This window comes from Saccostrea cucullata, unplaced genomic scaffold (assembly GCF_032062105.1).
Source record: "Saccostrea cucullata isolate Sc308-1 unplaced genomic scaffold, CSIRO_AGI_Scuc_v1 ctg646, whole genome shotgun sequence".
In the NCBI taxonomy this organism is placed as follows: Eukaryota; Metazoa; Mollusca; class Bivalvia; order Ostreida; family Ostreidae; genus Saccostrea; species Saccostrea cuccullata.
The window spans coordinates 1-72,089 of NW_026919473.1; the positions used below are offsets into that span (position 1 = coordinate 1).

The following is a 72,089-nucleotide window of genomic DNA, read 5'->3' on the forward strand; positions in this document are numbered from 1 at the left end:
TAACAAATTATACTATAAATTGAAAAAGACAGCTAGACATGTGACATTTATCAAGTAATAAAAGCTTTAATTTAGATCAATCTACTTATCAGCCAACACAAATCTTTACATCTTCACAAAGTCAAGGTTTTCTGATCTTTCCATGTTTGTATGCAATCATTGTGAAGAGGAAATCTTTTATTTAAAGGTTCCAAAAACCAATAAACACCCACTGACACCTGTGATAAAACAATTTTTAAAAACAACACAGAAATTAATATTTTTGAATATAATTTAATTAAATGTCATTTGTACAATCAACTGATAAAGTGTACGTTATAATGCGTCAGTTTTGGATCACATTTTCTCCACTGGATTAATTGCCAGAATGTGGAATCCCGCCGCGATTACGTTAGCTGTTGCCTCGCATAGAAGTAGACGACTCATGTTCACTTTCACGATGGCCCCTAAAAAAATTGAACATACAATGTAATTAATCCAAAAATTTTTAAGCTTGACAAAAACAGATTCTCTTTTTGGAAAAACCTCTTAGATAATTTAATTTTTATTACATTTATATGATTGTATACAAATGAGTAAAATTCTTGATCAATAGATGTGAAAATCTAACATCACAAATTACAGAATTAATAAACACAGTGTAACATAAATTTAAACCATTTTTTTAAAGTGTGTGTCCAAACAAAAATTAACAAACAAACAAGCAGATAGACCACCCAATAACGACTAAAATATTCTTTATTGATTTTGCATGATCTCGTTTCACAAAACACGTTTTACAAATTGTGGATGCTCAATATAAGGTTATTATTTTTTTGTAATATATGTTTTATGTATATGTGTACATGCTTAAACATAACAAGCCACTCCATTACATCATTGCTAAACAACTGTTGTTATGCATTAAGCTTCAAGAAAATGAGACAGTCAATATTTACAACAAATAACTTTACAAAACCATGACAGATTTCAGTAATACAGCAAGGCTTGACTTATCAGATTAATTGTTTTACTGCAGCACATATTACCAAATGTAAATATTTACACAAATTTACCAGTATAAAGCTATTTTAAGGCCGATCAATGTATGCTTAGCAATTATTTTTCTACGTTTATCTCGAGACGGAATTTATTACCCCAATGGACAGAGTTTTAAAAGCAAGAGACGCAGTAGCGAATAGTAATTTGATTTTTGACGGCATTATCAGTGATACCAAAGAGGAAAATTGTATTTATAAGTCATTAAATCAAAGTCTGACTGATTGTGTAGGAGAGCTTAGCTAACAAAGACTACTGTCATGGTAATGAATTGCAAGCAATTGACTCTAAGCTTTTGTCTTGCTTTGTGTCACTCACTTCGCATTCTAAAGTCGCAACCTCAATTTCCATGAAAATGTTTCGCAAACACTACTAATCTGTGATCAAACACGTATCTTTGTCAGATGCAAAGCCCACTATCAATCTCAGCTCCCCTGCTAATGCTTATCGGCCTCGGGCAAATGCCGCGTCCAAGTCACTGCCTGCATTCTGAATAGCTAGCTGCTAAACTCCGTACAAAATGCAAGTGACATGACAGTAATTCTATCAAGTCAGCAAAACTCTCTCTCGGCATTGCTAAATGTCCTGACATCCTCATCAATTTCAATGAATGAAAAACCAGAGAGAAATTCTGCACTTGTCTGCTGGAATTCCTCTTTCTTCATTACTCATTCTAAAGAAATAGAAATCTCTCTGAAGAAACAACACTTCCATTTTGACTTCAACACCAATTACGAAGCTCTGAAATCACTCTCTACTTGTATTATTGAGCCTTTTGGAGGGTTTAATTCACGAATTCAATACCAGAAGTGTGTGATTAAATTACTGTACTCAGTACCAGCCCTGGCCAGCAGTGATCATAGTGAAGTTACAAATGATTCTGGTGTCAAAGAGGACTTCAATAAGGTACTCCTTCTGGGCATTGACATTCATCAGATTTTCTAATTAACAACCATAGGCCGCTAAGGTCTTGTGCATCAGATGTTACCCTGGTATATTTATTAAATATGGACCATTTACTTACAGTGTCACTTTAAGTATAACCAGATTTATTATAATATTATCTCAGAACATATATCACCATTATGATAATAATAGCCTCTTTATGCTTTACCGGTATGTATTTAGCCATAAAAATTCAACATATGTTACTTACATATAATCATATACCCAGTTAAAGACCTTATTTAGAACAGGTTGTTTTTTATTTAGTTTTAACCTACATATAATGTAAATGTATTGCTTTTTTTAACATGATTAACATATGTATGGCAGAAGGTTTTATTAATACATGTACATTACATAAATCTACAACAAAACCTATATACAGCTGTGACAGACCCATTAAAGTAGACTGTATTTTTGTGACTCATGAATAGAAATATTGTTTGAAATTTTATGATTAAATTTTTTAGTCAATATAATATACAAATGCTATAATAGGAATGAATTATGAAGAACAAGCTATTAATTTGTAGAATCCTAGTTTTTTTAATTCAAAGAATAGGAATTTTTTTTGCTTCAGAAAAAAGAAGACTAGAGCATGCGTGGAGGGGTGGGGGGTGGGAGGGGGACACTTTAAGAGGAGAAGTTGGGGCCACAGGGAATGATAGTATAAAATTTCATTGCAAAAGCTTAATAGCTTCTTGAGATTTTACTTGGAAATGAAATATTACACACATTTCAAACAGAATGTATGAATTTATGACCTTGACCATTGACCTTTTGACCTCAAAATAAAATAAAGACAGGTACTAAAGCCTAGGAACGTATGGTATGACATTTCACTGCAAAAGCTCAACAACTTCTCGAGATATTGGGCAGAAACAAAAGTGCTATAGATGGACAGAATAACGTACGGATGGACTGACAGACCAAAATTAATTTCCCCCATTTTATGAAAGCAGGGCACAATTCAATACATTATACAATGTATGTACCTAAATTTTAAATACATGTTTCTTGAAATTTTAAAATCAAAACTTGTCTATCAAATCAAAATCGGCAATCTAGACCAACTCTTATTATTTTTTTTAAATCAAGGGTTTCAAAAACCAAAACTGAAAACTACAGGCAATGAGAACACACACACAAAATTTACAGTAAAACTCGTCTTATTTGGTCACCACTGGTTCCAAAGAAATTGGCCTGATTTGGCAATATTCCAGATCATAAAACCTTTATAACGTTTGAATTTACAGCAATGGACTTGAAGTTTACGCTGTATTAGACAAGATATATCAAATTACCAATACACAACATCAGGATTAGTCAAATTTCACTGTAACCCCACTCATATGATTTGAATGACTACTGTAAAATCATATATTTTCGATGATTCAAATTTTTGTGGTTTGAGGAAAAAATATGGGTTTGTGAGGATTTAATTTTGTTGATTAAGAATTGTTGAGCATGCAGTGAAATCTGTGAAAAATTACATTACATGGAGGACATAAATTTGTGGGTCTCTTCATACTTCGAAAACCACAAAATTTAATAATAAAAATTATATGATAGTGATTTCACCATGAGTGCACTTCTTGGCAGAATGTAAATGAACTTCTGTGAAAGTCCTACTTTATTTCATTCAAGGGTTTAAGAGGAGTTGTGTTAACAAGGTGGGTCTATGCCCTGTTTTGAACATCATATCCATAATTTGCTTTTATGGGAAACCTCCATGTATCTCCACAAAACATGAGAATTTATTAAAGGCACTGAACAGCATTTTGTAATTAAGATTCTGTGAATTAAGTCTCATAAATTTTAATCAGTGGTGTAGGAGGAGTTGTGAATAATGGATGGGTATTCCCAATGTTAAATAATGGGAAAGTCCAATGTTCTGCAATGACAAACACCAAATGTCTTTCTGATGGGAAAAATAATACACAATAAAGGAGGTTCAAAATGGCTAGACTGCTTCATGAAGTATATATGCTTACGTGACAAGTCTCTGTGCTTTACATACCAATAACTCACACAAAACTTAATAAAACATTTCTTAAATACTTACCAGTTGCTTTGTCTTTTTCAATGCAGTAACAATTGTCATAAAATTCAGTGAAAGTGTTTGCCAATTCATATAAATATTCACACAGTGTGTGTAGGAGTAGGTCGTCAAGGCAACGGGAAATGACCTCTGGTAACCTCAAGATACATTTCGCCAGTTCAAACTCCTTTGGATGATCAAGAACTATTTTTGTACTTGTGGCTGCTTTTTGTAAGTCTGCCTGAGAAATGTTAGAATTCCTTGCTATTGACCTATAAAAAATAATTCAATAGAAGAATATTTATCATAATTTTCAATAAAAGTTATACAAGCTAAAAAATTTCTTATGATTTCACACTTGAAAGATAAGGAAACATTATATAAAAAATTCATCTCAATTCTTATATTCTTATATTACATTAAAAATGGTTCGATTCAGGTGGATGGGGATAAAAAGACAGATATGGCCAAGTTAAAGAAATAACCTAATTCTCAAGGTCAGGGTTAAGGTCAAGGTTATAATACATCTTAAGCATACAACATGTACAAGCAAATCTTTGTGTACAGAATAATGATAAGAAAGTTATAACATACATGTTAACCTATTGTCAGTGATGAAAAAGAGGGAGATTCAGACCTCAAAAGTGGTAGCATTGCGCGCGTGTTGTTTAACGCTTTGATTATCGATATCTTTCATGTAATATACATGTATATTATAAGCCTTAAATGAAATCAGGTACCTACACTAATTAATCTTAAATATCAACAGCAAAGAAGAAGACAGAAACACCTTAAGTTTGACATAAATTGTACAAATTCAAATATTTTTCATGCTCATCATTTTGCTTGGATTGGCTACTTTACTTAGCCTTGTGAAGAGTGATCTTTGCTGATATAGCCTAGAAGCAATAATTCAAAATATTCATTCAGTTTGAAACAAAACAAATGATAAAATGGTTTAATCTAGATCTAAAACAAGTTCCTATCTTTCGTTATATAAATCAGATTTCCCGCGATGATCGAAAACGAAAGTAGAGATGTGCCACATGGCTTGGTCAATCGAGTGATTTTTATTGACTTTATTGATAAAGTTGTGAGTTTCTGTGCTTTTAAACACGATGTCAAATGTTTTCATCTAATTCTTAAAAGCTGTATCTCCATTTTCAAGGCAGGGATGTTGATTAATTTATCGTAACCAATGTAATCACTGGTAGTCTTGTGTTGTTGTCGTTGTCAAATCCGTGCTTGAAATCTAAGTACAAGAAAAGCGTTTGTATGATTCCGAGTCAAATCACGCGATATCTAGCAAGATTTTATGAGAGTGGCTTCAAAAATGGATACCCAAGCGAACCAAAAATACTTTAGACGAAGCTTTTGTAGAAAAGCGGTAGATTTCTACTTTAAATCGGTAGGCGGGAGATGGAATGAAAAAGCGGTAGACTCCCGCCTAAATCGGGAGAGTTAACATGTATGGTTATAAATAAAAACAAATTATATATTTACATATACTTTTTTTCTGCAAGTGACCTTGAAACTGCTAAAATGACCATTGTTCAAAATCAGGACACCTAATTCCTCTAATCATACAAGTGACCAATCCTTGAATCAGGTGAATAAGTTCCCAATGATACTTTATATTTCTTATCATATGATGTGGTCAGGACAACAATTTTTTTCTTTCACATAATGTTGTACAAATGATAATTGGCCCTTCCCCCTTCCCCTCACTATACATTACAGTGACCATGTATCATACTGAACTTTCAGATCATTACAAAGAGATGAATGTGAAAATACCTGATTCTGGTGTAAGCATACAATAGATATGCAGCTGTGTTCCCCCGGTCATCCAGCATCTGAAAAATTAATTATCATTGTTTATTTGTACATATGGACCATCCCTTACATAGTATCATATAATCGTGCAGGAAAATTAGGTAGAACAAACTTTTATTACTTACTCACGTATCAAACAAATGCTGTTAATTACAGCTAGAATCAGCATGAAAAAATTTAATACATTTGATGTTTGTTTTCATGATCAAGATTATACCCGCCAATAAAATCTATAAACTGCTCAAAGATACCCATGCTTTAATTACCATTATTTTGATTATCAACTTATAATTATGAATCAAATACCTGCAGTGAGAATAATATACTTTTAATTATTAATAGTAAGCCTAAGGCTATACAGACCACAGCTAAGTAGGACAATCACAATGACATAAATTGTTGCTTTTTTCCACTGACTTTACTGATAAAAAGATGACTTTATTGTGTAAATTTGAGGCTACAAAGACAGCACTTGTCATGAGCAGTTTGAACTCCATGCAGTCTCAAATACAACAGAGGGCTTACAGTGCACACACATGATTGTACAGTTATAATTTTTTTTTTACACCATTCATCCATATTCTTTATAAATCTTCTCATTTCTTTTTCAAAATCATTTTCCTTCATCTGGCTGTATGCATGAGCAACACAGCAGGTAGTGGATAGTCACCAACAGTTGATGGTCCAAGATTGTTAGGCTATTACCATGATTACAGTGACTGTAAAATACTTAAAATATAACAAAGTGCCAGGGAAGGAAGATTTTGCTTGAATGCAAGTCATTTTATTTATTAAGTCTACAATATATTTGTAAAAGCCACGAGGAATAAAAAATCACTTCACTATAGGCATCAATTCATTATAAGTCTGGCTGGTATAAGAGTGTTTTACTGTATTCTCACACTGAATTGTCGACAATTTTTTTCCAATTGCTCTATTAAGATGAGTGGTGCATGGGCCGTCTGACTGGTCAACAAGGAATGCTTACTACTCCATGGCACCTGATCTCATCGCTGATGTTTTTAGCAGCCAATGTTTGTTCTGCTTCGGTGCTTCCAATACATATTGTTTTAATAGACTTTTGATTTTTATTGCTGATAGCTCCATATTTTATCACAAATGTGGAAAAAGAACCTTGCTGCAAATTCTACAGGATCCTGAACCTTGTCTATAAGCAATGATGCAATTCTCTTTAATGGTTCTAAAGAAGGATTTTAAAGCAGCTTTTCAATAAATTTTCAGAAGATTCTAAGCTCTCAGACTGCCTAATGGGAAAAATGTGGCCTTTCGAAACTCTTACCAAAATTGCTTCCAAATCTGTGCTAGAGCTGTCACAGTAAAATATGACCACTACAGAAAATTACAAGTTCTACCAAAACCACTAAGTGCAGTTAAATGCTATTGTAATTGAAAATTTAATGCATTTAAGTAAATCATAGTGATATACTGCCATCAGTAAGAATGTACTTTTGTTGATAAGCATAAACTAAGATTCACCTTTGAATTTATTCCAGTGAATTTTATTAGTACCTTATCAAATGAGAAAACATAGTCGTGGTTCCTGTTGTGAGATAAATCTGCATACTTTATACAACCATAGGCCACAGCTTTCTTAACTGCCTCAAGCTCTTCCTTTGTCAATTCCTGATAAAGAAAAATTAGAAATGTATGCACTCTAGTGGAAAACAAGTATCTTGATTGTAGTGTTGTAAATTGTTACATTTTAGGCATGTTTAAGTCTAACAGTGTAAAAAGACATGAGTCGATCTACATCTACTTAAAATTTACCATTTAATAATTCTAAATTTAAAGAAGTCCCATTAAAATCAAACAAGTATACTGTCAAACCACTGATTTCAGTGCCACTCATAATTTGCTAGTACCAAGAATTATAGGCTTGCTGGTGGATTAGATTCAATTCCAAAAGCATAATCATATCTTTTCTCCATTTATTATGTGTAGGTGGCTGATTAATAATGAGGTTCATAGGCTACAGGGCTTACCTGAATATATTTAAAGTCTTGCTGTTTCTCAACACCCCCATCCCCAATACTCTTTTGAAAAATTGTAGTCACATATTGAACAATTCAAAATCTACACAATATCAAGCTTTTGCACTAAGATTAATCTTTTCTGGGTCATTGATTCTTACACAAGCTTTTGCTGTCATTTTCTGATTATCGTCCATTGGAATTTGACTAGCTGAGGTTAAAAAAAAACAAAACAGATTTGTGTTTGTCCAAGGATGCCTTGTGCCAATTTTGGCTTAAATTAATAGTACAATGCTAGTGTTCTGTCTGTAGCAAGATATCTGAAAAACCCTTTGAGGTTTTGCAATGAAAATTTACATTGGCAACTCCCTGTGGCCTAAAGAAGACCCCTAGGCTATTGATTTTGAGGTCAAAAGGTCAAGGTCATAAATCCTGTCTGTTTTAACATGTGCATGGGATATCTAGAGACGCCTCTGAGCTTTTGCAATGAAATTCTATACAACATCTCCCTATGACCCACAGATGACACCAATTGATTTTGAGGTAAAAAGGTCAAAGTGAAAAATTTATTAATACATTCTCTTTGTCTGAAAAAATTTCATCTCCAAGCTCCCATATCATAAAAAGCTTTTGAGCTTTTGCAATGAAATTTTATATCATAACACCCTATGGGCCCCTGTCAACCCCGTTTTAAGTGTCTCACCACCCTTCCAAGCCCCTCCCCCCTATCTGCACAAGCTCTTCTTTTTTCAGCAAGTGGCGGCCACAGATTCTTTGAATTAACTTGTTTTCATACTGAAGCCAACACCATTCCAGTGATGAAAAATATGGAAATTATACTATTTAAAGTAAACAATGTTTTCCAATAATCAAGATAATACTTTTGTCATTAATCATCATGTATTCCATATACAACTTTTTCTGAACTTTCAAATCAACTTTACATAAATGCCATAGATATTTCTTAATTTCCCTTGAGAATACCAGTGACATTTTGTTAGTTCTATATACAGGAATATTATATCACAAAAATAGAGCAGAAAGAATATATTTATATGCCATTATTAAATATCAATTTGCAAACATAAAATAACAATTCTATTGTACACAGTTTCTCTTCAAGGTAAGAGATACAATATTTTATTGGTTTTGGCCTTATATCTGTATAATATAAATCATGTAATGTCTGTCACAATTTGTTTTAGGCTTTATTATCTTTACTATAAATAGAATCAAACTTCATGCAGCTACATGTATATATGTTCCAGAAAATAAACAAGAAGATATATTGCATGTATATTAACAATATATGCTTAACTGTGTACATTGTACTTTAATTTAGTATCTTTTGCTGAGAGCAATGTCTGCTAAAACTTAAGTATTTCAATTTAATTTTTTTTTTACTTTAGCAACAACTGCTACAAAATGCATAAATTAGGGGGGGGACCCATTGCAAGCAACAGATTTTGATGTAGTCTACAGAAATTGGACACAAAGGGTACAAGAAGTCACATTTTGAAACAAGTTGACAGAAAGTAACTATGGCCTTTAAAGTTAAATTAAAATCAAAAAGTGATATACAGAATTGTTTATTTTGATGGCCCCTGGGTCACAAAGCTCACCTGAGTCACCCTGGTTCCTGCTATTCTTTACCACTAAAAGATTTCCCTCAGTATTTATATTCCTACACAAAGCTTTTATCAATCTTTGATTGCTCTAACCTGAATCTACACTACTCGAAGATGCTTTAATATCAATGTGACTTATCATGCCTAGACTGTTCTTCCAAGAGTTTAATTGATATTTAGCCAAGATATATTCTGATATTTAATTTTGTCACTATGAGTATAACTGCTTGTTTAGAAAAGGCTATAGAAAATTCACAGTTTAACTTTCTATGAGACTGTGATGGCCTCACCTTGTCCCTGCCTTTTTCTCTGAGTTTCTGCTCTGCCCTGTTTATCCCTTCATCCAGCAGGTCCACCAATCGTACTGTGTCCCCAGATCGAGTCTTAAACTTCTTTCTACAAAAAGAGAAAATTTTCATAGACTAAAAGAAAGATACAGGTTTGTAAGGACACACACACACACACACAGTCATGTAATTTTGATTGCAAACAGATACCATTGACAAGTGTATTTCAAAATTGTTGTTTATATACCCATCATTCTTTTAAATCAAAAAAGACCAAGAAAATGTCATGAACAAATATCAACCAAAGGGCTTAAAATGTCATGCAATTTATCCCATTTTTCCAATTATGGTTGATGTCCTGGCATACCCAACTAACAGGACAGTGACTCTTAAAGTATCTCTAATACCATGTATATGTCAAAGTGTTTTGGAAGTGCCAGCTAGACCCAATTTATTCCAAGACTTGGAGTATTTTACCTAGTTCATTACTTTGAATCCTCAGATATCTCAGACTTTTTTTATCAGTCCCACTGAGTTCAACATAACGAAATTTGACTGTATTTGTGTTCAAAAAACCTATAAGTTCAGCAGTATAATAAAATTATTTAAGATAGTACATGTATTTTTAACAAACAGAAATATTCAAACTATTCCATGCCATTGACTTACTTCATTAAACTTTGATTTAGCCTATCATGTTTAATCAAACTAGAAACTAAAAAGAAAAGTTGTGTGACCTACGATCTGTCAACTACATAATTATTCTTCAATAAATTGATGTATACTACATGCAGCCACATCATAAATACCTTAAGGAATTTATGAAGATGGCTTGCCCGTACATCTAGTAGTCAAAAAAGCAAATATTTACATTGAATCCATCTCTATATTAATAGTGGTTTGCCATCATCAAATTTATTTACATTTTCCTGATAAAACTTTTAAAACTGTATATTTATCTTGAACTTACAATCAAACTTTATTTGCCATAATGATTGTCATTGTGAAAGGCCTTTGATTCAATGAAAGTAAAGATGGAAAAAGGTTCATTTTATATTTGTTGTATAAAATACGTAGCTTAAATTTCCTTTTATTACCCTCTTGTGACTGAAGTTATATTTAATGCTTCGCATAATGATTATTGATTGTTGACTAAGTTGACATATTTTATATCTCAAATAAAGCTTTATTAAAGACTTTAAGTAAAAATATATGATATTAACCTCTGGGTATTTTAAATTGCAATTGTAAATTATAAGTATGGTGCACAATAATTCTATATAAACTAACTGAAAAAAGAACTACTAGTATATGCGATAAAAGAATATTTTTGCCCCGTATATGGCAAATTTTGAAAAATTCTAGAAATGTTCACAGCTGCATACATTTGTAAAAGAAAATTCTTAATTGACAAAAATTATTATAGTTTGGAGGTAGATGGTTGTTTCTGTGACAGAATTATAGATCCCTCTCTCAAAATTTGATTTGGGAGGAGATATTAGTCATTACCAAATATATAGTCTTTCCACATGCAGTTAAACTTCAAAAACAATTATTATTATGATGATGCATCTTCAACATGTTTAATGCTACATGACTTTTATATTTTCTTTGTTTAAATCAAAAGAAGTCATCACACTACTTGCCAATCAATTTCCATGTTGCATATTGCTTTCATTTTGCTAATCGATATCTCTAAATGGGTTGGTCATTGCAAAGTGCACTAAAACTATAATCTGATAAATGCAGAGATTGAGAACTTCAATGGTTTTTCCAGAATCACTCTCATTGTTTTCTCAAGAGCTTCCCTCTTTTGTTTATGGCAGTGTTGTATTCATAACATCAATTAGAATCCACAATCATGTCAATCCCTCTCAATAAAACTGTGACATTTGTTTTTAACTGTCTACAAAAGGTTAGCTTAATCCATATGTTAATATTTAAAAGCACGTTAAAGGATTCAGTCTCTAAACCTGGCCCCAAGACCATAAACTGAGAATGGACTTCAGTTTAAATTTCAATCCAATATATCTTTTAAACTATTTTTGATAATGAAACAAAATTTTCATAATATGTTTAAATTGAAATGTACTTTATCAATATTGCAAAATGCTATTCAAATTTTTTTAATGAAACTCCAAGTATTACAAAAAATTTTTTGACTTAAGGTATATACCTTTACTCAGATGACTAAGAATTCCACCGATAAGAACGAAAAACCACCTATTGCACATTGTACACTTATGATTCTTGTGTTAAATTTCAATTTCAAATAACTAGGTCAATGACCTACTTTTCATGCTAGTGGCCCCCGAGTATTTCTCGGGAAATACCCCAATTTTTCACACTATGACCACTCACAAAATATTATAGGCAGCAGAACTCTTTTAATAATGAAATATTAAAGTAATGGAACAGCGTTGCTTCATATCAAGAAACCATCTGAGTTTGGGCCATAAACTTGAAAATTATAACAGTCCGAATTTCCTCTGTCTTTTTATATTTTTTTCACCATTTTTAATTGAATATTACAAAAATCTGACTGATAAGAACTCCAAATTATTTATATCCATAATTTACTCCTGTTGCCCTTATTTTGGTGGTGTTAATATTATATGGGGTCAATGATCAAATTATTGAGATTTGTTGCCTGGAATGGTTTTTATTCATATTTTTGAATTTCTTTATTTCATGGCATTCAATTATTTGAAATAATTTATGAGCTTTAACACATATAATATTTGCAAAATGATGTCTAAAAATACATTAAATCTTTACACTATATATCCCTTACAGAAAAAACTAATAGAAACTTATAAGTGTTTTATAATCCACTTATTAGCAACTTATAAGTCACTTATAAATTTTGAAATTTACTTGTAAGTGTACTATAAGTCAAAGTAAGTATAAGTGAGGAACGGATTTTGTTAATACTTCACTTATAAGTAAAGATGAGCTACATATCAGTGAATATTTCACTTATACCTCACTTATAATTGAAGATCAGTATGGTATGAGCGAAGTATAAGTGTGGACTTAGAATTTTTACCCTATACTAGACTTCTCTCAAGGAGCATTATGGGTATTCAAGGTAGCCAATCAGAAAGTTTGTCTCTGCAGAGATCAGCAACAAGAATTTGAAACCAGGTTTGTGTCTGTGAAAGGATGTTGGAGATTTTAGATTTATATTGAGTATGCCTTCACATCAGGTACAACAAGTAGGTTCTATTTACATCATCTCTCTATTTTAACTAATCCTTTGCCTGAAATTTTGAATCAATTGACTCAGTTGCTTTCAGATTTCATAAATTTGAAGAAGCCTCAAGGTCATTAAATCTTGTTGCCTTTTTGTTCAACATTTTTGTTTGTAAACTGAATTAATATGTTAAGTTTGCATCATCAAAGAAATGTCATATGAAAGTGATTTTTTTCCATAAAATTTTTACTTGATTATTTCATCTAAAGTGCAGATACATGTGTATTAATGTAAAAAAAAATAGCTTTGAACATATCATGCAACCCCTGCATGGTTGGAAGTTCTGTTCTAAATTAAGATCAAACAGGTAGTGTTGTACTTCACTTATAAGTCACTTATAGTCACTTATAAGTGACTAATACTTGATAAAGTATTAAGGGTTAATGCTTGACTTATAAGTCACTTATAGTCACTTATAAGTGACTATACTTGCATAAAGCATAAGTGGCTAATACTGGCTTATAAGTCACTTATAGATCAAGCAGCTCATTTGCATATAAAATCCTAATGAGTAACATATTAGTCACTTATAAGTTAAATGTATCAGTGAAGTGTAAGTCCAGAATAAACAACTTATAAGTAAAAGAATAAATCACTTATAAGTCACTTATCAGAAATTTCTGTAAGGGATTATTAATATTGCAAGAAACAAAACAAAATTAACAAAAATGAAAATTTGAAAATTTAGTCCGAATTTCCTCTGCATTACCATACATTGACTTTTGATCCTGTATATTTTCTTCAAATAATAAAATATGAAATTTTTAACTTGATATTGAGTTAAAACTTGGTTATTTTTTACATTTAGAACAATTTTTGATTAAACATATTATACTTTAGAAAATTGCATGTCTGTTTTCTGAAACCTGAGTAAACGTCATCCTTAAGTCTGTTCTCAGTTTATGGTCTTGGGGCCTGAGAGTACATGTATTGCAATATGCAGTTTAGCCCAAGTAGAATGGTGTGCTACAATGTATATGCTTTTAAAAAATTGAAAAAAATGTCTTTGTAATTTATTAGTGTATCCTAATAAAACGAAAAAATTCACATTAATATATTTTTATAACAGCGAGAGTGATATTTTTTTCCCCTGCGATGAATTCTGACTGTGAGACAAATGCCATAACATTTCCTAGCAATCAGTCTTTCTCTCCCACCAGTTCCCATAACTGATGCGATATCTCCGGCCCGCCATATACTATGACAACGGATTCAGTGGAGAAAATGAGCAACATTTAATTGAATTCCTAAATCCCTCTATGAATATTTCTACAGATTTATGTCCAGGCTGATATAGATCATCAGAAGAAAAGACATAAAATTGATGACTCATTTGAGAAAGAACCGAATATACCAATATGAGACAATCTAAATTCTTGATATAATGTGATCTGTAAAAAGCTTTAATTGTACTAGACAGACAGGGGGAACAAATATCACATCCAGACTAGTATTTAACTTAAAAGATAATAAAAGATAGTTTTCTGCTCTAGCTTATACTTACCTTCTTTGCATCCTTGGAATGTATGATCTAGGCCATTAACAGTAAGTGTTTTATATAAAGAAAAAATTATGTTCAAGTATTGGTGACAACCAAACAATGGCATAAAACGTGTGACAAGGCAATTTGGACCTAGCTTCCACAATATAAAGTTTGCAAATAGGAACATGAGATAGAAACTTGACAGATGACCTTCACAGAGATAACTTTCAATGGAATATAGGACTATAATTCCTTTATAAAACTGTCAAATTAAAAAGAATATATTTCGGACAAAAAACATGTATGTCCCGCAAAGACAATCACTGTTTCTAAAGGATATTCAGGTTAAATACAAATTTAGTTGTAATATGCACAAAAACATTTTTTTTAAATTTCATGCTTTGATCAGCATGGCTTAAATACAGGATATACAAATGCCCACGTGCAAGGAATACACAAATGCCTACATCCATGCAATGGCAAGCTACAGAAGACACTGACACCTTTAACAAAATGATAATTTATCAATGAAAAGTGATACATGTACAGTGGACCTTCAGATATCCAGATGCCAGATATCCGGATGCTTCAATATCTGGACGTTTTTTCATCGAAACGGAATTTTTTAATGTTACTTTGTCTTGTTTAACTGGTAATTCTGATATCCGGAAACTTCACATATCTGGACAAATTGACTAGGAACCAAAGCGTCTGGATAAATGAGGCTCCACTGTACATCTCTTTGCAACCCACATTATCTTCCATTATAAAGGGACTCTTGTAGTTTACCAGATTGTAGAAAGAGATTGATTGACTTTATATGGTTGAGGATATTGGAAGGTATCTGCAGTAACCATTCTTTTCAGCCAAAACGTTTAAATAAAACTGCATGTATACCATTTTTGGGTTCTGGTGTATTCTATTTCCATACCACACAGAAATAAGTGATGTACAATACATGAATTTAATGTGTTACACTGAGGATAATTTTTCTTCAAAACTTAAAAATGTTGCTAGTCGACCAATGAATGAAATTTGTAAAACCAAAACCTTATAGCTACAAAGTTTTTATCTTTTTTTTTTAATCACAAAGTTTGTCATTCAATTTCTCTATAATTTTGCAGTAAGCTATCGATTTTTAATAACTATAAGCACAAAATAATTTAATTATATTCTAATATTCCCAAGCAGGTAATCTCAATTTTAATCATAAAAATTATATGAAATGTCAATCATCCTATCACAATCCAGCTTACATACTGCAGAGGGTCTCCAGTAAGAGATGAACAAAGGCCTGGACATCCATCCCTTGTAATTACCCCGAGCCCTACGATCCCCAATCCCCTTTCTACTAAGTCTTCACTTACAGGATTGTGGGGGATTAGTTTCACTTCCACCATCTAATCTAGATGTGTCTAACCAAGCCACAGAAAAAGAGTTTTGCCGAGATGACTACTAACAGAAACCAATACCTTGAAATCTGATTATAGCTGCCCAGAATCCCAATGTCCCTTCATTGGCGGCTTACACAGGAAATTACTTAGTTTTCCTTCCTCCAGCTGCATGCAAATAGTGTTATGAAACCTCCATTTATTATAACAAGTTTCCTCTAAAGAGAAAAATTTATGATTCTTTAACATGCTTGAAGCTCGCATTTTGAGCCAAGGATATTGAATTCATTTAGTGTTTGAGCCATGAAATGATCATCACTGACAAATTAATATTCTCTCTCTCGGCCCCTCCAATTTCTTCTCATATTTTCAGACATGGTGGTGTCAAAATATACATAATACTTTGTTTATACATTTGTATCTTGAAAGTTAGATGCCATTTAAAAATGAACATGTATGAGATGAAACTATAATGGGGAATTATTTAATGAACATCTTATTATGTTGTTTCCATATTTCAAAATGATGAAATTACTTTTCACATCCCCCCCACTACAGAGCCATCTCCTATAATTAAGCATATGAACTTAAAAAATTTAACAATTGCACACAAGAATTTTTCACCACCTTTAGGTATAATTCTGCAATTATTCCACGCTCAGGCAATCCCACATTTTTGAATTAAGCATTAATTTTAAAAATTCTGTTAGTCTAAATTCTACTTAATTATATATCCTAAATGACAGCTTACATTAATAAAATAAAGTTTTAAGGATACCCAGTATTTTTAAAGAAGTTTAAAGGTCAAGAAATCAAAAATGTTGGTACCCAAGGAAATGATAAGTCATATGGCACAGATTATTCAAAAGTTTTGGCCAAGGTTAAGTATTTTTAAAAGTAGGTCAAACTCCAAGGTCAAATGGTCAAAATTGCTGTCAAAGGGATAGCATTGTCACTAGAAATAAACATGTGGAAAATGAAAGTACTAAAGCAACATCCATTAAAAAATAACAACCAAGGTCAAAGTCTTTTCAAAAGTAGGCCAGTCTATAAAGTCAAGATTAAGATAATTATATTCAAAGAAAGATTGGACAACATGAAATAGACAGATGAAGTACAAAAGTATGGTACAATTTTAACTGTTGAAAAGTTACGGCCAATGATAAACATGATAAAGTTTGGTTTGCTTTTGCAAAAGTAGGTCAAACTCAAAGATCAAAGAAATGGTGAACACAACCATCAAGCTTTTTTCCCCACTTTCTATGAACTACAAGTTTTAAAATAAAAATCATTCCTTTTAATTCATAAGAATACCGCAAATCATCTTTTATTTGCAACATCTTTTTATTCAGGATAGAACTTTCTTGATTATTTAACATTTAAGATTGATTGATTGATTGTATATTGTTTAACGTCCCTCTTGAGGATTTTTCACTCATATGGAGATGTCACCGTATGCCAGTGAAAGGCTTCAAATTTAGACCTATACTCGGCACTCAGGGCCATTGAGCAGTGAGGGTTCTTTATCGTGCCAGCGCCTACCGTGACACGGGACCTACGTTTTTAAGGTCATATCCGAAAGACCCGTGACTTTCACTTCTAGTGCCGAGCGCTTGGCGAAGGAACAGTCACTACCTTTGTTTACATCTAGGTATGACGCGGCGCCGCGAACGAGAATCGAACCCGGGCCTCCCGATCAAGAAGCGAACGCTCTACCACTAGGCTACCGTGACCGGTAACATTTAAGAAGATAGTTTTAAGTCCTAGTTATTCCATCAAGTTTTGAATATAAATACTAACGAGGTACCCTCAATCCAAATGCAATCTAATTGTATTGGCTTTTTACATGATAAAAAACATAGAAATGCACTTATTTCAGATCTTAATGACATTTACAAACGTAAGTGAAGCAGTGCGGAAACCATAATGTGACTTGGCTGTCATTATGTCATGGTGGCTCCAAGTTTAAGGTTGGTCTGAAATGGGAAAGACGACACTAACAATAAAATGTCAAAGAGTCTGGTAACCTAGTTTACAATGAATATGAATGTTGCTTGTAAGGATATACAAGTCTAGTAAGTATGTTAAAATCACATCAGTCAGAATTTGGTCATTTATAATTCCAAAACTGAAAATGGTACCAACATCCCAATACTTAGTTTTCAACAATATGGAAATATACTCAAGAAACAAAATAAGGTCAACTATATATATGGTGCAGCTTAAATTCCCTTTGTTGTGTGTGTGTGTTTGTTAGTGAGTCAATGTGTCCTTTGTGTGAAATGGAAGATATGTACATAATTTGCATCAGGATCGATGTCGAATGCTGCTTTGACTTATAAACAGATATGCTCTTTGCGAGGGGATATTCCTTTTTTTTTTTTTTAATTATTTACTTATAGGACTGAGCCTGCTCAAAAAACCTAAACATGGTCACTCATCTGCCAAAGAGTTTAGTCATCAAAAACAGTCCTGGTTTATATGAAACAGCTGTGACCATGCACTTTTACTCGCCAATGTTTAGGTAAAGAAAAGTTCTTCCTGATTAACAGCTAGACCAGAATATTGTAAAATTTACAAATCAAATTTTCCTGAAGGAATCCATTCAATAACCAATCTGTCAAATGAATGCACATATTGCCAATAACTAGAGGTAATATTTTGGATGATATTTTCATACATGACAAAAACCTTATTACCAAAGGGAATATATTGACACGCTTCTCATAAAATATCAACAGAGTAAAACCTGTAACTTTTTCTGATAGAATGCATTTTATACATAATGCCATCTGTTGGGGTATTGATTTAGCTCTCCTGAAAATCATTAAAAGTATAATATTGAAAGAACGCAATAAAAGATTGACTACAAGAGCCACCATGCCCAGCTGTGGACATTACAATATATCCAATGTAATGAGAGATGAATAGATTAAACTGTCCTTGGTGTTAATGTAAATTATCATGATTATTGGTGATTGACAGATCAAGGCAGTACCCAGTCATATTTAAAATAGTAGGTATGCTTGTGTCATGACCATAGGCAAATGTACTGTTAAACCTTGTCAAAATCAATTGGGCCATTAGAACAAAATATGGGATTATCCAAGGATTCAAGATATGAAGAATGAGCATATTGAGAGACTGCAGATTGAGAGGCTTTATGAAGATTCATTCTGAAACCTTTCGAATACATGAACTGAGAAAAAAAACAACAAGAACAAAACCCCAAAAAACAAAAAACACCCTCGCTGATGAGCAACCACACTGATGAAAGGATTCAAAGTCATGCATATTGCAAAAGATCATATAATTCAGCTTTGTCAAAGTGTAATACCAAACCCATTTAAATCTAAATTGGTAGCGGTACATCTAATATTTATAAATTCAATCAAGTAACTTATAAGATGTTTTATTAATCAGGATATTTCATGATTATATTTACGGTTAGAAGAAATGCTGTACACTGGTAGTTCATAAATTGTGGCATACTGTAATGTATGCAGAAATTTATATGTATCTGTTTTACCTGTAGAATCTGAACCTCAGGTTTATGGATCCATCATGATAAAGTGACTTCATGTCTTCATTGCATGAAAGTGCTTGTAGTCTTTATGACTTATACATTGTTATACTGGGCCTGTTATCATGGTTATTCTTGAGAGGAGGATCTCAACATACGTCTCATATGCTCTCTTGGTCTTGCTGTTCCTGAGATGATTTTAGATATTAAGATTTTTCTTTTATTAAATCCCATACTTTGATGCCATTGGTTGTCTCCATGCTACCCATGTTTAGGGACAAATTTTGAAAAAAAAAAATCTGGATCACCATATAAGAAAGCTTATAAAAATTGTTTTATCATTTCTGACTTGATGGCTCCTGTGAATTAAGATTTTTCAATTTAGATGACTCTATCCTATTTCTTTATTCAATTTTCATGAAAGTGGATACAAGACTTCATTGAGCTAAAAAACAATTGAGGATGCTTTATCATAAGTTGATTTGAAACTGACTTTTAAACTGTGAGATTTTCCAACAGTTGAAAATGAAACCAATTTTAGTAATAGGATGGTAGCAATAGGCCACCAGAGTGATTAAGATTACCTAAAAATCAATACATTATAAATATGATTGACAATTTTTAGATGGGGGTCATTTGACCCCTATCTATTAGTTTACTGTAAGTGATGCCTCAAAATGGAATCCTGAGTTGAGTCAACATGGTCAAGCACCTCAATTAAATCTTCTGTAAGGAAAACTGTGCTGGAAGTATTTAACTTTAAGTTTAAGCATAACTTCTTATAATTAGATTAAAATCAGTTCAAATATATCTATGAAATTAAGAAAGACACATTTATACCACACCATAGCCATGATAGCCTGGTGAATGTTTTAATTTTTTACAAAACAAAGAAAAGCTGGAGACCAACACCTTGAAGTTAAAATTGCGGAAGATTCTCACGTGTGGATACCGGAAGGTATTCAATAGGGTCTGTAACTAAAGTTATAAACTTAAAAGTATAAAACAGATCACCAACACTTCGTGAGAATGCAGCAGTAAATTTATTTTGTTGACCGGTTTCGACCTGTGACGATCGTCATCAGAACCACGACCACGATGATGAAGACCGTCACAGGTCAAAACCGGTCAACAAAATAAATTTACTTCTGCATTCTCACGAAGTGTTGGTGATCTGTTTTATACTTTTAAGTTTTAATTTTTTTTCATCAAAACTTAATTCGACTTAACTTTTCCTTCTGTGTCTAAAATTTTTGATATTTAAAAAAAAATATTTATAGAATTTATATTTTTGACATTCATCACACTTATTTTCATTTCAAAATGTTTACTGTACTTCAGTACAGGACACTGTAGCACTAGGAAACACAGTGCAATCAAGCAATTATTTTACCTCAGTCCACATCACTTACAATGACGGTAATATTAAATGTTAATTACTATCAGGTACAGTGGAACCTCATTTATCTGGACGCTACAAATGACAAAGCATAAAGTCTTAAGCTTAAAATAAAGGAACAAATATATCCGCATGTATCGTTAAAAGTAGTATACAAAAATACTCTCACCTCAAAACCTTAATGAATACAAATGTGAATTCAGTTGATAATTTCTTTAGGATTATATAGAAAAACTTCAAGCCTAGCAATTAGTTACTGAAGCATTCTAACATTAACCCTGAAATGCCTTGTGGCTAAGAAGCTTCATTGAAAGTTCGGGGGAAAAAATGATGTTATCACGGAGATTACAGATGAGAACATGTGATGAGAATATACCCTGAGAGAGACAGTCGCAAGATGAAATCGATACAGGGCCGTAAAGTCATCACAGTGCAGAGAACAACATAAACTATAAAGACAATGGTCTAACGATGTCAAATTTCAGTCCATTACAGAAATTGCACCATTTCCTATATAAAGTGGTACAGCTGTGATTAGATTAGTGGAATATGAGAACCCCTTTGCATCATATTTGCACGGTTTAATATTGATAGAGGAACAAGCTTGGAGGTATCTGATGCCCGCAGTTGGCAGGAAAGTCTTTAGCCGGGTGATCAAACAAATTGTGTCCAATAATCTTAATTGACAAAATGAGAAGCTTTAGAAAGTTCTTAAGGCAGAGTAAAAAAATCTGTTAAGTGCAGCAGGATAAATCAATTTACATACAATATAATATTGATCAAAAGTAACAGTGGACGGAAACATCACAATGAAATCATTGCTGTGAACATTTCTGCAAGGACTTTATCTGACGGATTGCCTGCTTCAGGGAGAAAAGAAAACGTTTAGAAACTGTACAATACTTATCTGATCTTTTTGTTCATCTACGCATTAAAGCATCACGTAATCCTTCTGTATGAGCATCACTCTAACTGGATATAGACAAATTAGTGGGAGAGTAGCTTGGAACAATTATTGTAAATATCGCCGTTATTTTTATCTCATGAATGAAAACAGCAACATAATCAGGAATTTTAAAAACAACTGCCCAGAAACTTGAAGGAAGGACAACTAATAATGCTGGGATAAATAACTAAAATTAATTAATGTGCTTCCAATTCACTAACCTTTTCTAATCATTTCTAAGGTAGACTAGTGAGTGAAAAATTCAATCCCTCGGAAGACAGAATCACGACAGTGTCAACTAGATGCCTTCATTATCTGGGCTTTAAATCTAAGATCAATGATATTTTAAAACAGACTTGGTGCGTCACAGTACCGTACATAGTGACATGAGACCTTTATCTATACTCTGTCTCTGCTAATAACTACAACCTAGAACTTTCATCAAGCCTTAATTGAAGCCTGTTGAACGTAACTCCGAAGGCAATTTATTGAAATTTACTGGTGTGGACAATCACCTCATCCACTGCAGCTACTTAAAATTGTTTTCAATGAAAAGTAGTGTGATGTAATTTTTCCAATACTATATTGACTCTCCTGCTTTTAGTCAGTGCAGTGACAGTGAGAAATGTATGCCACAGTGCTCTCTCCTCATACTAATCAATACAAAGATCGTACATATATATCTCCCCCGGAGGACTGCTCTACCTCCTATCTGGATGTTTATACTTCAGGAGATCGCAGCTTAAACAAAAAGTACTAGTATTTGTGAAGAGAACTCAATGAAACACTGAGGACTTCTAGGATTTTTCCTGGAACTTACCACTAGGGATTAATATATGCACAACAGAAGTTAGAGTGAGTTGATTTGAGTTTGGAATTAATTTGCTATCCAGTGTAACAAGAGAAGATTTCTTAACTACTCCGTCATTACAGAAATGGCCCATCTTTTCCGTGAGTTATCCATTTCTGGGCTATTGCCTGTAGGACCGGATGCTCCTTAAGTGGTTGTATCTGCATCAGTTAAGCTGGTTTCAATGCAGGAACTCTGATTAATAGGAAAGCACATGCAAGAACAACAGAATGTTTATGACAAAGGCGAGGCAAAGAAATAATTCTAGCATGCTTAAGCTTGGTTATAGCAGCAATCACATGAACTTTATCTGATTCTGTGAAAGCTGTATTTCATTAGAATTGGAACATTTTACGAAGATAGACATTTTACCTCAAATGGTTTTGTTTGTACAATCAATGTGAAAATTCAATCAGGAACCTGATGTGTATAAAATATAACGTCATTTAAAATGGAGGAGGGCAACGAGACATTGAACTTAACAACAACAGAATTCATGCAATACAATGTTTCAGTGAGATTGGAGCTGTATTCCTGGATATTTTCTGTAATAGTTTTGTGTTTGTCTATCCTTGTAGGAACCAGTGGCAACATCCTTGTCATCATTGCTATGTGCAGCAATCGACTCTTCAGAAAGGTACGGTATGCTCTTCTCCTTCTATTAATGGCTGCCGCACTCTTCACAGACCTTGTATATTGTCCAGTGGAACTGGTGAGGATATTTCTTTATTCCAATTCTGACACCTCATGGATGGATCTGAAATATGTTTCCTCCAGTATGTATTTAATTGTCTTTTCTGCCATTTCTTGTGTTTTGCTATTCATCAGTTTAAAGAATCTTTGCATCATAACCGAGAAATTCACACGTACCTACAGATATGCCTTGTGTGCATTTTGTGTGGTTACAGCTCTACTAGTTATTCTGTGTCCTGCTGTGGGATATGGCATACTCTCCAACATGGATGAAGAGAATAACAGTTCTTTTGCACCTTATCATATTCTGAATGAAAGAGCCTTCCTCTTCAGAATCACCTATTTCAGTTTGTGGCTGATGATTATCCTCTTTGTTTTGGTGGGGATGATTTCTTTTATGGTAGTCACATACAAAGCAAAGCAATCAGACCTTGATCTATCATCAGACTTCTCTCATCCTCATTCACCAGACAAAGCTAAAATACCTAAGGTGCTTGTTAAAAAATCAGAAAATTCTCTTCATTCTGATGAGGAGGAAGAAGAAGAAGAGGAAGAAGAACCTGGAAATCGTCTTCTGGATTCCTATTCTGGAAAGGAAGACAATACTTCAACGATTGGAGATCTACCCTCTCCATCCAGATCCAAAGGCAGCCACTTGGGTGTAAATATGGCAGCCTACTTAGGCAGGAGGAGGCATACAATAGGCCAGATAGGAACAACGGGCCTGGAAACAATGGAAAAGGCAAAACAATATAATTATGTTCGTAAATTTTCTGTGGATATTCAAGCGCTGCAAGCGCAGTTAGAAAATCCAAAGAGACATGCATCAGACTTTCCATTTTCATCTGATACAGAAATTCAAAAATCTCTTCAAAAATCAAATAATAAAGAAGACATTTTAAAGAGAATCAGACTCGCTCAGCAATCACCACTAGTGCAAAACAACAAAACTTCTGACTGCGAGAAAGAAACAAATAGTGATTCCCAGAGCAGTGGAAATAGTGAGAAAGCTTCAAATGAAGTGTTGCATGAATTACCTCCTTTACTGACATTATCAGAAACAACTGCAGATGAATTCAGAGAGAGAGCACAAGAGAAGGACCCCTCAGCAAGTTTTATAAAGCTCTCTTGCTCACTTGTCTTAACGTTCCTCTGTTTCATGCTCCCTATGTTCATAACAGAGACTCTTAAGGAATTAATTTCTGTGACAGCCTACATTAATGTACTCTCCTCTACGTTAGCATTGTCTACAGCACAAACAATCATCTTCCCGTTGATCATCTTATTTCTAGACATAAAAGTGCACACATGTTTCCAGAAGATGGTGTCTTCACTGCATTTGAAATGTTTTGGATTGTGTTACCAAAGAGAGGCTGTACCGTCATCCAGTCATGAGGAGGAAGACATTTCTAACACACAAGTCTAGAACATTACAGCTTTTATAATACTATGTACTACCTAACCTCTCTACCACAATGACCTAATGATAAAACCTTAGAAAAATTACTGGTTTCATTAAATAAGTCAGACAATGACTAGAGGATTTAACAAACTGAATAAGACTATTTTTCTCCATCAAATATGGGTTAATCATTCCATCTTCAGAACAGGAAAGTTTTAAATAAGTAAACATCAAACATTCAGAGTGAATTTTGAAATAATTTTCTACTCTTCTCAATAAAAATTGGTTCTTTTAGAACAAAGATCCTGATGTAAAACCACATTAAATATTCATGTTAATGTTTAAAGTCTTAATATGTTGTATTCTTTTATGACCTATTATAGTTCATTAAAATTAAAATGAAGCATTATTCCTAGAAATTTTAGGTAGTAGTGAAAAAAATTACAGGAGAATAATATAATCAACAAATTTACAAGCAGTTTTGGAAAAATCAAAAGCAGATTTTACAGTAAATTTGTCATAAATTTTGTCTTCATACAACCAAATATGAAATTAAAGGCTACTGCACCAGCAATACAAATACTGTCCAGTAAAAACGTTCTACTTGTCCATTTTATTAAAGAGTGAAAACAGTTAAGGTACGGAACAGACAGAGCAAAGTGAAAATTCGGAATGAATGGAGCTTAAACCCTCAAAAAATGGTACAGAAACAAATAATAAACTGTATACTGATATAACATAACAAGACAACCTTTTGTAATGAAAATGTCTTGATCTTTAAAATAAATAATCTTTTTTGTTAACTTAACATTATATACTTTCAGTGCAATAGTTTGCAAAATTAATATCTGGATAACTAATTCTCCATCTAATAAAATAATTATGCATGTATGTAGTGCAAGTAAGTATGATATATTATCATAGCGATAACAAAGAAAGATAATCATATATATTGCAGATCTTGAATCTGGTCCATTGGATCTTTATGTTCCTATTAAGTTTACAATATCTTGTAAAAAAGGATCATTCCATTTTTTTTTTTCAATGTTTATCCTCAATGTGCAGATTGGTTTTGAGGCAAGAAAAAAAAACCAAACACAAAATAATTAAATAACAAAATAAAACATGGAAATATTTGCAATATATTTTACTCACTGAAATATGGCTCGATCAGCTTTTTTTTTTTTTTTAGATTCGTTATTCAAGTTCCATAGTACATGTATTACCATACAAAGATATGAAATAAAAAAAATCAATATAATTAATGTCTACTATTATTTTCATTTTTTAAAAATTTTGTTACTCTGTGAAAAAAATCCTCAATAATTTTTTTTAATTTTAATTATTCTCTGTTTTTTCCATGATAGGGTGTGTGTGTGTGTATGTTTCATGAAGAAAGATTGACTTTTTATTGTAAGGTTGATGCTATATTATTAAACATAAAAAAACTTGGAATGGCCTGTTATATAAAAGGGTATATGCATATCTGTAATAACATGAAAATTATTTATTTTCTCTAGGACATATTTTATGTATTTTGTTGTCAATCATTAAAGGCATTGTATATACGGTAAATTAGCAATTTTTCATAAAAATTGATACAGTACCAGATAATAAATTAATAATTGTACAAATTTGAATAAAAATCTAGTAATATGCCATTTTTTGCAATTTTTTGTCATAATTTTTTTTTTTTATAAAGTTTTATGACAAGGTCTAAAAATGTGTAAAATTTTAAACAGTACCTATGGATGAAATAGATAAACCAGTTTTGTAAAAAGAAAAATTAAAATTGCAAGAAAGTAGAAATTGAAGCTTATCTCCTTATGTTGTGAATTTAAATGCACCTTGTGAACAAAGTCTGGTCCTTCAAATTAGACCTTATAACTAGAGGTTATGTTACAGTAGTAGGTGAACAAGATCCCTGAGATCACTGCTCGAAGACTACAAGTGCCAAGCACAGGTCTTCATAAATTTGCAGCTCTTCAAGAGCAAGTCGTGATACCTTGATATGAGTGAAAAATTCTTGAAGGTACATTAAACAAACTAACAAAAATTCATTAAGTGTATTCCTTAAAAATTTTATTTTATTGAAAATAACATAATTGCACTAACCATACTATAAATAATCAGAATCAGTGCCCATGCAGGTTACGCTCTGTATAGAATCAATACAAACCAGCAGATAATTACATGTCCAAAAGAACTGCTTCTATCTATTTCTCTATAACCAAACTAGACAGGTTGTGAATAAAATTACAATATTAGAGCTTGTATAATTGCAAATTTGTTTTTTAACAGCCCCCAGAGAAAAGGGGGGTGCTGCAAGAAAATTATTTTATCATTAAACAGCAATTTTTCTTTCACAACTAGGCTGTGATGTATGGTCAGAATTCATTTCATATTTTATTGATTTTTTTTTTTTCCGAAAGACATGTCTTTATAAAGACCAGAGAAAGAATAATATCTCAAGAGTTAGAAAAATGATGTTTCACCAAGAATCTCTAGGCAACAACTCTGACATGTCATCAACATTACACGCATTAAAGAGGCATATCATGGCGTGCTGATGAGAAGGCTGACAATTATTTCCATTTTCCCCTCATTGTGTTCAATCACAGACAGCAATTACAGTCCTATGCATTTCACATGATAGACATGATAGAGGGATGGTTAACGCAATTTTCCGATGTAGTCCAAAGTGCAGAAAAAAAGGACGATTCCGGTGTATGAGTCTTTGTGAGGGGACTAACAATACAGAATACTCCGGGTGTTGACCCATTCACGAACATTTCATAAAAAGAAAGAGAATCTGGCCTAATAAGCTTCCAGCATTCAAAAGAATTTATAGACGACAAGAACAAAATTACCATTGATCTTTCAAAAAGATATTCTGATGCTTTAAGACAAATTTTGAAGAAAACCATTAATGACAAATGCTTTTTGATTTCAATTAGGGAATATTGAAATTAGGTTTCTTTAAAATAATTATCATGCAGAATGAACTGAATTTTAGTGTATAGAAACCTTGAAGGGGCTTTATATATATATAGCCTTTGTGGAAAACAGGGAAATGGTCAAGGAAGGGAGCTTCCTCAAATTATACATGCATTGTTTCCCTGTGTCACTGATCTTACAGAGGACTGCATCTGACTGGCATCTTTGTAATCCATCACTAATTACAAGACGTACCCTAAACATTCATATGATCACAGCAGGATGTTGAAATGGCATAATTCATCACGAAAGTCTAGACCCCAGTATCAGTTCATCTTGTGTCAAAGACCTCATCCTAATTAATGACTTGATATAATCCATTTTTGTAATAATTTTCAGCATAATTAGCATGTTTGGCAAATCAAAAGTTAATAATTATTTAGCACTGTATGACATTCATTTTCAGTTTCATGACTTGTTTTTATTCTATTTCTTTTTGGTCTTGGACATGTACGTTGTATAATATTTTCCTAAATAAATTTACAAAATCTATTCCCTTTTTCTCTCATCATATACATGCATATTTTGGTCAAAATCATATACATTTTTTTTTCCAGGTCAAAAGCAAGATTTACGTAGGTCATTAATGGAAATATCTTAAAGTAAAAAAAAAAAAATCCTATAAATAATACTGTAAACCAACTTTTAAGCACTCTGTGGACATTAACTTTCGCGACAAGCCCTCTGGAATTATTTTTTAGAAAAAGAGAAAACATCAATTTGAAAGTAATTCAAAAAAAAAATATATACATGATATAGCTTAGTTATCTATACATGTATTACCCAAAAAGTTAAGTTTCTATTTTAAGACTTGATGTTATAAAAAACACACAACAGGAAATTTTCAGTTCCAAAAAGCAATGTGAATGACCTCTATACAATTTTCAGACGAATGACAATTTATCTTATGGTTACATAGTTGGTAGATTTGTTAATTGTTTCTTGTAAACCCCATAAATAATCAGCCATTGATCAACCCCATCTGTGTCTACAGCAGGCTAAAAACTTCATTGATTTTTTAGCTTAAGGATTTGTATAAAATTACACCAAAGCCAAAGACTTTCTTACCCAAATACATTACGTGCACAACTCCTTTTTTATGTTTGCCCACAGACTAATTGATAAACCAATGACAATTATGGGTCTAGTCATGAAAATATATTTGTTGGAGTCTATGATTATCTCTGTACTCAGAAGGGAATGACAGTAAAGCACCAATAAATGTATAGACTCTAGATGATGGAAAACCTCATCTAAGAAGCAAGGCCGGGGTTGTGTGCAAGATTCTCAGAACAGTTTTATCAGCACAGCCTACTACAGGAAAACTGAAATATTTGGCACTATGTGTCTTGCAGTAGAAAGCAATATCGAGCAATAACTGACATTCAATCTTCAGATTAAAGAATTTAAAACTGGAAATACTATATATATGTATTGTAATAATTAATGACATTTTAAAATTCATCAAAATACTTGTACTTTTAAAAATAGAGAATATTATGTGGCATATGGCCACGTCAATATAATCATTTTTTCACAAAAAAGTAAATAAAATACAATGTAAGGTGAAAAAAGTATAGCATAGCTATTCTTTTTTGGTTCTTTATAAAATAAAATAAAGTGTAAAATTTTGCAATTAGAACTGGATTCATAAGAAAGAAAAGTAAATTCTCATAATATTACTCCATGCTCTGTGTTTTTATATACCTGTCACCTCTCATCATGCTGATCATTAGAGGGACACATTAAATTGTAGAATGATTTGTTTGAACAATACTCTGCTGCCACTGATCCTGTTTAAGAAAGTAGATTACACACAACCTGACATCCATACAAACTCTAATGAAGATACATGGCTCAATGATCTTCATTAAAGCCCATACAGTAGCAGAATACAAGGAGCTCGAATCCTACTTAAACCTACTGAATAAGGTGAATTCGGCTGCTTTTTTTCAAAACAAATGCTAAATGCTGTTATGTACGTCATCTCCAAAAGGATGGTCAATTGGTGAATGGCTGGAATCTGCAGGTCAATCACTTATCTTTCCTAAGATCACTTCATAGGTCACATTTTTACTAGGGTTATTTTTTTTATCATTCAAGTCAATCACTTACCTTTTTCTAAAACCACTTAAATGGTCACATGTTCTACTATTGTACCGGTCAGTCACTTACTTGTCTTCTCCTAGAACCACTCCGAAGGCCACGTGTTCTACCCTGGTCAGTTTACTGTTGTACCAGCCCAGATGTTCTGCTGCAGCATACACAGTCTGGAGATGGGTTCCCTATATAAACAAGAGATGTTTGTAAAACACTTATGCCCCCCTCCCCCACAAATTGGAATTTTTCTAAGTCCAAAAGGGCATAACTCTGTCAACCAGAAGTCTCTGTTGAGACTGTAGCTCTACTGATTTATACTTAAAACAGAGGAAGAGAAAAGTAGCAGTTGGGACTTGAGACTTTAAAACAGCAATAAGTAAAAAAAAAAATGATCCTTGCCACTCATCAAAATAAAAACCTATGCACAGAATTATGTATCTTAGTACAGTCTACTTGTGTGCCAAGTTATATTGAAATCGGACCAAAACTGTAGGAGGAGTAGCATTTTGATTGAATTTCACAGAAATTTCTATTTTTAGTAACCTTGACAACATCATTCATCGAAAGCAAAAACCGATGCAGAGCATTATGTATCTTAGTGTAGTCTACTTGTGTGCCAAGTTATATTAAAATCAGACCAAAATTGTAAGAGGAATGGCATTTTGAAAGAATTTCACAGAAATTTCTATTTTTAGTAACCAAGGCAACACCGTTCATCGAAATCAAAAACCGATGCACAGAATTATGTATCTTAGTGTAGTCTACTTGTGTGCCAAGTTATACTGAAATTGAATCAAAACTGTAGGAGGAGTAGCATTTTGAAAGAATTTCACAGAAATTTCTATTTTTAGTAACCAAGGCAACACCGTTCATTGAAATCAAATCCCGATGCACAGAATTATGTATCTTAGTGTAGTCTACTTGTGTGCCAAGTTATATTGAAATCGGACCAAAACTGTAGGAGGAGTAGCATTTTGAATAAATGTTTACAGACAGACTTACGGACAAGACAGACGGACGATCCCTTTTCGATATATTGCTCCGACATTCACACAAATGGTGTGATCAAACCCAAAACATAACTTGACCTAGATATTCATCTGACTAATCTGTATACTAAATTCCATTTCAATATGTGCAACCTCTCCAAAGAAAATAAAAGGAAACTGCAAATTATTGGAATTTTTGAAGTCCAAGGGGCATAACTCTGTCAATTATGGTGCGATCGTACCCAAAACAGAAATTGACGTAGATATTCATCTGACTAATCTGTATACTAAATTCCATTTCAATATGTGCAACCTCTCTAAAGAAAATGAACGGAAACTGCAAATAATTGAAATTTTTCTAAGTCCAAGGGGCATAACTCTGTCAATTATGGTGCGATCGTACCCAAAACAAAACTTGACCTAGATATTCATCTGACTAATCTGTACACTATTAAAATTCCATTTCAATGTGTGCAACCTCTCCAAAGAAAATGAACGGAAACTGCAAATAGTTGGAATTTTTCTAAGTCCAAGGGGCATAACTCTGTCAAAAATGGTGCTATCGTACCCAAAACAAAACTTCACCTAGATATTCATCTGATATACCTGTTTACCAAATATCATTTCAGTATCTGCAATGGTTGTGAAGAAAATGAACAGAAACTAAATGGACTGACAGACAGCAGCAAAGCAATATGCCCACCCTTCTTTAAAGGGGGGCATAATAAAACCCGACTTACACAAGGTGGGTTCCCTATATAAATTACATCAGACTTACACAAGAACTGCATCCCTTTTGATATATTGCTCCGTACATTCACACAAATATTCGTATTTTGGACTGTAATGATTAATTTTTTTCTTACTTCTCATATCCAGTGTTCTATTATACAATGTTTGACTAACATGTATGTTTCATTACACTATCAAGATAAATTATTCAATGCAAGCAAATTAAAACTAGGACTACATGTTGGTTTTTTGTTAATACTGTAACTGTAAAAGCACAAATATTTTGTCTATTTGTGCTCCTACAGTATGTTTTCTGATTTCAAATATTGCATTTCTAACTGTGATACTACGTACTGTAAATTCCTTATTTTTCATGAGTTCTTATTATAATAAAAAAATCGCTCTTTCACGTCAAACTGCAAGAATAATTTTTCGCAAATGAATGAATGATCAAGAAAATTTACATGGATTTTAGCAACATAATAATAAAAGCGAGTAACTTAATTTGGCGAGTTATGCTTCTCTTGAAATTACCTGATAAATAATTCCTTGCTTATAAGTAAGAATCTACAGTATTTAACATACCTGTCCTGCGTCTACAACGTAAATCAGCCAGTCTCCCTTCTCGTCATGGAGTCGCTGTTTAATGGCCGCCATGTCTGACGTGTCGTACGTAAATCCACCGTCCGATTTAACGATTGTCATCGGGACTGGACAGCCCGGGACATACATGATTTGTCTCCCTTCATCATATTCCAGTTTACCTACAAATTAATTTTAAAAGAAAAATCTCTCACGTAAAAAAAATTCATTTTCTTTCCTCGAAAACAAGGGTAAAGTTTGACTTTTTTAAATAAGCTTGAATGCCTATCACTCTAACCAGTTTTTATTACGGATGTCAACGAATATTCGAGTACTTGACTATCGTTCGATCATACCGACTATCGACTAAAATTTCTTTAGTCGGTTATTCGTTAAAAATGTGTTTCATCAAAGTAATATTGAATTCAAGGCAATAAACTTATATTTGTCCATTTCATGTATTTACAGATCAATATTTTCATATGTGAAAATTAAGGGTATAATTCAGTGTATAACTGTTCAAAGGAAATTATTTATACGTCGATGTATTTTCGGCAAACATATCTTCAAAATATATACATGTAAAAAAAAAAAAAAAAATTGGGGTCAGTTAATTTCATCAGAGTAATTAAACCGTGTTTTCTTTTTCTGATATTAATTTCATGCAATCATTGATTGTTTGGACAAAATTTCATAATTAAAATTTATCCCAAGCTATCTCTCTCTCTCTCATTGTTTTTATAAGAGACAGGCTTTAATTGTTTACCTGTCAAAGATCATTGACGGACACGTAGAAATTGGCTTCAATTATGGGGTACATGTACTACCGTTATGTAAAGAAAGGGCAAATAAGAGCTTTTGATATCCTGCATTTAAATAAAATGTGCAGCTAATATCTCAATTTTGAAATTAAATACATTGGATACATATTGATGTACAATTTTTATTGTACTATGTGCATGTTTACAATTCAGAAATTCGTTGTATAATGGTGATAGCGTAGGTTAAATATTGTAAACTAGTCTGTAAAAGACAAACAGAGAAGATGATATGAAAAATGATTAAAATTAAGCGAATATTCGACTATCGTTCGACTAAAGCATCCGACTATTCGACTAAGCTGTCCGAGTGAAATTGACATCCCTAGTTTTTATGTACAAATTTAAGCAATAATTAATAATCATTTTAAAAAAAATATCAAGTTAAATATACAAGATGTACTTATACTGTATGCAAAGAGTGAAATATAAATTGCTAATGAGCCTTGATTACTGACCCAAGTGATCCAGTAACTTGACAACATCCTTCATCATCTCCTGATAAAAGGATTCTCCCCTCTCTACCAGAGTTACACCAAGGCGATCGTATATCTTCTGGAACTCTACAATAGACAAAAGGCAACAAATATTTTACATATAAAGAGATCAACACAAGAAAAACTATCACATTCTTGTATATGAAAGTTTAATTAACTTGTTTACATGCATGGAAAAACAAAACCAATTTCCCAATTTTACAGGTTTTGTGATACACCCCTTGCTTCTACCCCCTTCACTTTGAGTTGCACACAGCACTGTGGAATCATCATTGCTCATAGGGAACTAATTTTGTGGAATTTGTGGGTCACCCATATCCAGGATTTTACATTCCCACAAAGATTAATTTGTTAACATATTTCTTCAATGAATGTTCTGTGAATACAAGGTACCAGAGACATTACATACCCTAGAACTGACAAAATTTTGCTTGCCCTCAAACTACCAAATTGAAATGATTCAGTAGTTTAAACTTCTGGATGTGACAAACTATGACATGTACTTGCCTTTCCGTGATACATCACAGATAAGTTTCCATGCGTTGATGTGATCCTTGTCATAACTCTGTAACTTCACCACTGCGTCATATGCTCTCTTCTTAAATGCTTCATCCTCATCAAACCTGGTTTTGGATTCCTGCATAAAAGAAAAAATCACTTCATGAAAAAGAACTTTATTTTTTCATTACAAAAGCCCATTATTTGATAAATAGAGAGAATTAAAAGTAAAAGCTTGTACAAGTAAATTAACTATTACTACAAATGTAGTAAGGCTAAGACTACTTTTCATACAAATCTTTTGGCCAAAGTTTTTTTTTCTCTTGGTTTAAGATTCCGCCGACCCTATTTTCCCCTATTTACAAAAATAAAAATAATGTCTTTTGAAATTGAAAATGGACTCTTTTTTTTTTTCAAATGACTGTTTTTATAATTTACAACACAAAGCATTCAACAAATACACTTTCAAACCACATGGCAGGACAGTCCAAGGATCAACCTAGTGGGGCGAATTACAGATTTTATACTAATGACCAATGCATGAATACTTGGAACTCCTCTAGATTTTTTCCGGGGAAATTGTTACACGTTTACACAACAAGACGCAAAACAGCTGGACAGCTATCGATGTGATGCCAAAGATGTTGGAGAAGATAGAAAATCTTTTTATTGTCAAATAATTAATTCATGCTGTGAATACAGGCATATTTTTACTGTTAAATTGTGAAGTTATTAACTTCCTAAGAAGTCACACATCGCATCCGATAAACATAAGTAGTTCAATCGCCATGCAGATGTGTGTCAAAACTTTTATTAGAAAAGAATTTTATATTGAAAACAAAGTTTGAAGAGAAATTAACAAAATTATTATCCTTAGAAATCAATATGTAATTACATGAAAAAAAATGTTTGATAAACAATTAATCTGACAATAAGAAACTTTTACATTTTAATAGTAGCAATAGTAAATTTAATTTAATGTCAATGTTGTTTTATTATTTTTTAGATATTTATATACCTTGTAATTGGGGGAAATATCTTTAAGATTCTTTTTCTCTTGCTTAATCATTTTTAAATACAATGTTTATACAGAAAAATTATCGAAATGTATGCAAGATATAAACATTGAATTATAGTTAAATAACATATAATGTGTGCCACGTACACGCGGCAAGAAGTCTCCCTAAATTTCAAAACTTCTAACTAAATTTCTTTGAGGGAGAAATGTCTCCCTAAACTTTGGGTCTAGGTTGGTCCCTGGACACAAGTATCTTAAGATTAAAGTTTGTTGTGAAAGCAATCCATCACTTTCGGAGTTTCCAAAAACTTTTTCTTAAGTGGAAAGGCTGATTAGAGAATAGCCGATTCACTTAATTTTACCCATATGTGTCCCAGTTCAATGTGTCTATTATGGAAACTCGGACTTGTAAGTCAGAAGGATGAAAACCAGCAACAGTAACAGAATAAAACAGAAATAATAAAGTTGAAAAATCTTATGTGTTTATAATAATTTTTATTTGAATACAGTTCAATGCTACTCGAGAAAAATATGTCAAAGTTCCAAATTGTTTTTATTTTTATTTTTCGACCGCCCAATGCATATTTTTGTGTGAAAAAATCGTAAACTAAAAAAAATAAAAACTTTGGCCTTTGATTTTTTTTTTTTTTGAATTGCTAAAGTTTCCATATCTTGAGGAAAATACCAACTTCATTAAATTTTATCTCTGCATTGTCTTTTTTTTTTGGAAATTGATTACATGCACATTATTTTTTTTTCTCTCAGAGGAAATGGCAAGAAGGGTAACTCCTAAAATTAAACTGCATTCCTTTCTTTCCTTTCAATTTACTTCGAAGAACACAACTTAATGCAGTGTAACAGAATTTTATTTTCAGCACCACAATTGCGGAAATAAGTGGTATAAATATCATATGTTATAGACCCACCTTGTAGAATGCCTGTAGGTCCTGTATTGGTGGGGACACTGTGCTGTAGTTAGGGAACTTATCCTTCAGGTGAGCAATCAACATACCAAACTGAGTGCCCCAGTCCCCCACATGGTTAATCCTTAGGACATCATGGCCGACCCATTCCAGCAAACGACAAATACTCTCACCAATGATAGTGGACCTGTGGTAAAGTTTTGGAACAAAGTCTTACAAAAGAAACAAGCAAAAATATTTTGAATGCTAACTGTTATCATGGTTATTTCATTTTCAGTTGGATCTTCACCAGGTTTCTACAAAGTTGCTGAAAGTTTATTTATGAGTTAGAAATTAATATTTACAATCCATCACCATCAAAGGGTTTTGAAGCATTTATGAAGTCATTTATCATATACATGTATCAAACAATTAAAAACTGCAGCATTATTTCAAGAGGTTAAGTATTGAAAGGGATACAATGGAAGCCTACAAATCTCCAGTTTCAAATGCTTGGAACTTACCATTTTTTCTTTTTCACATAATGTCATTCATTTTAAATATACTTATGAAAATGAAAATTAAACAGAGTACATGTACATTCGTGACAGAAAACAGCTCCTATCCTATATTAAAGCTTCAAAAGTATAAATTTTTACCTTAGATGTCCCACATGCATTTCTTTGGCAATGTTTGGAGAAGAGAAATCCACAATGGCCTTTCGCTTGACCCCTATCCTTGGTGGACGAACTCCTTTGTTCAATAGCTCACTTACTTGCCCAGACACAAAATTTCTGTTGAGGAAAATGTTGATAAACCCAGGTCCTTGAACATCAACCTACAAGATTTAAAATAGATTAATACTTGTACAATAATTGACAAACATGTACAAAACACCTACAAATAAAATATGTAATATGTACAATTTACTATGAAAGAAAAACCTTCACATCCTCAAATCTGAATAATATTCTAATATCTGAACTTAAAGGTTTAAACTATAGCCTACTTAGTCTACTTTAAGCTATAGAAAAAAAATGTCCTTTTGAAGGATACTGTATATCTTTATTTACTTAAGTACGTCAATTTGTGATGTCCTTATGTTCATTTGGATTACTTTACCTATAATATCAAATAACTCTTTCTTATTATGATAATCTCATACATGAACAGTCCTGGGAAGATTGTGATCATGCATTAAATCTGTACACAGACACATGTGCATTGTAAGTATATGCATGTCCATGCTGACTAATTACAGATTAGAAAAGATACCTTTTCAAAATATTCCGATTGTGGAAGGTTTTGTACTATCTTGTTTGCAATGTCTCTGGGACTGGAACCTTGGCCTTTTTCTTTCAATAACTGTGAGAATAGAAATTATTTAGAGTTATCATTTTGTAAATGAATAAATAAATATATGCATTGATTCAATTTTCATTCATTTAAGCCTAAAAATTTTGAATGAAAATATGAAATTTTAATGAAGAAAAGGATAACTGAGGACAACAATTGTTTCGAACATATTTTATTGAAAGAATCAATTTGAAATGCATATGGATTAAAAACAAATTCTTACAACTTACTAATTCCTCTCCATAAAAGAAATGTTAATTGACTGTCCCAGTGACCAACAATACTGACCACCAGGTACAAACAAGTCTGCTTTCTTAGGGATTTTTTAAAAATGCTTTTTTTTTCCCACACATTAAGAATAACATTTAATTATGAAGAATTTGGACCTATTTGAACAAAAATCTCCTAAATTGTCCAATTTAATTTTGATACCCATATACAGCGGTTTGCCCAGTGAAGCTCTACACTTACCTTTGCTAGGTTCAATGCACTGTTACACTGGTAGTCAGCGAATTTGGAGCTCCCCTGGATCATGACTGGTGGGTTATCTAGGTCGGGGAAGGCCTTACGAATTGCCAGACCAAACACATCCTCCACCATTGTACCAATACTGACCATGTAGTCCGGCTTCCTACTCTTCTCAGCTGATATGCTCTGAAATATATAAACCATACAGAACTTTAAATAATTTGTTTTATGATCAATCTTCAAAATTACTTACATATATGTGTATAAATACAACTGTGTCAATTAAAATATCAATTGATATCCAGGGAAAAAGGAAGCTTACAAAATATTTACTTGACTAAATCAGTCAATTATCAATTATGAGATCATTTTTCATAGTCGAGATGTCAATTTTGAACACAAGTTTTCATAAATTGGTATTTAAGATGTAATTTAACTCTAGAAAGTAAATAGAAACGTTTAAACATTAAATAAAATGTTTTTATTTTGTTATGTTTGTATCTATCTTGCTTTAAAATCTACCATGATGACGTCATATGTGTACATCAAGTAACTTGGGAATCGATCATGTTGTGTATATATTTGGCTAAGACGACATGTACAAAGATACGTAAAATGGAGTTTAAAAGGAAATATAGTGAATATTATGTGAAATTCATATGGAGTTCAGTTAAACAAACAGGTATGCTAATTTATTTTCATTGATTATATTCTCTTTCGAAATCAGCTATATAAATCCTGTTCTTCGGCCCCATCTGTCATTCGTTACAAAAATAATGCAACAGAACACCAATAAGCTGGATTTTAGACGTACTTTTTTCCAAATGGATAAAGACTCCAAGGTCAAGAGGCCAATTTTTGGTGTTTGTTCAATTCGTCTGTGTCCTTAGCCCACAACATTAGAAAAGTACGCGGATTTCAATTGTCACTACATGCCTTACATTTACATTAATAGACAAATTTCCGCGGACAGGGCAAAAATTTGTGCCCGTACATTCTAATATAAGCGGAAAAATGTACTCTACCTATTTCAAAACATAAGATTTGACTGATGGAAAGTTTGCCTTAAAACAAACAGTTGCTAAATAGTCATTAAGCATGGTAAGAATTACGAAAAATCTCGGTTCATATGCATAAAATTCAAAAGATAGGGTAAGGTTTCGTGCAAATGTGTGGAATAATTATTTTACTGACAGGATTGTGGGACTCTAGCAGCACTTTTTAGGCAAAATAGATGTTTTTCAACTATATTATTAACTTAAAGGCTTCTGTATTGTTAAACCTCTGTTAGCTTATATATTAAGGAAAATTTTCTATTAACAGAAATACGTGATGCTGTAATAAATATTTTTTTTGGTGCAATCTTCGCGTTCGCTCTTTTATCTGTATGCAAAAGTTAATAACAGCTAGTTTACATTTATCAGCGCTTTTGGTAATTCATCAAACTTAATTTTCTTTAAAAAGTCTAAATTTTCCGAGAAATGACTTATATGCTTCCTTAACATACCCGCGCAATTGATATCCAAAAGGGGCATTTACTTAATTTCAAAAGTTCATGTTGCCTTCTTATAAACATATCTTTAATATTAAATGAATACTTTTTTATAATGTTCAATTATGAAATACAAGAAAGATCATTTTTATATATACTGGTGAGGTCAGCTTCAAGTAAACAATTCATAGCAACATAAGCAATGGTTTAAACAAGGATTTGAAAATGGGACCCCTGTACCTTATAATCATGATAATGGTACTGTAAAGATTAAATGAGATTTCTGGTTTAGACAAGTCATCTTAACATTGACTAAATCAATATGTATGTATTATAGCATTCCCCCAACTTACCCTCCTTAACATGTTGATCTGATACTTCAGTTTAGCATTCTCAGTCTGCAGAGCCTCCAGTGCTGGGGACACGACCCCCTCGGCTAACAGCTTCTGAGGGTTCTGAAGGGTGGCTACCTCCTCCTCGAGTCTCTTGATCTCTGCCTCCTGTCCAAGTAAGAAAACTTTGATTAAGGGTGAGTTAATTACCATGCAATAGCAATCACTACTTATCACGGCATTACTATTTCAATGATGCTTAACAATGTATCATATGATTAATATAAGGACCAAAGCCCCCAAAATCCCCAGTCAGGTGCTCTACCAGCTACTAGTATTTTACAATGTAGCTATACATGTAAGTTATGTATAAATCTGGGGATTGAACCCATCTGACTTACAACATTCCTCCCTCCTTCAATGTTTTTGGCCCCAAATAACACCAAATCCAGGGCATGGAAAAGGGATGGGAGAGGAGAAAAATTGATTTAACTCTACACATCTTTCTTCACATAATGATATACACATCACAACATTTATTTGTCAGAACTGGAAATACTTCAAGCCAAATACGTTAGGCTCTACTATACACACTGATTTAGACTTTGCAGAGACATATTAATTATAATAAGGGGTTCATGTTTCCTCTCACATGACTCAGATGGCAGTTGAGAAATATGGTACTAATCGCGCGAATCGCAGACCAACATCGCATACTTTGTTCATGAAGCTTACATCGATAAACTGATTGATGATAAAAGAAAATTAGTCAAAGTATAAGCGTTAGAATAAATATTCTCTTACAGCTTGTTCGGCGTGTGCTAGTAGCACCGATATATCAGACATGATGATGAAATTCGCCGGCAATCACGGAACAGGATCCACGTTGGATTTGTTATGAGTTTCTAAAGGAAAGAGTCGATAAGAAAGAATATAATAATTCCGGAAAAATGATAATCAAAGTTCTGATAGTACTGAAAAGCAGAGGAGCTATTTTCATCCAAATAAATTAATAGCCTACCATCTTTGCATAATGTATTTCGACATATTGCAAACTTTTCTAAAATATGAAATTAACTCTGAAATATATGTTTCATAATAAACGTATGAATAATATCCACTCCTTTTTATATGAATCATACCATACTCGTGTACTACATGTATATACCTGAGTGAAAAATAATATATTAAATAAATAATGAACTTTGAACTGATAGGGCCTAAATTTTGTAACTTTTTTTTCACAAGGAATTTTTGTATTATTATCGCTAGACCTTTATCTAAATACACAATAACACAACTTATGTCTCATATTTTTGAAGCATTGTATCATGAGTGGGTGAGGCTATTACTTTCATCTTTCACAGGTGTATTTCTTCTGAAAAGACCTTTCTTTGAGCACCAAGTTTGACCTCATGAACTTAGAACCAACTTTTCCAAAAAAATTACTACACTTTAACTTTGGCCAAAACTTTTGAACAGTCGATCAATGCTAGAGCTTTCATACTCCACATGTGTATATTCATTGTGACAAGATCTTTCAATAAATATGATTTTTTATACCTTCATCTTAGAGGTTGACCCACTTTTTAAAATCTTTAACTTTGGCAATAACTTTTGAATTATAGTTTGCACTAAGGCTTTCACATGTGTATCCCATGTGACACGATGTCATACACCAAATCATGGTGAAAATTGTTGGTTACCCAAAGGAAGGTCTTGTTATAAAGAATACACCCATGAGATATGAAAGCCCTAGTTCTACTTGTTCGAAAGTATGGCCAAGGTTCAAGTTTTTAAAAAGTGGGTTAAACTCTTAGATCAATGTTAAAATGTCAAAAATATTTAAGTACGTTGAAAGTTCTTGTCACTATGAACATGTTAAGTATGGAAACCTTAGCACCAACTGTTCAAAACGTATGGCCATGGTTAAAATGTGATATTTTTTTTTGTAAGAATGGATAAAACTCCAAGGTCAAGAGGCCAAATTTGGTGTTATCAGAAGAAAGGTCTTGTCACAAGGAATTCGTCTGTGAAATATGAAAACCTAGCCCACATCTCAAAAGTTATGAGCAAGGTTAAAGGTTTTTGTGGACAAACAGAAAAACAGACGGACGGACAGGGCAAAAATTATATACCCTGAATCTTCAATTAAGGGGCCCGGGCATAAAATAACGAAGAAAAGCTTGCATTACAGCCAAAAACAATTATAATTAATTTTACTAAAAATTGGAGATGGGGTAAAACTTCAGGTTTTAAAAATATGTTGTCTTCAAAGCAAGCATTAAACAAAATGTGTTTGTGAAACACTGATGCCTCTGTATGGTAGCTCATGCCAAATGTTGAAGTTAATTCTCTAATGCATGTCAGATTCGAAGGTCATGATCCAAATTGTTAGTATCCGAAGGAAGGTCTTATCACAAGGATTTTATATACACATGTGGAATATGAAAGTCACAGTATTAACTGCTTATTTTATGGTCAAGGTTAAAGTTTTTAAAAAGTAGGCCAAACACTAAGATCAAGATAAAAATATCTATATACCTAGCTGTTGAAAGTTCTTCTTACAATAAATACACACGACTTGGAAAGTATGAGAACCCTAGCACCAGCTGCTCAAAAGTTATGGCTAAGGTTAAATTTTGGTATGTTTTTGGTTAAAGTGGGTCAAACGCTAAGGTCAAGAGGTCAAATTTGGTGGTGCTCGAAGAAAGTTCTTGTCACAAGGAATGCACCTGTGAAATATATATAAAAAGCCATAGCCCTATCCAATTAAAAGTTGTGGGCAACTGGTTCAAGTTATTAGACAGAAAGACAGCTACTCGGACGGACAGGGCAAAAATTACTAGTATATACCTCCAAATATTTCTATTTCTAATTTTTTTTCTCCGTGATAACTCTTTGAAATTTAGTGGAGTTGATTTCTAACTACTTGATTATTCTACCGGAATGTAAATTAGGCAGGTCGATAGGTCAGGAGCTAAGGAGGCCTAATATGCATGAAAATCTCGTGCACATCTGTCTCTGTGTCTGACGCTAAGGAGGCAAAATATTCCTGTAAATCTCGTGCGGCTGCCTTTGTGTTTGATGTCAGCGGGCGAGGACTATTGAAATTGGCATGGGAGTCCTCGTGTAATTTTCATCTATGTCTACGTTTTTAAAATCTAAATCTACAAAAAAAAATTTTCCACAATGAAATGAAAATATAAGGAATCACTGTTTAGTTGATATAGTATCCCAGGGACATCGAAGCCCGTCATGCATAAATCATCCCATGTTTCCCACCATCGTTGATGCCCTGGCATACTATACTAATTAGACAGTGATTCTGCCTTAAATCTTCGTTTACATGTGCATCAAAAACAGATTACAGGTAATGCATTAGATATTAATTGTGTAGCCAATTTGTTTGCAAATTTTTGAATGTCATTTAAAGTTAGCTTTCACGTGTAATACGTTCTTTTCATGTAACAAAATTAATATTAGCTTTGTTTGAAGGCAACAATTACATTAATACTCGATGCCGAGCGTCATTAGAAAATTGGAAAAGCATTTTGATGTATAACGACCTTTTCAATAGCTGGAAAAGAATTTAACAATTTGCTTAGTAAATTTTTATTTATTTGTAATAAGCAAATTACAAGGGCATATTACAAGAGAAAATATAAATGTAACAGTTGACAAATAAGGTAAATAAATCAATATACATGTAGATATACACATATATATAGTATTCATTCATCATTTTATATTGAAATGCATGTCTCTAAATGTGTGAGATTGTTTATACAAGATGGTACAATTTTAAAAAAGTAAGATATTGAAATGCAAAAATATATATGAACTGTAGAATCATAATATGTACATGTCCCTGTCTAGACATGTGTGATTAAAAAATGCATTGAATCAAATAACATTTTTGAAAAGACAACTTCATGTATATCCGAGGGCTGAGACCTTCTCCTAATCTAGCTTTTCAATACATTTTTAATTAATGCTGAAATTTGCCTGTGCTCAACCTTAAATAAACACAACTTTGATATACTATATAGTATCATTTTACACAATATATTATTTAAGTACAATTTTCGTGCACACAAAATACAAATATAAAGTGGCATAAACACAATTACAAAAATTGACAAAGGTCCAATAAACATCATTAATTAATATTTAAATGTATGTTTTTCTTATGTGTTATCATAGGTCAAATATGGACTTGTCACAAGGAATAAACCTGTGAAATATATATAAAAAGCCATAGCCCTATCCAATTAAAAGTTGTGGGCAAGGTTCAAGTTTTTGCGGACAAACAAACAGACAGACAGCTACTCGGACGGACAGGGGAAAAATTACTAGTATATACCTCCAAATATTTCTATTTCTAATTTTTTTCTCTGTGATAACTCTTTGAAATTTATGGAGACTATATCTACCGGAATGTAAATTAGGCAGGCTAGTCAGGAGCTAAAGAGGCCTAATATGCATGAAAATCTCGTGCACATCTGTATCTGTTTGACGCTAAGGAGGCAAAATATCCTGTAAATCTCGTGCGGCTGCCTTTGTGTTTGACGTAGCGGGCGAGGACTATTGAAATTGGCATGGGAGTCCTCATAATTTTCATTATACGTTTTTATATAAAAAAAATTTTCCAAATGTATTAGTACTGCTAGTTGTATATCTTCAGGGACTAATGTTTACAGTTTATGGTGTTTACCATAAATAAGTTGAATATAAACGTTTAAATTTTTTAAATGTTATCACAGAACTTGTAATTCGGTAATAAATTTTAACCTGCAATTTTTAAGCATAAAATAACACAAGGTAATCTTCTTTTATGTAGCAAAATTAATATAAAGAAGGCAACAATTACATTAATACTCGATCCGTCATTAGAAAATTGGAAAAGCATTTTGAGTATATCGCACCTTTTCAATCATTTACATTTGCAAAGGAAATTTTTATTATTTGACAAAATATTACATCTGACAAGATGTAAATCAATATACAAGTAGATATAATTTATCATTTTATATTGAAAATCTAAATGTGTGAGATTGTTTATACATGTACAATTTTAAAAAATGCTTGTCAAAAATATATATTTACATAATATGTACATGTCCCTATCTTGACATATGTAATTAAAAAATACATTGAATCAAATAACATTTTTTTAAAAGACAACTTCATGTATATCCGAGGACTGAGACCATTCTCCTACTCTAGCTTTTCAATACATTTTTATTTAATGCTGAAATTTGCCGCTCAACCTTAAACAACTTTGATATACTATATAAATTTTACACTGCAATTTTGTGCACACCAAATATAGTGGAAAAGTACAAAAATTCAACAATATAATGAAATGGTATATGTAAAAGTAAGTATTCAAAACACATAACAAACAGTAATATAAATGCTACAAAGATATCAAACTTGATAATTGTTTTGTGAAATTTCCACCTTTCATAGTATCAATATACAACTATATCTCAATGTTCCAAGAAAACATTAAAAAAATTTTCCTCGCCTACAACTTGCAAACTGCTTGACTAAATCGAAAGTGAAAACGAGGAAATTTTTTAAAGTATAATATTTTAAATCAAAAATTATTCTAAATAAATTCAGCGGCGGTCAATTAAAAATTAAAATATAAATACTCAATGTATTGACCAATCAGATTATCGGATTTCACAAAGTTATATAATATTTAAAAGTAATTGACTTCTATATTCAAAACACATAACAAACAGTAATATAAATGTACAAAGGCATATCAAACATGAGAATTTATTCGTAGATGAAATTTGCCAGTACGCAACTTTCATATCATTTATACAATATGCAACTTGAAAGGTGTGTGTGTGTGTGGGGGGGGGGGGGGTAGGCAGCTTCAAATCAATGTACCAAGAAAACATTAAAAAGACTATTTTCAGAAAAGGGGTCACTAGCATGAAAAGTAGGTCAGTGACCTAGTTATTTGAAATTGAAATTTAACACAAGAATCATAAATGTACAATGTGCAATAGGTAGTTTCTCGTTCCTATCAGTGGAATTTTAAGTCATCCTGAGTAAAGGTATACCTTAAAGGTAACTTCTTGATACAGAGACTACAGTGTCAGTTACCTTTACTTGATTTATGACAATGTGATCTTTAATGCTTCAAGTAAAAGCTTTTTATCATCAACTTCTTCTCTTTATTCAACATGGATACAAACTTGAAATACTTTTAACATGGGTGAAGATAAACATTACATATCGATTTCTAGTCTCCTCGACTATGTAGACATCTTTAAATCTCAAGTAATAACTGAACGCAATTTCTTTGATTCTTTACCATCCTCCTAACAAATTGCAAAGCATGAAATAATTCGTAATTGCATACAAGTATATATATACAAATACATGTATGTAAAATTGATATATTGTCACAAAAACAACTTTGACTATGACATATATAATACATCTACATTTAATGTGTTAATCCTATCCAGAAAGTAAAATAGTATCTTTTACCTGTTGCTCCTAAATCAAAATCTACGATCGTTTGAAATTAACTTTGATTTTTCCAAACTATTTTCAAAGATGTTGCATATCTAAAGTTAAACATTAATTTAGTATATAATTTTATACAATATATAATCAAAGTACAATTTTCAAATACACATATTAAAAATGAGACTTTATACATATTTTAATACTACTGGACTTCATAGTGATTGTTCTTATTTTGTGGTTTTGGGCTCTCTTCAACTGCCATAAAGATATTGGCCACCAATAAAATGAATATTCTCTACTATATTTTCAAAGTCAAATTCAAATATTTAAAAAAAAAACATTAACAATTTTTATATCTTGATTGATTAAACATGCAATCGTAAGCGTTATAACTTGATACATACAATTGAATTAAGGTGTGAAAATACACATATTAATGAATTGAAATATACCAGCAGTTGATATTTTATGCATTAATGTCAGACACGCACACACCCACCCACAAACACATGTATATACGAATAATATATAATAATATGATTTCATGACATCAGGTACGTTGTTACATTATATAAACAGGATTCAAGTATATTCCATCCTGGTGCACTGGCTCTAGGTATTCGGTGTCCATGTCATCTGCTGTGTAATATACAGGTCTATTTTGATCAATGTATTCATAATCATGATCTCCCTGCTGAAATGCTTGATTATCAAACCCTCTTCTGTGATAACTGTTAAGCAAAAGCAATTTTGATTGGCATTTGTAGTTTTATTGAGTATATTATATACAGTATAATGAACTTGCCATTTTGCAGGGGTTCAATAATTTTAGATTGAAATATTATCAAATACATCCAGTTTATATAACCGCCTTAATCTTTTATACATTTGCTGTTTTAAACTTAAATTTTAATCAATCAAAAATTAAAAACTGCTTACTCAGATGGATTCCTCTTCCTGAGAACTAAAATAGCAACTGTTATCACCACAATAACAAGGACACAAGCAACTGGGATTCCGATGTAAAGGCCTGTTTTATCCTTTTCATCTGCTATGATTTCTTTAAAATGAAAAAAAACAACAACAAATTTTTTCAAGAACTTGTAGCTGTTAGACTATCTGCAATATGATCAAAATAAATGTATGTTTCCCTTTGTTATTAAAAAAATTAATTGTGTGTCTGCATGATATAAGCTTGTTGAATAGCAAATTTTTATTTCTGACCGGTAAGGTGTTGGACACAGTTTAACTAACAATCATTGATACTTATCGACAACACATTCAACAGTACTATGTGACAACGAGAAAGAGAGAAAGAAACTAAAACTGTCTGGTTTTTAAAATCATTTTTCTGTGCATAATTTTCAATATAATTCCAACCTCATGTGATGTCATACATTCTTGTTAATTTTAAATCTTTCGTTAATTTAAGCATATATTACAGATATTTAAAAAGATTTTTAACAAAAAATTTTTTCATATAAAAGCATTTTTAAAAAAAGCAATTTTTTTGCTGTATAATCGAGGCCAAATAAGTGAAATGTTTAACGAGACGTAAATTTAGCGATTTGTCCTTAAAATAAGTGAGAAGTTATTTTTTCTACTTTATCCTGCATACATGTAGAAAGATAATGCTAACCTGAATACAGTTGTAAGCTAGATCTAAATATCCTCGCTAAAACGCCAAATTGAATCTCGTAGAATCTCTGCATAAACTGTATTTATTTCATTTAAAACAAGAGGCCCATGGACCTTATAGGTCTACTGAGTACCATGTAACACCTTTCCAGCATTTGAATTTGGTTTGTTTTTTTTAAATCAGAGACATGAAACTCACAATTTTGATAGACGTACCTTTGTTTATCATTACTATATACTTAAGCATGCTGACTTTGGCTTCAAAATACCCAGAGGTAGATAGGGGAAACAAAGAGAAAATGCATTTCCACTTTGTAACCAATTGCGCACCCCATCCCATAGGAACCACACACCCTGGGGCTACATATTTCAAAATTTTATCATAAATTATTTTAATTCATTATAAATGGATGGTTAATACCAAAGAGCAGATTTCAAAGTACTAATTTGTTATCAGACTATATACCCCCTGTACCAGGGGCCCGGTCCTAAAATTAACCATTTTGGAACAGGCATCTTTCTTCATCATGAAAATGTACTTAGATCATTGGCATAATACACAAGACCCAAGGAAATGATTTCCCGATTGTCTGAAGTTGACATCAAAAAGATGCTTGAGTTTTTGATTGACAAAATTTATATGGTTTTTGGAGACCAGGTATTGCAACAATCTAGTGGAATTCCCATACAGTGTAAGTACCAATTGCGCTCCGTTATTAGCAGACGTATTTTATATTCATATGAAGCAGAATTTGTGCAAAATCTTATGCGTGAAAAGGAGAAAACACTGGCTGTGGCCTTCAACTCGATATTTAGATATATTGACGACGTATTGTCAATTAACAATGGTAATTTCCATTCCTACGTCGATACGATATATCCTGGTGAGCTTGAGAAGAAAGATACCACAGAGTCTGACACATCTTTTTCATACTTGGATATTTTACTCAAAAAGACGTTAATGGTAATCTAACAACCAAGTTGTATGAAAAACGTGATGACCTTAACCTTTCTATCGTCAACTTCCCTTACTTATGCAGCAATATACCTTCATCACCTGTATATGGAATGCATATATCTCAGTTGATTCGATACGCAAGAGCATGCTCGGCGTATGAACAATTTCTAAACGAGGTAAATTATAGACAAGCAAGTTGATGAAATATGAATATCAGGAGTCTCGTTTAAAATCATCATTTCGTAAGTTCTATGGTCGATACAATGACCTTGTCAGCAAATACAATTTATCATTGAGTCAAATGCTGACTGACGTTTTTCATACCAATTATTAGTCCATTATTTATACACTGAATTGATGAAGGATTTTTCCGTTATTTCCCGATCATGACAAGGAGGACACGGCAGGTGTTATGCATAATGTTCAACATTATTAAATGGAAATTAATAGCTTTTTTTCTTCCAATTTTGAACCCATTAAAGTTTGAGTAAGGAATCAGCTTAACCTTAGTCTAAAAAAATATTTATTTTACTTGATGTTTAGAAGGCAAATAATACCTGAGACAATTCACTTGAATTTGGCATAATAAGATGTATACATACATTGAAGGAGCGTTGTAAAATAGTCTTAATCTTTGGGGGAAAATCAGTTTGAAAAAAAGAATGCACAGCGTACATTAGATTTAAAAACTTACGATGCTTAATCTTTTCACAGATGCTATTTGTATCTTTGTCCCATGTTCCTGTGGACGTACAAATCAAATGTAAAACACTCGCTTTGAATTCTTTGTAACACGCCACTTCGCACTTCTCTCCAACGTACCCCTGACATAGCGAAGAAAAATTACCATTTCTGATTTCCAAAGCACATCTTTGCTCTGAAAAGAAATGCCATTTCATCGATTTACAAAAGTCGAAATATGGAAATCGCAATAAGTTATGATTATACACGTGTGAAGCTAAATCCAAAGTTAACGTTAAGAAATTTTGAAAAAAAGTTTATTTTAAAACATATATCTTTACAAGTTATCTTTCATATCATATGCTTAAAAAGTTTGACATGAAGAACTCTTTCTTACGCTTGCATAAATTCGGCAGTGTTGTCACTCCAGGTTCCTCCCGATGTACAAGAAATACTTTGAGAGGTAGGTTTGAAGTTAATGTCACATGTAAATGAGCACTTGTTTCCAATTTGTCTTTCACATCTTGGATCTAGTTTCCCGTTTTGAATCATTTTTAGACATAATCACACTAAGGAAAATGACGTAAAAATTGTTAATTGCATTTATTTTAAGATATTTATTATGCTAATATTTCAATTGAAATAAAACGTACCACAAAGATCGCCTGGGTCATGATTCCAGTAGCTGCTTGAATTACAGGTAACATTTGTAAAAGATGGATTCATTTCAAAAGGACTGTTACATTCATATTGACAGGTTTCTCCAATGTTTGACTGACAGTCTATAAATTTGCCATTTTGTATACTCTTCGAACAGCTAGATCCTAAATGAAATTACAATATGTACATGTACATTATGAAGTTTTTAGTGTCACAATACATTCTTACTTTGAATTGTTTCCCCTTTTGCTGCCAATCACCTTAAGTTTTTGGACACTGTGACTTCCATTTTGATTCCTTTTTAGCGTAGCAAATTTAAATTATTAGAAATGATTGTTTCTAACTTGAAATATTTGATATTTTCCATATCAACATGTGACTAAAATTATTCGAACTCCAAAGGATTAAAAACATTTTAATGATCCAAACTTAGCATTCGAACAAAAAAGCATCCAGGCAATTGATAAATATCCTTTTATTCCTGATGATCATTGATAGCAAGCTTATAACAAAACTTGTTAAGAGCAATATAATCTAATTTTTTGTATGTTGTCATTTTCACATATTTATGTAGGGACACACGATTTTTGCCTGCATATGGTGTATATACAGGTATCTTCCATATGTTATGCAATTGATTATTTTCTTAACATATATTACAGGCTATTGGCAAATAAGTAAATGTCATAGGGAATAAAATTTCACAAGAAATCAACAGTAGCAAAAATATGTGGACGCTTCTCTGACTGTTTAATGATAATACAAAACAAATTAATAATGAATAATGACAGAATTATTTGATGAAGTTTGAGTTATTTCATAAAAAAAGAGTGTGAATTCATTTTAATATAATCTCCTTCTCGCTTCTTCTTTTTTTTTTTAGGAAAAATAATGTGGATGCAGAGAAAATATTGTAGCTACTACCCTTAAGATTTTGTAAACCAATTGAAAGTGGTTTTTATGTGTTAATATAATAGGATAAGATTGCTCAATTTAATTAAAAATATTTCAATAATGTATACATTCTTTAAATAATAAATTTGACAAAACAATGCATATAAATAATTTATTAAAGGACATTATCAATATTGAATTTGCTTACGTTGGCATAATTCTGCGGTCGTTTCGCTCCAACTACCGTCTGAAGTACAAATAATGCTTTGAGAGGAAATGGATGATTTGTGACCTATGTCACAAGAAAATGAACAGGTGCTGCCAATAGTTCTCGGACAACCTGGTCCTAGATTTCCATTTTGGATTGTTGGTGTGCATAATTGTACTGAAAAAAACAAGAGGCCCATGGGCCTTATAGGTCACCTGAGCATTATGCAACAACTTTCCAGTGATTGAATTTGATTCATGTTTTAAGCCAGATGCTATGACATGATTCACAATTTTAATGGCATCATTGATCTTTATAACTATACACTTAGCAGTTGCTTAGTTTGGTTACTTAATACCCATAGGAAAGGCAGAGGAACAAAAAATGCATTTCAACTAATCAGTACTATTCAGCAATAATCAGTAGTGCCCCTACCACACATGAACCCTTGACCCTTAGGCCTAGATCCACACATTGCACAATTTTTGAAAAGGCATCCTTGCTTTTCAAAAATATTTGATTAATACCAAGGAGCAGATTTCAAACAATTCATTCATTTTTAGTCTATAAGTAAAGCCCCCTCCTCTATAGTACCCTGACCCTGGGGCCTTGAAATTCACAATTCTGGAAGAATGGGTCTCGATTCATAACTATATAGGTAGTTCAACTGCTTAATACCCAGGAGCAGAGAAGAAGATTTTCAAAGAATTCATGAGTTTTCACTATATAATCAATAGAGCCCCGCCCTGACTCCAGAACCCCTGACCCTGAGGTCCTAAAATTCACAATTTTGGCAGAGGCACTCTTGCTCATTATAACTATGCACTTAGTTAGTTTATTTAATACCTAGGAGCAGAGAAGAAGACTTTCAAAGAATTCATGTATTTTCACTATATAATCAATAGAGCCCCCCCCCCCACACACACACAAGAACCCCTGACCCTGGGGCTTTAAAATTCACAATTTAAGTAGAGGCACTCTTGCTCATTATTATAACTATGCACTTAGTTAGTTTATTTAATACCTAGGAGCAAAGAAGAAGACTTTCAAAGAATTCATGTATTTTCACTATATAATCAATAGAGCCCCCCCCCCCCCCCCCCCCAACACAAGATTTTTGACCCGAGGGCCATGAATTTCATAATTTTGGTAGAAGTACTCATGCTCATCAAAATTATGCACTTATTTAATCTATTTGATACCCAGGAGCAGATAAGAAGATTTTCAAAGAATTCATGTATTTTCACTTTATAATCAATAGAGCCCCCCCCCCCCAATACCAGAACCCCTGACCCTGGGGCCCTAAAATTCACAATTGTAGTAGAGACACTCTTGCTCATCATAACTATGTACTTAGTTAGTTTATTTAATACCTAGGAGCAGAGAAGAAGATTTTCAAAGAATTCATGTATTTTCACTATATAATCAATAGAGTCCCCCCCCAACACCAGAACCTCTGACCCTGGGGCCCTAAAATTCACAATTTTGGTAGAGACACTCTTGCTCATCATAACTATGCACTTAGTTAATCAATTTAATATCCAGGATCTGAGAAGAAGATTTTCAAAGAATTCATGTATTTTACCTATATAATCAATAGAGCCCCACCCTAATACCAGAACCCCTGACCCTGGGGCCATAAAATTCTCATCATAACTATATATGTAGTTTGTTCATTTAATAACCAGGAGCAGAGAAGAAGATTTTCAAAGAAATAATGCATTTTCACTATATACTTATTTAGCCCCGCCCTAGCACTAGAGCCCCTGACCCCAGGGCCATGAATTTCACAATTTTGGTAGAGGACTAGAGTGCTGATTACAATCATGCAAACAGTTTGACTGCTTGATGTCCAGGAGTAAAGAAGAAGATTTTTAAATATTGCATTAATTTTAGTGGTTTTGGCCCCACCCTCAGGCCCCATGGGGGCAAGGATCATGAAATCCACAATTTTGTTCCCCTTCACCCATAGATGCTTTGTGCCAAATTTGGTTGAAATTGGTTCAGTAGTTGCAGAGAAGAAGCTGAAAATGTTCAAATGTTAACGTGCATAATTGTACTGAAAAAATAACAATAGGTCACCTGAGTTTACTCAGGTGACCTAATAACATACTTCTTACAGAAAAAATAATTTCATTGTAATTAGATATGCTTTTTGTCCATTTTGTTGTAAGTAATTAGCTATAGAAGAATTACACTCACTGCATAAGTTGTTTGTATCATGGCTCCATTCCCGGCTTGTATGGCAAGTAACATTTAGAATCTTAGGATTTATTTCAAAGGGACTGTTGCATCCATACTGACACGTCTCTCCAATTTTTGCCGAACAATTAGTAAATTGGCCATTTTGTATCGTCTTTGAGCAGCTAGAACCTTGAAGCGCATTGATTATACATTACATTACGTGTATCTTCAAAACATAACAATATTTTTAACATATTTGTAACATAAATGCATTTGTATTTAAATGAAATTAATACACGTTCTACAAATTGATTCAAGCTAAATCTCTTTATTCCATTTTTTCACGAAATTAATAATCTTGAAATAATACTAATAAGACGTTTCGTGGATTCTTACGTAAACATAAACTGTTGGTATCCAGGTTCCATGTACCGTTCATAGTGCACATTAAACTTTGCAAAGTCGTTCGACTATAGCCTTCAGAACACTCAAATGTGCATGATTTGTTAACGCTTCGCGAACAATTTGACGATAGAACAGCATTTGTGAGTGATGGTGAACAAAATATTTCTGAAAATGAGACAATATTTTAATCAGATTCACTAAAAAAGAAAGATAATAAGAAATATTAGTTGTAGATAATAAACAAAAAAGCACATACATAAAAAAACTGAAATATAACAAAATAGTTTTGAACAGAACACTAACAAAACGTTTGATACCTTCTAAAATACATGTGCAAGGTCAACTTTGAGAATTTTTTAAAATCATTTTTGCTACATGTAATAAGTTTGGGTTTTGAATTCAGTAAAAAAGTCCGTTAAAATAAAATTAAAAGGGGGGATTTTTTCAGATAGAAATTTCAATGCCAGTATTTTTGAGTTAGTTTTTCATTCGACAAAACAATGCAAAGAAAATCATAAATATTAATTCGATGGCGAATCCATCTCCTACCCTCTTTATATTAGAAATATAACTTGATTGTTTTACTATGAAAATAACAATAAAGTGTCGATATAATGTCTCAGGTTTCTTATTGTAATCATGATGAAACAAAGTATAATATATTAAGTTTTTCAGTGTACAAATAAAGTTTACAATCTTTTCTATACTTAGTCAATGTGGTAATTTTCATCCTGCTTATATATTTTTTAACAATACTGTATCTAACAATACACTTTTATTTTAGATGGGTACTTTATACAGGGAAATTTTCGCCCCTTTCGCCATCTCCTTGGTTGGGCGAATTTAAAACGGGGCGAATTCAAATTACACAGCATAATTTCTTAAACAGAACTATGATGGAATTTAAAACGGGGCAAAAATGTTCAAATTCAAAAACATTGTTTTATTCTGCTATTCAGAAAATCACATTGTTCCAGCTATTCTATAGAAGATGAAATATCTTGAACTAAAACCACAAATCAATTTTCACGTAATTTATATTTTAGTACAATGTACTTGTATACAAATTACATATACATGTATTATACGCATAAGCAACTGAAACCTGAACATAGAGATGCCGTGGGTGGATCCCATTGGCTAAGCTGGTTACATGTAATAGAAGTGTTGACGTCACGTCTAAATCCAGGCTTGCACTCAAATTCACATATTTCTCCAGGAAAAGCAAGACAGTCTAGCAAATTGATATTTGGCAAAGGAGAAGTGCAGCGGAATACTGTCAAAATGAAACCCTGCATATGTTAAAACTGACAATTTAAAAAAAAACAATTTAAATTGATAATGTATATACATGTATCAATAATTAACTTCCAATAAGAAGTATAACCTCCTTGGCATGTTTTTTGGTCTGCTTGCAAATTAACATTATCCTGACATCCACACGTTCTTCCAGTTGGTGTAGAGAAACAGAAAGTACTGCAGTTACGGTTCTTTTTTGAACAAATGGCGTTCACTGAAGAATCAAATTATTACAACAGTGCTTGACTTTTAAACTATATCTTTGTTTTTCTCTTTAATTAATTGATAATCATTAAAGAAAAAGTAATTTACCGTCCATAGTATCGTCTGCATATATATCTAGGCTATCTAGTCTACCAAGTTCAGGGTAATTAGGCATAAAGATTAGTTTAGCACCTGTTGCTTTATCCATTTTTGTAATGCGTCTAAGGATAAAAATGAAAAAATAAAATCCACCAGAAAATGTACACTTAAAATGTTAAGAGTTTTATACCCTCTCGCATAAAATATAATTGAAATTAAATTGAAATTGAAAACAGAATTAAACTAAATGTTCACGATAATAGCGTTTTAATACAAAAAGCAAGGGATTGAAAATGAGATCGAAATTATGCAAGGCTAAACCAAATAAACTAGAGTTACTGTGAGCACTCAGCTAACTTAATGATACTCCCGCCTTCCATATGATTTTAATGAAAAAGGTCCATGTTTTCTCTGGGAGATACCAAATAAGTGTCAGATCAAAAAGTAAAATAGAAGATACACAATGGCATTGTGTAATAAACAATCGGTGAAAGCATCATCAAATTTTATTCAGTGGTAAAGGGGGATTGTGGATATGAGATGAGTACCCTTTAATATTAAAGAAAGAATGACAATGTCCACGTTTTGATCATGGAAAACGAAAATATGTGTCCAATCAAAAAGTAAAATAGAATGTACAAAATGGTATTATGTCACAAAGATTAAATAAAAGTCTAATCAAATTTTATTCAGTGATTCAAGAGGAGTTGTGGATATAGATGTGTACCCCAAAGCGTAACAGACGGACGTATAGACAGAAAGACAACTAGACGGACATCCGGATCACTACAAAGTTACCCTTCCTCTTTTCTAGCGGGTATAGATAAATAATTGTAATGATCTAATAATGCAAGCAGTTTTCATATGCAGATAAAGAAATTAACAATTTATGCAGCAAAGAAATACATGCAATGTTAGTTCTTTCAAAAGATTTTTACTGTCGATTCCATGCAGTATAATAGAGGTATTGTCCGTGAACCACAATGCTCATCAAATGTGCGTCACTGTCAGTTGTCAAAATATTCCTGTTCTCACCATTTAAATCTGAATACTCTATGCTGTTCTTCAAACCATCAGCCCAAAATATTTTGTTTGCTAAAATGGATTAAAAATTATTGTTTATCGTCACCATAGACAGTTTCATTTGTTAATACATGTATATAAAAAAGAATTTAATGAAGTAAACAAATTTCCTTACTGGCAAAATCAATGGAAAAGCCGTTTGGCCAACCAATATTCGTTGTTGCAATATACATTTTGGATGTTCCATCCATATATGACCTACTTATTTCAGCAATATTTCCAAACGCTGTCCAGTATAAAAACCTGATAAAAGAGCGGAATTTGGGTTTAAACTGAGGGTTAAAAGATATTTGTTGATAACATGTATTATAAAATTCCCACAAAACAATATTACATACAGCATATGTATTGCTAAAATCTGCCCCATCCTGTTATCAAAATTTGTTGAAGTCCTGTTATAAAGCAATCATTCAATATTTTCCTTAACTGTTCCAAGTTTTCTATTAAAATTCTGAAAGATTTTGTGAGCAAATAGTAATACATGTATGTAGATATCGTACTGAGTTCATAAGCAAACTTTCCCTCTGAAAACTTCAGAATCAAACGATTTTTTTAACTAGATCTAGCATCGAATCAACGATAGTTTTTGACGTCAAAGAAGAACAAAGTCCAAAATTGTATTGTTTATTCAAATTATACTACTATATAATTTATTGCTTACATATCAAGAACTTTTCAATTTTAGACTTTCACTGGGACAGAAATATTTCTTTTAATTAATTTTTACTGAATATATTTCTTTAAAACAAATATCTGTTTAGAAATTCTATGTTTATCAGACTAACATTTCTTCTAACTTATTGTAAATAAACGAATTTGCATACCCTTTCGATGGATATACCGCAATTTCTCTTGGACTGTGTAGGTTTGTCAACAATGTTTTATGAAGTAAACTCCTCCTGTGTATAACACCAATATAACTTTGAGACTGACTAGAACCGACTGCAGTGTAGTAAATATTTCCAGTGGAATAGTCAATAGTTAAACGATCAGCATGTGCAAAACCTGTACGAGTAGTAAGAAAATATATATGTTAAGTGTCTAAACGACAGCAATTTTAGCTATATATAACAAAAGAATTGTGAAGAATCTAATAATCCAAATGTTGTCAATACCTGTGGCATAGATCAAAGACGTGTTTGTTCCATGAAGTGTTGTGGACATAATTGTTTTTGTTTGTACTTCAGAGTAAATGAGTTCCATTGCTGATTTATCAAATGTGATGCCTGGAGAGTTTTGTATATTGATCGGCAGTTTGACAATGTTTCCTGTGTTAATATCAGCCTGAAGGATTCGGCCGTGAGAATAATCCAAAACTATAATAAAATTCTTCAAAAAGAAACCTAAAATTAAAATTAAGAAAAATTGATTGATCAAAAAAATCAAAATGTTCATAGGTTGAATAGATTTTTATGCGCCCGGATCGATAGTTCAGGGCGTATATTGTTTTTGTCCTGTCTGTCTTTTTGTCTGTTTGTTTGTTTATTTGTCTCTTTGTCAACTTTAACCTTCGCCACAACTTTTGAACCGTGAGAGATAGAGACTTCATATTTGGAATGCATACTTCACTAATTTAGTTTTTTTTCAAATGAGAGGTCAATGGCCTTGTGACCTTGACTATTTGCTAAAAAATTAAGTTCTTTCAAATTATACCAAGGTCAATGACCTTGCGACCTTGACTATGTGCTAAAAATAGCTTTTTCGAATTTTGTTGCCGCCGGTCGCAAAGTGTTTCACAAACACACCTTTTTGAAGTTTAAATTAAGAAATTAATCTGAATAACAATACATACTACTTTCGCATGTCAAATCTTTTGCTTGTAGTCCAAAGTCGCACTCGCATTTCCGTCCATTTTGCAAAGGCACACAAATTCCTTCGCAGCCACCATTCAGTATTTGACAACTGCCTATATTTTGTAAAAGTTGATAAAAATGAACTTGCTGTAGAAAATGCCATTTAGCAGAAAGGGTATTTTTAACTCTTTTATCTAAATTTTATTCTGTATGAATATTCATGTTGTCTAAGGGAATGACAATTTAAGCATTTCAATTTTTTTTTATAAAAGCTTCTAAATGACATGACAATTATGAAATTCCTCCCTAAGTAGTAAAAAGGATGGACAATTTTAATTGTCATATAGCATATGTATATTTATATTCTGTTGCAACTGACTATGGACTTTACCTCTCCTGTCCTGTTGTATTAAAGCATCAAATATAGTCATATGTTTTATGTTTTGTATTACATCTACTTCATACTCGGCAGATATAGCTGACCTTCTAGCAAAATACGTTTTGTTTCCATTTATCCAACCGAAAAAATCCTATAAAGAAAATAAAATCGTGATAAATAAAATGAAAAATACGGATAGGTCTTATGGGATGACCTAAAAAATTGAGCATGTTTCGAAAAAAAAAATTCCGAAAACATTAACTGCGAATGTAACGATAATAAAATTATTTTTTAAATTGTATGAAATATATACATGTACCACTCTTGCATGTGATTTTTAAAATAGAATTTAAAAAATAATTTCTGAGATTTATAATAAGGAATCAGAGTAATAGAGACTTAAATTTTAAGCTTTTATTTCAATTAAGCAGTTGACGTCGATGATATATATAGAAATGTCTAATTGTCTTTATTCTCTTTTTTGCTAACAATTTTCCTCCCAAATGCATTATGGTCTTCGTTTTTTCGAATAAGCACACTAGTGATACTTAGACTAACCTTATATGGTAACGCCTCTGTTGCACCAAATGTGATAAGATGGCTTTTAATATCAGATCCATTTATAAATGAGCTTTTAATCATAGAATTATCCAGCCAGTAAATTCTAAAATTTTAAACAAGAATGCATAACTAGTATTTATTTCCCGAAATGAATAATTGATAAATATCCTGTAAAATTCAATATTTTATTGTACTGAGTACTCTAAAGAAATAGAATTAATAAAATAGAAAGTCTGCTATTGCAAGCAATAGCGTATGTCGCCCCGAACTGGACAAGACTTTCATTTTTTCATCACTACAACAATACACACTAACTAAGCTTGGACAACCATCAACTCGTATCAGTCCTTTCGGTACTTTGATTTGAAAATCAAAGTTAAAGAATATTCCGTTCGGGCGATATAATAATTACAAATATTTATAACGTGATAAAATTATAAAAACAATGTTTAAATTCAAATACAAAACTAGAGCTCCAAGGCGCGACGATAAAAACACAACATAAAAACTATATCCAACTAGAAATCATGATATCTAATATGTATGATATAATTATACTGAATGAGACTTACTGCTTGTGTGTATCTCTATACAGTTATATTATGACGTGCAATTTGTATATTAAATAGGAAAGACTTTCATGTTAGATTAAAGAAAAGCTGTAACTTGGTATCATGAAGTACATTCCTTAGTGATTCCTTAGCGTCAGTTTGCACTGCAGATGACATAAAATGTACCTGTGACTTGTAACATCATATCGAAGAGAAGTCGGATTACTGAGATTTTCCTCGGACACAATGGTTGTCGGAGAATTCCTATTCCAATTTCCTCTCATTATCGTCTTCCTAGAGGTTCCTGATATCCAGTAGAGGTCTCTGAAATCAAAAATAAAAACAATATACATTCTTTATGTGAGTTTTGTCAATAATATACAAGTCCAGAGATAATTATTTCCAATTCTTTTAAATGTTTTCTTTAAATCTTTCCTTACGTCTTCATACTGTAATGCCATTGCATAAGGAAAGACGAACTATTTCAATCTGCATTTCTCTTCTTATACACACGTGACTCCCTTTATATTAAAAGTTTCTTTTGTTTTGATAAAACATAACTTTTAATGTGAAACTTCACAAAATCAGCAACTTGTTAACAACCAGGATTTTCCTTTCAAATAATAACCAAGCCCTTTCAATTCCAGAAAAAAAGCTCTTTATATAAAAAGTAAGGGGTATATATACTTTATTTTAAATAGTTTTGTAGTTTACTGCGAAATAGCAAATATTGAACGCAATGTTATTTTTTAAATTTTGCATTGTCATAAGCTTAAAATTGAACACTTAGTTCTCTTTAAATCAAAGAATATTACTATTAGAACGTCCAAAGAAAATCTGGAGAACACGAACAGAAATCAAGTTTAAAGGTCCCTAAAACAACTAAAAACCACAACTAGAAAGCAAATGTAATATTTCAATGAAGAATTGATTATTTCCAAATTAGATACCATCGATACTGAATCAACAAACCCATTATGAGCATCCACTGTTAGAGATGAAGGCTGTTGAAGTCCGGAGTATATTAAAGTTGTCGTCCCAGAAGTGATAGAAAATGCTCGTATTGCAGATTGCGCAGGTTCAATCCACGCAAGAAGATTAGCAATCCAGTCAAAAATGAGATCTGTTTGGTAATTTAAAAAAAAATTTAAACAAAGGATCGAACAATTATTAATAATTTGATATTAATATTGCCCTGGATATATATATGACCAAGATGAAAGTGCTGCTTATCTATCCTAAAATTCGTTTGGATTTAACGCACATTTACCGCAACAAGAAGTTAATTAAAATATATTGTTTGCCTTAAGAAAAAATACAACCTCTGAATGTTTACTTTGGAGGGTAAGTTAAAAAAGAAAGCTGTCACTTTTCGTTAAAATTTTACAGTTGAATGATGTAAAAATGACTACACTTACCTGTAGCGACCACATTGGTAGCCAGAGTTCTAATCTGACGATTAATGATATTTAATTCTTCCAATGCATTACTACTGGTGTCCAAAAAGTAGATAATGTGCAAGTTGGCATCCACAGCAAATGATCCAATAATGGCGGAGGGTATCAGGAATGGAATCCATCCTTTTCCTCCATTAATGAATTGAACTTCCACCATAGCAAAATGTGTTGCATTGCTTACAATGAAGCCTCTCTCGTGAAACCAGGAACGGTCTAGATGTCATTTTTATTGTGAAAATTATTAAATAGCAATTATATTGATAAATTTAAAATTTTTATTTGAGAGATTATTTTTTTTATTTTTTTTATTTTTTTTGAGAAATGTGTATATAGAATTATTTTACGAGCTAATTTTAGGAAATTTTAGCACGTGCTTGAAAAAGAAAATGGAAAATGTAGATCCGAGGGATGGTCAAAAAGTTGCAAACAAATTGAATATTTTCCATGATTACCATGAAACATATAAAATTAGGTTTCATTGTTCATTATTTTTTTTAAGTAGCCCTCTCTGATTTTAATGCATATCTGCCACCGTTCTACCTATGCGCGATTCACGTGATCGAGGCGGTCACGTGACTTGCACAGAAGCATTCTGATCATAGAGCTGAAATATTTTTCCATGTCTTATATTTCTTGCCATGCAAGTTTATTTTTATAACAAGAACAGTGCATTTGTCAGAAATGATATCAATCTCGGAAAAAGAAAGGCTGGATAAGCATATCATTTTCTAGAAAGAACATGGTGATCATCACAACCGGAGTCCTGTCTTAAGAACGCCGTTTATCCAACATGGATATAGCTGTGGGGGCCTTCTTTTTATCATATTTAATAGGCTAAAACTTTACATTAAATGATATTTTAGGAATTTAATTATATTTTTATTGTTAAAATATTCTACGATTTTTCTAGATGTAACTTCGCAATCTTTCTTAACAAATTGCATAACAAAGGACACATGCTTTCGCTGGGCTACAGAACTAATATCAGTTTTAACCATCTCCCTCCCTTCAACAGAACAATCAATCCAATTCATGATTGAAGGTCTGGACATTCTTTTGGCTTCATAAACCTTGTACAAATTATTATAAGATACTTCAAAGGAATTTCCGAATTATACGTTAAACTTTACAGCCCTTTGTTGCTCGAGTAAGACTGTGACAACCGTTTTTGAAAATATAAAGATAGTTCACGAACTTTTTGATCATCCCTCGTAGATGTAGAAATTGACCTCTCAGACATTGGCCTTTAAGCCAATAGGCTTTTTTAAAAGGTATTCGAAATGCATGTCCTTATAAATTTGAAGGAAATTAAATCGATTAAACAAAATCACCGGATTGTTCTAGAGGAAAAATTGAACATATGAAAGGCTTACAGAGCCTGGAGAAAAGACAAACAAGTTGCGACTCTTTTATGATCGGAAATATCATTTACCCCTGATCTCATGAAATTAAATTTGTTGGAATATGAGAAAAGATAGTGAAATAAAAAGAGATATTGAACATTATTCAAGCTCAAAAGTCTACTTATACAAATCAGAAGAGCAGATCAAAAACAGAGGCTCTTAATTAATCATCAGAGATGGGATCAGGTGCCAGAAAGGCGTGAGCATCCCCGCCCGGTTACACCTTCCTTGGGCTCCTTGTCATGATCGGGAAACAGCAGGAAAATCCAGTCAAGTTTACTTACCTGTGCAGGACTTTCCGTCTGAGGATAGAAGGTACCCCTCAGCACAGAGACATTTAGCTCCTACTGGCGAGTTTACACAGATATGCTGACAACCTCGGGAAGAACACTGACCTATATATCGTAAAAAAATTATGCATTTAAATGGCAAACAGAGAAAGCAATTTCTTATAAGCACAAAACAATCTTTCCTACAATAAAGAAAAAAAAAAACAGAAAATGAACTTCTAAGAATAATTCCCTCAAATTTTGTTTCTTATTCTATTATTGTAGGAAACCCGAATAAAGAGAATTGACAACACTTTTAAAGTGTTATGAATATTTTCTGTTTATAACTGCTTATCGTTTTATTTTTTAAAGCTTATTTAACCTTAGTTATGCACCAAAAGTATGCAAAAAGTTTTCCAATGAAGCCTATACCTATATTTAAACAATTCATATGACATGAATCAAACAATTTTTAGGACAAAAATGCAAAAAAAAAATGTCAGAGGATACTATGTTCAGGATAACTTTTTACACCCAATGCGGGGCAATTTCTCACGCCCCGAACTCTAAAATTATTATTATATATAATTTTGACCAAAATGAATGCCTTGCATTAGTAACTTTAATTTTATACTGTACCAGCGTATGATCTTGCTGATTCTCCGTCATAGACGTGAATGGCATACGGCTGACCTGACAATTGCAGATTGTACAGTTGTGATCCTGATATTGTATCTACACCAAAGATCAACCTAGCCTTTAGACTTGAAACATGTAGCATATTCTGTTAAAATATAAAATGTACTTTAAGAATCGTGTGTTGTCCTTTCTGCAATCCATACTCTATCAGTAATTTTGAAATATATGCAACACAACTGTAAGCAAAAATGCATAAGCTTGAAACAATCGAATATAACCGATGTTAGCTTTTCTGCACCTTACAAATCTTGATATTTTCGTGATTTATGCCTCTAATTGAATTTAACTTATTTATTTTTAGTTCATTGCAGCTTATTCATAAAAAGATCTATAATACAGAAAATGCAAGAAGTAGCATCTGCTATAAAAAGATCATTAGCTGAATCAATTAAAATAAAGATTTTTAAGGCGTTCGCTACGTGATCGGGAGGCCCGGGTTGATTCTCGTTCGCGGCGCCGCGTCAAACCTAAGACGTAAATATAGGTAGTGACTGTTCCATCGTCATGCACTCGGCACCAGAAGTGAAAGTCACGGGTCTTTCGGATATGACCTTTAAAAACGTAGGTTCCGTGTGACGGTAGGCGTTGGCACGATAAAGAAACCCCCACTGCTCAATGGCCCTGAGTGCTGATTATAGATCTAAATTTGAAGCCCTTCATCGGCAAACCGTGACGTCTCCATATGAGTACAAAATTCTCGAGTGAGACTTTAAACAATACACAATCAATCAATCAATATAAAGTCAATAGTTTTTTTTCTCATCTTAAACATTATAAAATGATAAAATTGCAACTTAAGGTATTCAATGTATAACGAAGGGATTTTGACTGATTTCAAATAATTTTAAACTAGTTAAAAGCACATTGTTAGATAACGATAAAAGTTAAATGAACCAAATTCACAATTCTGATTATATTTAAGAAGACGGTCATTTTGCACATAAAAAGTTTTTGAAGAGTTATTTGCCCTTGATGAAAAGAAGAAAAAATTTGATTTTACAAAATTTCTGCGGTAAATAATTTATTTTATTTCATATTTTAATAAGGAGGGGGTTTAGGCATATTTTTACCAAGAGATTTGTTTGAAATTCAAATTACTATTTACAATATCTTACAAAAACATGCGCTGCCCATAGACTTCAATGTAAAATTCAAAGTGATATTAATTGAACAATAATCAAAATCTTGTAAATTCCTTTGGTGGAGAATTTTCCTTTGATAACATCATCAAAATCTACCATGATTAAAAATATCGGACCGTTCATTTATTAGGTACAAAATATGGTCGTTATACATTGAATACCTTAATGAACAGATTTTAGCCATGAAGTACCTGATAGTAGTGTAAACCTGTTGCAGGGACGTTGTTGTTACGTCGAATTACTCTTCTATTTAAACCGTCATAGTCGCTGACCTCAATAGTGTGCCTACCATAGTCTGCCCAGAACAGTAAATCTCTGTCTGTATCAACGGAAAGGGCTAATACTCGAATTAAACCGGTATGAATTATTGTAGTTCTATTCTCACCATCCATGGATGCCTTTTCAATACGTGGATGTGGTTCATTGTCCGTAAAGAACATTAAGCTGTTTCAATATATTGATTTGAAAAAAATAGTATTAAGCAAAATCTATTACTTATATATATTTTAAGGCACAAATGCTGAAAGCCAAAAGATATTAACGATTAACAGAACAGAAGAATGAAAAAAAACCCCACTTGTATAGAGATGGGAATGTATAAACTATTTTATCTTGCAAGAATCCACTTAAAATTTACAAAACTTTTCGAAATAAATTTGTCAGACATGAAAGCAAAGAGCGAAAGCCGCATTTCACATTTTTTGCACAGTATAATAATGACAAAATATAACTTAATGCAACTTATAGAAGAAAACCAAATATATCTAAAATTTTAATATTCTGATTTAGGACATTTCGCAGATATTTGTTCACTTCTGATAATATTTTCATTTTACCTACATATAATTTCAGTATTTAAATGAACATTTTTGAAAGTTTTCTACTGCAGTATATAGTTTACCCATTTTCAGGATCAAGTGCTAATCCCTCCGGTTGGTACAAATCCTTGTGAACAACAACTGTATATATCGTATCATTGTTACTGTATGCTGGCTTTACGGCAATCCATTTGAGGAGAGAATCGCACCAATATATATTGCCTGAAGAGTAGTCAAATGCAATTTGTCCAAACGCTGAGGATTTCCCTTTGTGAGCCAAGGAAAGGGAAACTGTTCCGTTCTGCCAAATGGTGAAGTTTTGAAATTTGTAAATTGAGTCCCTTATTGCAGCAAAAACCACTTTATTCTGAGGATCAGACGCAATGCTGTATGTCTGAACAGTCGAGGGGGTGAGGGTTTTAGATACATTGCCAAAATAATCAGCATCTTTGACTGGTATTTCTGTAATGGTTGCAAATGCAGCAGGACTCCACATACCAAGAATTAAGCCTTTGTCAGCAGCAGTACCTAAAATATGTACGTATTTTAATATGCAATATCTCAGTTTGAAAAATTGCTTCAAGGAAATTGGAGAAAAAATAGCTTTAGCACTTGTCTATGTTCAATGTTGATTTATTTAAACCGATTTACGTTATATTGGAAAAGGAACATTTTAATATTTAAATAAAAAATTACGACATCAATTTTTATAGAAAAAGCAAAAAGGAGCTTTAAAAAATTAAAAAATAAAAAATAAGACCAATGGACAGTTTCTTATATTTAAGAAATCAGATAACTAACGGTCAACAATAAAATAAACAGTAGTACTTCCACATGGTTTGTGACAATACACGGGATGTTAGTGACGTTTGACAACGATTTTCATAGCGCTGGGGAAAATTGACGTAAAGCTTCTAATAGTGATACATTTTTGACTGATACCCTTTTGCTTTATCTTTGTATTTGATACATTCGAGTTTAAAAAATCGTAGGTTATACTTATACATGACGGATATGGAAATAACGAACAGTATTCAATCTCAACGTCCATTAAACAAATATACAAAATAAGAGCAGAGCAAACACGGACCTCCGAAACATCAGAGGTGGGATCAGGTGCCATGGAGGAGTGAACATCCCCTGCAGACCGATCACACCCGCCGTGTGCTCGTTGTCATAATCAGGAAATAACGGAAAAAATCCGTGGTCAATTCAGTGTATAAATAATGGACTAACAATTGGTATGAAAAACGTCAGTCAGCATTTCATTCAATGATAAATTGTATTTGCTGACGAGGTCATTGTATCGACCATAGAATTTACGAAATGATGACTTTAAACGAGACTGTTGATATTCTTGTTTCATCAACTTGCTTCTCAATAATTTACCTCGTTTAAGAAATTGTTCATACGTAGAGCATGCTCTTGCGTATCGAATCAACTGAGATATAAATACTTTGTATGCAGGTGATGAAGGTATATTGCTGCATAAGTAAGGGAAGTTGACGATAGAGAAGTTAAAGTCATCACGTTTATCATATAGCTTGGTTGTTAGATTACCATTAGTGTCTTTTTCAAGTAAAATATCCAAGTATGAAGCAGAAGTGTCGGACTCTGTGGTATCTTTTATCTCAAGCTCACCAGGATATATTGTGTGGACGTAGGAATGGAAATTGTCATTATTAATTGACAATACGTCGTCGATATATCTAAATGTTGAGTTGAAGGCCACAGCAAGTGTTTTCTTCTTTTCACGCAAAAGATTTTGGATAAATTCTGCTTCATATGAATATAAAAATAAGTCTGCTAATAACGGAGCGCAATTTGTACCCATGGGAATTCCAATAGATTGTTGGAATACCTGGTCTCCAAAAACCACATAGATATTGTCAATCAGAAACTCAAGCATCTTCTTGATGTCAACTTCAGAGTACTTATGTGTGCAATCAGAATCTGTTTTAACGAAATAATTTTTCAAATGACCAATGACGAGGTAAGTAAACTTACGAGTTCCATTTTTGTTGAAGAAGCAGCTGTCAATGATATCAAAAAGCCTGGATTTTAATTTGCGGAATTGTTGTGTATAAAGTTGAAAAGTCGTAAGTTTTTATGCTGTTGATTTTTGTAAAGTCTTGTGGTTTACAAATGATAACGTTTGTTAATTGCACTCAAAGCACTCTCTTACGCGTTTTCGCGTACTTTTTTGATCGGGAAATATATAAAATTTAATCATCCGAGAAACAGGAATAACCTTATATTTGCATGTCATTTTAGACACTGGACATATCCGTTGAAATTGTGGCTAATTAACTTCTATAAAGGAAATATACAGTTTGATGTCATTAATGAAATAGTTCAGTCGATAAAAATCACATTATTTTGATACATTTTGTTTCTATTTAAGTCTTAGTGTAATTGACTAACATTTATGTTTATATTCATAAGCACGTTTTAATTAATAGCGTTTCAGATTCTTCTTTTTTAAATCTGACTTTCTCCTTCTTGTCATGATTGAATGCTAGAGGTAACAAATGACATGAATTGCTTTTGTTTTGTGAGAAAAATAAAATTTCTAGATTCAATTTTGAACGTTCTACACAAGATACGCCCCATCCCTGGGTAGATTTAATTTTTGCTACACGTCAACATTAAAATATGTATTGTGCACACATCGCAGGTCTTTTGTTGATTAAGTTTTATTAATAGGCCTTTGTAAATCCAAGGCTATTGGATATTTGATACGAACTGAGTTTTACGGGCAGTTAAAAATCCATTAATAGAATCAGGAAGACTTTCAAATTGAATGATATTTATAGGAAAGATGGGGATTTCATGAGTTTTGTTAACTTCTAATAGCAGATTAGAGACAAATTTAAAAAAAAGAAAAAAAGAAAAAAAAGAAAGGAACTATTGATTATATTCAGACTGTTTTAAAAATAAATTGCTTTTGTTTTTTTATGTCACACTTCTTGTTTTTCTCCCAAGAGGTAAAAAATATCCATCGCAAAATATTAAATCGAAATTTACGATAATTCTCAATCATTAAAAATAATTAAAAGGAATTTAATAAACCGTAAAAATGAAATTTGAATATTATGTAAACCACGAAAAGTGTAAATTCACTACATTTGACTACCTGTCAGCTATATCCTTAAGATTAAAATTGGTCAAAATATATTTTTGGACATATAAATTTTCATCTAAACACATACCACACTGAAAAGAACGTTCCGAAAATTTTGAAATAGATATATATTATAAAAACGCTGAAAAGGCTATTTGAATGAAATATGAATAAAAAGAACTTAAATCTTTAAATGTATTCTAAATGTGAAAAGGCAAATAGTGAATAAATAATATAATAATTAAACGAAAAAGTCTTTTTAGCATACAGTGATTTGTTCAAAGAGATTAAAGCCGAGTGATAAATTTATCAAGAAAAGATGTGCTTGAAATAATGTAATTCATGAACGCGTATGTTCATGTACTTTTTTCTTGCATTTCATATTCCCTTAAAAAGTTTTTAAAAATTCCTTTAAATTAATGCAAAGTTTTAAATATCTTAAAAATAATGACAAATTGAGTGTTGTTGAGAACTAACACGGTCTTTTGATTAAATAAAATGGTCTCCTACAATCAAAAGCCCGCCACTTATTGGTCTACTGGAAACAAATGTTTACAATTAAAAAAAAATCATCGGTCTCATACAATGAAAATTTCTACATTCATCAATTAGAAAAAAAAACACGACTTAAAAGTATATTTCGTAATTTAATTCATTTATTACATGGGCAAAAAAATTAAAAGCGCTTCTAATGCTGCAAATAATTATAGGGTTTTTATATTTTCAAACATTTATTTTCAAACTATATGAATTTGATTCAGCAGTAGAATTATTTTCTATGAAACTATGAAAATAATTACCGTATGTGATGGGTCCAAATACTGATGCTAAAACTAAGAATTTTGCTGCATGCAAAGTCACCATCTTCCTGTTCCAAAAGGCAACTACCTGCACCCGTAATAAGAAGTTTAAACTAGGAAGTTTTGGTATGCTTGGCACAAGTATTGTATGTATTATATATAGTGCATCTATCTATAGAACTTACATAATCCAAATGTTTTTAATAGACAAAACATTTAATTTCAAAAGAAAATAACTCGTACTCGTTGAATGCATCTATATTATTAGGAAAACTCAATCCTAGGTCAAACAAAGTAGGTATTAAAAAGATTTTACATGGCCATGTATATAAAAAAATCTGTATTATTTTTTCGGCATACAGTTTAAATGTTCATATCAAATGAAATAGTGTTGAATCGTATGCAGATTTTTTTAACCCTCTAAATATCCATTTTGTCATGTTGTAAATATTCAGTTACCAACATGTAAATGCTGGTGGCTGTAATACAAAATTTACAACATTAAAACTCTACTCACAACGGGGCAGACTTCATAAAAGTATTGTAGATGACAAATGTTCCACTTAAACTAAGATCTAAGAATTTTCTAGTGTTGGCAACGAGTACCCGGTTAACCGTCGAACGATGCGAGTATCGGTTAGTAAAATTGCTATTCGGTTACTCGGATAAAATGCATCTTACATGTATATGGTAAATAGCTGAAAAATGGAATGTTTATTTGTTTTTAAACGTACAAATAAACATTTCTCCAATTTTCTTTACCGTTAGACTTAACGATCTACATGTATGGTTTCACTAATACGATTTGTTGGTTTTCACACTTAATTGATAGCTTTGATTGCCAGCAGTTTATACAAGTTTTGAAGACCCAAGTTATATAATTACCTCATTAAATAATTTAACAAGATGCCGCCAAAGATATGTATATGTATGCACATGTATACCTTGGAAGTATTTAAATAAAAACAGCGGAGGGAATACTTGTAAAATGTAATTAATGCAAATTGGAGTTATCGTGACTTCAAATTTTTAAATAATTATTCTCCTAGCTTGATCGTGACATATATCGGGGGTTGAAAAGTAAAACCATTGTAAAATAGCGCGAAACATTGAATATTCATTTTTTTCTGATTTTAATTTTTTGATTATAATTGTATATAAAATTCAAGATATTGCACGCGTGCTCTTTTTAACTTTATAAATAAAGTAAATTCACAATACCTCTGTGTTTTATTAGAAACGATGAGTAAAAGATGAGATAATTGATACATATGAATACTCAGTAAATCATCCGAGTAACCGGGTACTCGATCGAAAGATTAAGCGAGTAACCGGTTACAAAAAATCGTCCGATTTGCCAACACTAGAATTTTCCCATACATTTCAATGTAAAAATAAGATTTCTTATTAACTCAGATGGTAATCATATTGCAGACCAGTCTGCCATTCTAGATGAACAAAGGTCCTTTTTCTCAAACTTGTACAAAAGTAAAAAGGATAATAATAACTAGGGCTAATTGTAACGGGGACCGTTACAGATGTTCCCCAAACGCTCCCCAACTCCCTTTTGGTGCCGTATTCCCTGTACGCGCTATTAAGTAAGACACACTTTATGCAATTTAGACTTAAACAACGTTTTCCCAGAAGAATGCAAAATGTATTTAAATTTTAGCATTGCACGCGTGCTCATCTGTATGCATGTGCGTAATGACTACATCATCTCGTCTACACTATATATATATTTTAATATACTTAATAACAAATCAATTAATCCAGAAGTATTAGAAAATACACTCATTTAAGCGTATTTTAATATTACTCATTTCACATGCATGCACGTGCATGCACGTGCATGAGGACTATACCTTCTTGTAGGAGTCTATTATGTCTGTCTATGTTCTAAATCCCATCCTGTTTGGTTGAAAAACAAGGGAGTTATAGCCATTTACAGTTTTAGCCAATAAGATTGCAGCACACGTGCATGCGCGTGTTTTCACGACAATTGTTATATATCATATTGTAGTACATCCTAAAGTATGCATATATTTTAGATTTCATAGCATTTCGTCAAAAAACAAAAAAGATATTGAGATTTTTGTTTCAGCCAATCAGAACGAAGCGCACGTGCACGTACGTGCATGATGACCATACCTTCTTGTAGGAGTCTATTATATCTGTCTATGTTCTAAATCCCATCCTGTTTGGTTGAAAAATAAGGGAGTTATAGCCATTTCAAGTTTAAGCCAATCAGATTGCAGCGCACGTGCATGCGCGTGTTTTCATGACAATTTTTATATATAATTTTGTAGAACATCCTAAAGTATGCCCTTATTTTAAATTTCATATTATTTCGTCAAAAAACAGAAAAGATATTGAGATTTTTGTTTCAGCCAATCAGAGCGAAGCACACGTGCATGCGCGTGAGTTCGTGCTAATTTGACAGTGTCATATTATCTACACTATTAATATATCTTTATATGATGAGTTTCAAATCATTTAATTAAAAAATGTAAAAGTTATAGCGATATTAAGTATATCGGTCAGTTCACTCATTTCACGCGCACGCACGTGCATGCGTATGCGCGCAAAATGACCTTCGTTCCGCACACCTACACTACACACCTATTAACCCTAAAAAGGTTTTAGCTTAGTTGGGTGAACAGTTTCTGAGAACACTCGCGGACAAAAAAGTACCGGAGAACAAAGAAGAAAAAAAAGAATAATAATAATAATAATAATAATAATAATAATAATAATAATAATAAGAAACCGAGTAAAAACAATATGTT

General features: G+C 32.3%; 3 protein-coding genes across 6 annotated transcripts; 1 reads left to right on the top strand and 2 right to left on the bottom strand.

Annotated features, from left to right (window-relative positions):
* Window positions 1-253: 253 nt before the first annotated feature.
* LOC134232339 (arginine--tRNA ligase, cytoplasmic-like) lies at window positions 254-40,406 on the bottom strand. The gene is made up of 15 exons (XM_062714290.1): window positions 40,295-40,406; window positions 39,512-39,658; window positions 37,670-37,852; window positions 37,118-37,207; window positions 36,502-36,680; window positions 35,867-36,050; window positions 33,932-34,061; window positions 33,386-33,490; window positions 32,113-32,291; window positions 29,882-29,991; window positions 9,770-9,875; window positions 7,391-7,504; window positions 5,822-5,880; window positions 4,049-4,296; window positions 254-446 (listed from the first exon to the last, which is right to left on the bottom strand). The coding sequence occupies exons 1-15, from the start codon at window positions 40,334-40,336 to the stop codon at window positions 337-339; spliced, it is 1,986 nt and encodes a 661-aa protein (XP_062570274.1). The 5' UTR covers window positions 40,337-40,406; the 3' UTR covers window positions 254-336.
* LOC134232348 (uncharacterized) lies at window positions 21,898-24,931 on the top strand. The gene has a single exon (XM_062714295.1). It carries the CDS (start codon window positions 23,066-23,068, stop codon window positions 24,731-24,733), a length of 1,668 nt encoding a protein of 555 aa, XP_062570279.1. The 5' UTR covers window positions 21,898-23,065; the 3' UTR covers window positions 24,734-24,931.
* A 6,502-nt stretch (window positions 40,407-46,908) lies between the features above and the next one.
* LOC134232319 (prolow-density lipoprotein receptor-related protein 1-like) lies at window positions 46,909-69,385 on the bottom strand. Of its 4 annotated transcripts, none has more exons than XR_009984744.1 (25): window positions 69,301-69,385; window positions 65,460-65,904; window positions 64,750-65,002; window positions 63,357-63,501; window positions 62,733-62,843; window positions 61,007-61,258; window positions 60,561-60,711; window positions 59,775-59,912; window positions 59,035-59,140; window positions 58,489-58,627; window positions 58,097-58,210; window positions 57,420-57,647; window positions 57,129-57,309; window positions 56,420-56,547; window positions 56,160-56,316; window positions 55,231-55,343; window positions 55,007-55,132; window positions 54,725-54,895; window positions 53,611-53,784; window positions 53,233-53,403; window positions 51,031-51,207; window positions 49,922-50,092; window positions 49,768-49,837; window positions 49,282-49,464; window positions 46,909-47,051 (listed from the first exon to the last, which is right to left on the bottom strand). XR_009984744.1 is itself a non-coding variant. In XM_062714280.1 (23 exons), exons 1-23 carry the CDS (start codon window positions 69,362-69,364, stop codon window positions 49,833-49,835), a joined length of 3,720 nt encoding a protein of 1,239 aa, XP_062570264.1. In that variant the 5' UTR covers window positions 69,365-69,385; the 3' UTR covers window positions 49,681-49,832. The 4 variants fall into 4 exon arrangements, 1 of the variants encoding a protein (XP_062570264.1); XR_009984746.1 differs by having other exon boundaries at window positions 62,733-62,838; window positions 63,352-63,501; XR_009984748.1 differs by lacking the exon at window positions 51,031-51,207.
* Window positions 69,386-72,089: the final 2,704 nt, after the last annotated feature.

Bases quoted from the DNA above. Each gene is read 5' to 3' on its own strand.
- LOC134232348 (XM_062714295.1), top strand. From the start codon at position 23,066: ATGGAGGAGGGCAACGAGACATTGAACTTAACAACAACAGAATTCATG.
- LOC134232339 (XM_062714290.1), bottom strand. From the start codon at position 40,336: ATGTCTGATATATCGGTGCTACTAGCACACGCCGAACAAGCT. The intron at 39,659-40,294 runs GTAAGAGAATAT...TTACTTGGACAG, and splicing joins TAGCACACGCCGAACAAGCT to GAGGCAGAGATCAAGAGACT. The intron at 447-4,048 runs GTAAGTATTTAA...CAATTTTTTTAG, and splicing joins TGAAAAAGACAAAGCAACTG to GGGCCATCGTGAAAGTGAAC.
- LOC134232319 (XM_062714280.1), bottom strand. From the start codon at position 69,364: ATGGTGACTTTGCATGCAGCAAAATTCTTAGTTTTAGCATCAGTATTT. The intron at 65,905-69,300 runs GTAATTATTTTC...TACATATTTTAG, and splicing joins ATTTGGACCCATCACATACG to GTACTGCTGCTGACAAAGGC. The intron at 63,502-64,749 runs GTACTTCATGGC...ATATTTTAACAG, and splicing joins CAGGTTTACACTACTATCAG to AATATGCTACATGTTTCAAG.